This window comes from Phocoena phocoena, chromosome 14 (genome assembly GCF_963924675.1).
Source record: "Phocoena phocoena chromosome 14, mPhoPho1.1, whole genome shotgun sequence".
In the NCBI taxonomy this organism is placed as follows: domain Eukaryota; kingdom Metazoa; phylum Chordata; class Mammalia; order Artiodactyla; family Phocoenidae; genus Phocoena; species Phocoena phocoena.
The window spans coordinates 50,252,510-50,324,598 of record NC_089232.1 but is presented as its reverse complement, the minus strand read 5'-3'; the positions used below and the strand labels follow the sequence as shown (position 1 = coordinate 50,324,598).

Sequence of the window (72,089 nt, the reverse complement as noted above, 5' to 3'; positions counted from 1 at the left end):
CCCAGGCAAAGCAAGGGGACAGAGAACCTGTGCAAACTGCAGGCCAGTGGGATCTCCCTGGACCAGATGATGGTCAGGAACTCTGGGACTGGGCTCAGTAATTAAGCTGCTTTGTGACTTTGGGCAAGTAATTTAACCTTTCTGTGTCTGTTTCCTCGTCTGTAAAACAATTGAGGGGAAAGAAAATGTTATGACCTCCTTAAAAATCATGTCACTTCATTTAGTCCAATCACAGATGTGGCTTGATTGCCTCCTCTGTGGGTAGAACTATGCCAGGGGCTGTGCCTGCTTCCCTGAACGCCCATAGGAGTGAGAGGGTTGTAAAACAAACACATATAAACAATATTTGCAGGGCAGTGAAAAATCTTTACCCTTACCACAGATAAATCTCAACCAACTTGCACTTCAGGTTGGGCTATATCTCGATCAAATCTCCTGCTCCAGCGCTTTGGCCATCTTCTTTCAGAGGTGCCTGGGAGAAGGACTGTTCAGAGATGGCATGTTGCCAGGACAACAGAAACCAGACACTGGAGAAGGTGTCATCGTTTTTGAGGACGTGGTGAGTGATGTATTTGCCTGATGACCACCCCGTGACTGTCCGGGGCTCTTTTCCCACTACGTTTTAGAATCTTCATTCTTAGAAAACCCTTTGTTTTGAAATGTGTTCAGGTCCAGAAAGGAAGTGAGGATCAGTCAGTAATGTCCCCAATGTGAGCTCTGGAATAGCACCTTCTTTTGAAAGAGTCACCCTCTTTTGCTCTTGGCTTAGGGTTGGTTTATGATGACTGTTTCCTGGGGATTTCCAACCTGAACTGCAAGGATCCCAGGCCCCAGCTCGTGCCCACATGGGGAGCAGGGACGCCTGTATTTCTTGCATGACTTTCTCTGTCCAGCAAGAGGTAGATGAAGGGCGTTCAGAGACTGAGCTTGTGTGACCCTGAGCAAGTCTCTTTACTCCTCTGAGTATCAGTGTAGCAATTGAGGCACTTAGTAACTTGTGTTCTTAAGGAAACAATTAGAACAAGTTACCAAAGCACACCGAATACCCATTTGTAACAGACATTATTATTATTTTGCTTTTTGCTCAAGATTTATTTTTCATGATCTAACAGTTACTTAAGTGAGTATTTTCTCTTAGTAAAATCATCTGACTTAGAACTGTTCACGAGTAATATTACCATTTGTTAAAAATGTTTAAATGCAGAAATGCATTTTTATTTTTCTTATTAAACTTGGTTATCATGCATAACAGTCTGAATTATAGACAGTGTAATCCCATAAAAGTGGTAAAGTGGAAAAAAATTGACCTAGCTGTAAAAATCATCAAACATCTCCAAAGAGAAAATAAATCAGAAAGTCTCATGTCATTCCCACGACTAGCTTGTAATGGATTTATTAATCACAGATTCCATAATAACATTTTCCTCACTGGGCTGTTGTGAGGATTCAATGAGAATATTAAGTTCTTGGTGCCCAGTGGGCATCTAATAAATGATAGTTATTAATATGTTTATACTCTCAAAAATGGACACACACCTACAGTCAGGCACATGCATGCATGCACGCGTGTGCGTGCACACACACACACACACACACACACACACAAAAACTCTTCTGGTCCTTTTAGAAAGAATCCAAATCTGGTGGATATGAATGGATACACCCCTCACAGTTTGAGCACGAAAGGTGGCCATCTATCGTTTCCTTTTTGGGGTGTGGGTCATTATCTGAGAACAGTAAATATCCTTGAGAGCCTGTGGGAGTCCAGCCCCGGCTAGGTCAGCCTCTGAACTCACACTTGCAGGCTAACTGAGAAAACAAACCCTATAAGAATGAAAAACAATCCACGACTGCACTTGAGGAAGTAATAACTGCTTCTGTGGAGCAGGTGGGGTTTGGGCTTCATAATCCGTCTGGAACAGTCTATGGGTCTGTGGCTGCACGTGCTGTGCAGAAAGGCCTTGTGGGAGAGATACATGTGCATCCTGGGCATGGAGGAGAAGAGAAGCTATTTGTGGGGTGGGAAGAGATTTGAAGGACGGAAAAAGTCAGCTTCCTCCCAGATAGATGGACCAGGGGCCTGATGACGGAGCTTTTACAGTGCTATAAAAAATGGTGTCTTGGGATGGTCCCACACAGCCTTGCTAAGGGGCAAATTTGGGCCCTGTGTGTCTTGTGTTGTTGTGTCAGCCACCAAGTACTGACCTGTCCTTTCTCTTCCCATCACATTACCTTAACTAAAGTGTGACATCAGGCGAAAGATGTGGATTTACAGATAAACCTGGCACGTGAATTTTCAAGAGAAAACAAACGGGCAAATGTTATAGTCTCTTATGCTCTGTCTACACCTTCTTTCCCCCCTCTCTACCTTCTGTCCTCGCCCAATACTCCTGGCTTCTTTTCCTTCCTGGAAACGAGGGCTAGGTCTAAGGAAGGGCTCTGTGTTCTGTCATTTACGTGGTAGAGTGAATCATGGCCAAGCCAGTATGCATGTACACACATCCAGTGAGTGTGGATGCCTGCTTTGTACAGCCTGAGGAACCCCCATGCAGCCACCCCCTGGATTGACAGTGAGAACTTTCCAGCTCCCTCACAGGGGCATGTGCATTTAAACTATATTTCTAATATAATAAATTTATTTGTCCACTGGAAAAGACATTTTCATTTGGGAGATAAGTGCAGGGATGGGAGGAAGTTTATAAAGACAAGACTCACATCAATCAGCTGATTAGTTAATTTATTGAACAAACAGGTACGGAGTGCCCACTGTGCTCCGTGGTCCATGTGCAAGGTTGGCCTTGGAACCAGTGCCAGGCCATCAGACTCTTCCTTCTTTTTCTCTTCTCTCCAGCCTCATCACCACTGTCTGGGTGAGATTCCCGCTCCCTCTCCTGGAACGATCAATGCTGCAGTTTCCTAACTGGTCTCACTGCCTCCAGCTTCTCCAGTTATTCCTTCTTCTTATGAACTTAAGCACATATTTCTCTGCTAAAACCCTGTTAGTGGCTGTCCCCTGGCTACAGCCAGAGTCCTGGCTCTCTCTGGGGTGCACTCTCTTCTCTAGCCCCGTCTGCAGCCTCTGCCCATGTAACGGGCTCACTAGCCACACCCCCTCCTTGTTTCTTTTTCCCAAATACAATGTGTGCTTACAACATGGCTCTCACATGCTGTTCCCTGTGCCTGGAATGCCTTTCTGCTCACTTCCCCTCCAAGCTTTCCATTAAACCGCAGGGCCATCCTGTATTGCTGTCTTTCTCTCACACCCCACATCCAGTCTGCCAAGAAACCAGGTGGATTTCAATATGCCTCCTTCAGAATACACCCAGAAGAATCTGTCTAGGACTCACTGTCTCCGCTGCTGCTGACCTCCGAGACAATCCTCTCTCACCTTGATCTCGGCACTAGCTTCCAAAGTGGCCCCTGCTTTGGCCCTTGCCCTCCCCCCCACCCATGGGGGCTCTCAACACAGCAGCCAGAGTGGCCTTCTTAAGACACCAGTCAGATCACGTCGCACCTCTGCTCAAAACCCTCCAAAGCAATGGTGGGCTGGAGGGGCTCGTCGCAGCTGGTGAGACACCACGCCCACACATCTCCCCTACTGTGTCAGTGGTGTCACGTTGGTAGCTTAGAATAAGCTGTGGTGGGAGTATTTACACCACAGAAATAGGCAGATGTTAAAAAAACAGGGCTTCTTTTTTTTGAGACTATTTACCAGCACACCACTGCTCCGAAGGTGACCCACTTCTCTCAGAGTAAAAGCCAGAGTTGTTACAACTGCCTGCAAGGCCCCCTGTAAATGACTGCTTCTCCAATTCCCTCCCCTTTACTCCAGCCACATGGGCCTCCTGCCTTTCCTCGAATGCACCAGCACATTCTCACTTCGGGGACCAGCCCTGCCTGCTCCCTGTGCCCGGAACACTCCCTCCAGATACCTGCACCCAGGGGGTCTGCTTATCCCTGCTCTTCCTGGAAGTCCTTGCTCAAGTCTCACCTTCTCAGTGAGGCTCACCTGACCACCTGACCATAAACTCTACCCCCTCCCCAGCTGTCCTGAAAGTGTTCTAGCCTGTAGGTATTGGTTGTATTTATTATTCATGCTCTGTGTCCCCCACCACAGCACCACCTCCACAGAGGGTAGGGATTTGGGACTGTTTCTTTCCTAATGCGTCCCGGTGTCTGGAACTGTGCCCAATACACAGGGCACTCAGTAAGCGTTTATTGGCTGACGGGCCGACTGAATCTCCAAATGCCCACCTCCTCTGTAAATCCTCCCTAACCTCGGTACTTTCCTCCTTTCCATTCACAAAAGGTCCAGATTCTTTTCCTCTGTGTTAGTGCAGAGCCTCTTTGTACCTGTAGCTGCTGAAGTGCTTTTGCAGTATCAGTATGATGTTATGATCTGCCTCCCCCGACAGACGGCTGTTTGTGGGCTCTTGAAGGTGCTTCCACCACCTATCCCAGGGCCTGGCACCGCCCTGCCCCCCAACTGATATCTGTTCAATGAACGCATGAAGGTGTAAATGAATGGTGGCCAGAATGTAGTTCTCTGGTGGAGTCCTATTCTCACCCGGGGCCCCCTCTAGTGATGGCTCTGCTGGGAAAGCCTGCAGCTGAGAGACAGCGAGTCCTCCTTTTCTCATCCTCTGCCTCAAGCCCCGTGTCTTCTGCAGCCTTGCTCACGGAGCAGGAATTTGGCCCGGAAGAGGGCCCAGGATGTGCTGGGGAATCCCCTCCCAGGGTTGGCAGAGCAGATGGCACGACCTCTTCGGCGTCTTCTCCAGCCCAGAGGCTTCCGAAGGCCGCCTCTCATGGCTCAGGAGGCTGCGAGCCAGAGGGACCCCTCATCTGTCCCAGGGAAGCCCTGTCCACCAAGGCCCGCTTCCTTCCTGCTCTGCCCGCCCAGCCTACCCAGGACAAAGGAAGGGCTGCGCCCTGAGGAGAGGCGTGACTTGTCTCCTTTCCCAGCCGCCAGGTGAAGAAGGGTCCACACCCTAACTCTAAGCCGCAAGGGAATACAGGACGTCCCATCACATCCTGTAAAATGACTAATTTTCCAGTTACTAATTTGCCTTGCCAGTTCTGTTCAAACAGGCTAATTGTTTCCCCAAAAAGACTCAGGTGTAGTGGGATGAGGTCACTAGGGACGTGCCTAAACAATTACAAACACTGTTCACAGGCGCACTGAAAGACTCATAATCAGCCAGTCGGACTGTCGTCTGATTTTTATCTTTCCTAAACAAATTCGGTGAGTGCGCGCCCCCTGCTGGCAACAAGAGATTGTACCAGGCAGAAAGAACCACTCTGCGGAGCCAGTGACGCCTTCTCTGGGGAGAGTAATCGGGCGTTAGGGGATGCTTTTGGAACATTCTCAGCGGGGCGTATTAATGGTTATTTCTCAATAACTGTTGATGGAAATATGAAATAAAAGTGATTATTATAATCCATTCGTAACTATGATCTTGGAATGTGTGAATTTTAATCAACAGTGAAAAATCCTGCCAAGGCAGAAAAAAGGGGAAAATTGATCCTTGGTCTGATAATGAAAGAAAACATAACTTTGAGAGTTTCCATATATTTTCTGCTTTTACACTGTGGGTATTATATTTGTTTACCTAGGACAGTTCAATTTTTTTATTACGAAAGTTTTCAAATATACACAAAAATAGGGAGAAGAAAACAATATTTCCGTATACTCACCACACAGGTTCTGGAATTATCAAGATTTTGTCACTCTTGCTTTATGTATCCCATTCACTTTTCAGTTGCCTTTTTTTCCCCTTAAATATTATAATCCAGACATCATGTCACTTTATCCTGAATACTGAAGTATGCGTTTCTAAAAACTGGGCATTTTCTTACCTAACCATACACCATAATTACACCTAAAAATCCCTTGGAGTCATCTAAATGCCCATACAAGCAGTCTACATTCAAGTTTCCTTGAATATAAAACTTGTTTTGCAGTTGTTTGCTTTCTCTCTCTCTCCTCCTGCCTCCTTCCCTCTTAATTGACTTATCCTTATATATAGTGAAATGCACAGGTATTAAGCATACAGTTCGGTGAGTTTTGATAAATGTATACACCTGGTAACCCATATCCTTATCGAGATAGTTTTTTAAATTGAAGTATAGTTGATTTACAATGTTGTTTCAAGTGTACAGCAAAGTGATTCAGTTATACACATGTACACATATCTATTCTTTTTTGGATTCTTTTCCATTATAGGTTATTATAAGACATTGAATATAGTTCCCTGTGCTATACAGTAGGACCTTGTAAGAAAGAGAACAGTTCTATCACCTCAGAAAGTTTCCTCCTGTGCCTTCACAGTAAACTCTCCCCTCATCCCCAACCACTGCTCTGATTTCTTTCATTGTGAATAAGCCCTGCCTGTTCCAGAATTTCATATAAGATGGAAATGTACGGTATGTACTTTTTTTGTGTACAGCTTCTTGCACTCAGCATGTTTCTGAAGTTCATCCACGTTGTTGCATGTTCCCTTTATCGTAAGTTGTCCATAAAATGCGCGAACCACAATTTGCCTAGGCACACTCCTGTTACTAGACATCTAAATTGTTTCCAATTTGGGCTACTAAGAAAAAAGCTGCTGTGAATACTTTTGTATAACTCTTTTTGTGGACGTATGTTTTCACTTCTCTTGGGTAAATACCCTGGAGTGAAATAACTAGTCACAGCGAATGTGTATGTTTAACTTTGTAAGAAAACCCCAAGTCTCTTCTCAGAAGCACCCCTGCTCTTCCTTTTCTTATGTTCCAATAGTCCTACACTCTGCATATGTCCATCAGCTCCTCTGTAGTGTTGCTTAACTTCTCCCTCTAACTCCCGGGTTTCTTATAAACTAGAAGTTTGGTCTAAAATCCATATGATATTCAGTTTAAATACTTTGGCAAGTGGTGCTGTATAGGTCATCCTATACTGCATCGGAAAGTCCATAAGTGGCCTGGTTGCCCCACTGTTAATTAAGACACCATGCAGTAGCTCCAGGTGGTTGTGACCTGATCCCCTCAGTGTACACTTCCCCATCAACTCTTCATCCAGTGGTTTCAAGTGATCTTTGCCTTGAGTCTTGTTAGGAATTGCAAAATGGTGATTTTTTTAAATTCTAGGGACTTCTCTGGTGGCACAGTGGTTGGGAATCCACCTGCCAACGCAGGGGACACAGGTTCGATCCCTGGTCCGGGAAGATCCCACATGCCTCGGAGCAACTAAGCCAGTGCACCAGAACTACTGAGCCTGTGCTCTAGAGCCCGCGAGCCACAGCTGCTGGAGCCCGTGTGCCACAAATACTGAAGCCCGTGCGCCTAGAGCCCGTGCTCTGCAACAACAGTAAGCCACCTCGATGAGAAGCCCGCGCACTGCAACGAAGAGTAACCCCCGCTCGCCGCAACTAGAGAAAGCCCGTGCGCAGCAATGAAGACCCAACACAGCCAAAAATAAATAAAAATAAAGAAATAAATTTATTTTTTAAAATTCTATTATCCCTCCATATTTATTATATGAAATTGTTCTATAAAGAAGAAACTTCTTTTACCAACTTTCTCTCATTGTCATATAGGAAAGGCAAGAAAAATAATTGCCTTTAATTTGCTAGTGAAAAATTTTAATTGGGCTTATTGATTGTTAGAAAATTTTTTCATCGACATATAGTTGATTTACAATATTGTGTTAGTTTCAGGTGTACAGCATAGTAATTCAGTTTTTTGCCGATTATATTTTATTATAGGCTATTATAAGATATTGGGTATAATTCCCTGTGCTATATAGTAAATCCGTGTTACTTATCTATTTTACATATAGTAGTTTGTATCTGTTAATCCTATACCCCTAATTTGTCCCTCTCTCTTTCCCTCTCCCTTTTGGTAACCACAAATTTGTTTTCTATGTCTGTGACTCTGTTTCTACTTTGTATATGCATTTATTTGTATTAGTTTTTAGATTTCACATATGAGTGATATCATATAGTATTTGTCTTTCTCTGTCTGACTTAGCCCTAGGCATAATATTCTCTAGGTCCATCCACATTGCTGCAAATGGCAGTATTTCATGGCTGAGCAACAGTCTATCATGTATATATACACATATATATACTGACCTAAGAAAATATTGCTATGATTTATGTCAGAGTGTTTTGCTTATGTTTACTTCTGGGAGTTTTATGGTGTCATGTCTTACATTTAGGTCTTTAAACCGTTTTGAGTTTACTTTTGTATTTAGTAAATGAGAGAATGTTCTAATTTTATTTTACATGTAGCTGTCCAGTTTTCCCAGCTCTGATTGTTAGAAACTTTTTAAAAGGCTAAGACAAGAAAAGCTCTCATAATCAAGTATTATTCAAAAGGTAAATATAAGAATTTGCTCACCTGGTTTTAAGAAAAAAGATACCTAATATAGAAGAACATTGGTATGTTAATGGACTTGGATAAATTGTGGGCTAAAAGTAATAATTGTAATGATAGCAGCTACTAACATTTATGAAACATTTCCTATTGATTTAAATTAATTACGTAATAATGATAACTCATTAATTATAGAGAAAATAAGAGTGCTAGTCATTCTGTGATCGAAAGGGCCTTGTTCAAGTTAGGTGTCACTTTTCACCTTGAAGAAACTATGGATTCTTCTCTCTATTCAGTTGTCATTTCTTGAGCACTGACTGCATTAGGAAAATAAAGATGAATTAGACCCAGACTCTGTGAGACCTCAGGGGCCTAGCAGATGAATTTTGCCTCAGTAGTTCCTGGGTTTTGCCTTGCACAGATGTTCATGGCCTTTGTTATGGAAAATACAAAGAGCACCCTGAAGTTGTAGGTAACACTCCAAAGTCAGGTATCAAATGTCCTATACACAGGTGGCAAATGTGTGACTGGCTCTGGGGTGGAGGAGCCCAGATTTGTAGCATTTGCCTATTTCCATGGTGTAAATCCTCCCATGATGGCCAGTTTCAAGCTACCAATATGATGTCACTGAACGCAGAGTTGCAAAGATATGCATAGCACACCGCTGTATAGTATCATATAGATACAATAAAAGTAATTTCAAGAGCTTAGAGTAGATCAGAGTTAAATATAGATCAGAGTTAGATCAGAGTTAAATATAGTAAATATAGTAAAATAAGGAAGTGATGAGGTTTGAATATATATCTTTGTAATAAAACTTATTTAACGTTCATATAATTTAATCTTTAATGATGGCTGCGTTTAATGACTAACTTGCACAACTCCTGAAAATTTAACAATTGGCTCTCTCAAGCCAGTATGAACCTGCTCCCATGCACCACTGTTTTACCTGTCACAATATTGCAGTGTAGCCATGGTAATATACAGTATGTGGCAGGGGACTGGGAATAATATGGCTGGGATGACTCTGAGCCATGGATGATCAATGACCTCAGGTCACAGTAGAAGAAAGGAGCTGGGTGTAGCACTATGAGTTACCTCAGCTATAGGAGTTATTTACTTTCCCGTTACTGGTGTAGCAAATTACTCCAAACTTAGTGGTTTAAAATAATGCAAATTTGTCATCTCACAGTTTTGGAGGTTAGAAGTCAGAAAGGGGTCTCACTGAGCTAAAATCAGTCTCTTGGCAGGGCTGTGTTCCTTTTGGAGGTTCTAGGGGAGAATTCGTTTTCTTTCTTTCACCAGCTTCTAGAGGCCACTTGCATTCCTTGACTTGTGGCCTCCTTCCTCTATCCTCAAAGCCAGCAACGTTGGGCTGATTCCTTTTCACGCTGCCATCTCTTTGGTTCTCTCTTTGGAAAGCTGATTAGCAACCTTCATTCCATGTGCAACCTTAATTGTATGTACCTGAACATAGGTGCCAGAGACTAGAACGTGGATATCTTTGAGAGGCCATTTTTCTGTCTAACCTAGAATGTTAGGTCTGCAGGTGGCTCTGCACAGGCAGGGCCCCCAGAGCCCTTCTGGAGAAGTTGCTTAGAGTCCTAGAAGATGAGATACACGGAGGGTTTCACAAAAGCTGCTGATTTGCCTCAGGTGATTTCAAGTGGCAACAAGTTTTATGGTGAAAATAAAACAATAGAGCACAGAGAGATGGGAAAGGGAAGTATTTAAGCAGATGCTCGGGGAATGTCTCTCTCAAGTGGCGATGGGTGGGCTAAGACCTGAATGATGAGGATGCAATCATACCCAGATCCAGGAAAGGCCAGGCCAAGTATAATGAGTAGTAGCACCAAGGAAAGGCTGGTGGTGTCTGGGGTTTAGCTCCCTCGAAACATCTTAAATAAGTTCAGTGAGTTCACTATTCAAACTCAGCTCTAAATGTCTCCTACCCAGTTCCCTCTTCCAACTAGATCTAACCTCCTAAATTCCTCCTGCAGAGAAATTCTGGAGCGCCACTGGAGAAAAACAGGTACAAAGTTTCTGAAGACTGAGGAACAGAAGGAAGGGTAGTGTAGGAGGTGAAGGGTGGTAGATTGTTCTAGTAATGTACCCCAGTGAGTCAGGCTTCTCTGTGTTCATAGCCTTTACAATTGATCTTCGTGCCCCTTGTATCAAGAGGCAGTGTGTATTTCTCTACTCCCATCAATCTGGTCTGGCTGTGTGATTTGCTTTGATCAGTATAATATGGCAGCAGTGATGTACAAATTCTAGAGCCTAGACCTCAAGAAGACTTGAGGCTTTGCTATCGCCCTTTTGGAACATGAAGTGGGGAGGTCACAGGGACCAGACTATGTAAAGGCTTATTAACATGGTAAGGAATATGGACTTTGTTCTAAGTGCTCTGTGGGTTCTAGAAGGTTTCAATTAATAAGTGTTATGCTTCAGAAGATCACACTGGGTGCTCTGTGGAGGAAAGATTGCAGTTGGGCAAGGATGGAAGCTGCGAGGCCAGACAAGAGATGGTAGCAATGGAGGTGGAAAATAGTGGACAGATTCGGGTCCTGCTAATGGATTGGCTTGGGAAGAAAATAGTGAATAACAGTCTTCTTTCTAAAAATGAAAGGCTACATAAATACATGTAGAATACAGTTATAAACTTAAAAAAATCTAATAGATTAATTATATAAATCTGTATGTTGGATGTGACCATTTCCTCCTGTAAGACTGGGCAGCAGAGAAAACCAGAGGGAAAAAACAACTATGAAGTGAAAACACAGAGGAGAGCAGGGGTTGGAAATGAGGCGTGAGCAGTAAAATGTTTCTGCTTCTCACCTGCACCCCACCCACCTCCTGGACCTTTCCCTTGGGTTATGAGAGAGACCCCTGTATACTTAGACCAGCCCCACCCCCTTCCCTTTAAACAGCTCTAAAGGTATCTATTTCATGAAGGTACAAGTCCAAATAAATACCAAGGAACGTAACATACCCTTTGGCATCCTTACCCCTAATCTAGGACTCATTCACCTTATTGTTTAAACTAAATAGTAAAGGATTTACCACATGTGGGCACTAAACCTAACAGAGAAAATACAGCCTGCAGCGGAGGCGAAGGAGCTGGGTTCTAGTTTTGCTTCTGCCAGTGTCTTTCATGTGATTTTGGATAAGGTATGTCAGGGCTCTGGGCTTATTCTGTCATTCATCTGTCTTGCTGTGACTGAGATAGGCAAAGCATTAAGGCATGGCCAAAGGAAAAAGTTACAAAATTTCAAGCCCAGAATTCCCATTTTTTGTAGAGCTCCTTAAAGTTGCAAGTCTTCAGATTTTGTCTCACTGAGTACTCATTACAAAAATGTAAACTTTGGAGCTAACTGCTCAGGAAAAACTCATGCGGAGGGAAGTTCTTTTCTTTCTTTTATTCCTTCCCTACCTTCTTTTAATTTCATTGTAGAGTGACATATATTTTCCCACTGGATTAAAAAAATAAATAACAAAGACAATATGTCATAATAAAAGGTCTATAAGTTGCCTTCTTTAATCCTTTCCTTATATCCACCCATATAAGCACTCTTCGTTGTCCATTATCGCAATAATCAAGTGTGGTGACCAGCCATAGGGATGTGAAACCAGGCCAGAGAAAATCTTTACTTAGTTATCTTAATGACTGTATGGGGAGGTATTGGTGGGGCTAGTTGGTCTCCCAATGTCACTGTAATAGCTGCTGCACATAAAAGGTTATTATGAAGGAGAATGTATGATTTCAAAGGACAGAGCTTCGAAGCTTGAAAGAAGTGCTTGACTTTCAGTTGTACATAAAGATAGAGAACATATGACTCTACCGCACCAGGAAATGATGTTCACTCAGAGACTGACAATAACATCTAAGTAACGCAATGTCATAACTGGTCATTATCTGTACAACCATAGCAAGTTCCACACGGTTCTCAGTCTATAGATTCCTAACTTTAATATATTCAGATTTATTAGTTGAGATCTGGAAACAATGCATCTGACAGAACAACCAGATTAAGCAGTGGAAACATAAATTTCTCAGTTCAGTAAAATAAACTTACACAGGCTCTATAGCCAAAGTTGCACATTCTTTCTTTGGAATGTTAGTTCTGAAATGGCATTTTATTTTTAAATAATTGAAAATTCCATTACCTTACAAACCACAGAAATACACTTACAATATTTAATTCTGCCGCTTGGTGGTGCCATGGATAACTAATAATAATAATTTTTAAAAATTCCGCAAGTTTGCTGGACAGCAGGACTTGGCTATTAGCAAATTGAAAAATATAATTAACATTTTTAAAAGTCTGTAATCCTTTTACACATTATAATGGCTGAAAAGTGCATATGGGCTCAGGCTTTCACTATAAAATCCCAGGCTTACTCATAGTCAAACAAGAAACCAGAATAGTTTTTTTAATCATGGAAAATTTCAAGTATTCTAAAATGCCAAAATAACTAACATCCCTGTCCCTATTACCTGGATAATCAATGTTAACATCCTGTCACATTTACTTGAAAAAAATTAAATGAAAATGAAGTTTATGCTCCTTTGTTCTTTTTCATTCCCCCTTTTTCTTTCTCACTAGAGGCAATCACAACCCAGAATTTGATGTGTATCCTTCCAGTTCTTGTTTCTCTATTTTTAGTACCTGTTCATGTGTCCATGAGCAGTACAAATGTTGCTTCATATTTTTTAAATGTATCTTTTCATGCTGTAGTATATACTGCAATTTGCTTTTTACATTTAACAGAGTTTTGTCATGTTGATATATACAGACATATGCAGATATATACAGATCTAGGTTATGAGTTTTAAACTGCTGTGTTGTAATTTATGGCAAACATATATTCTGAATTTATTTATACATTCCTCTATGAACATTTCAATGTTGCAATAAATGCAATGCTTAGAATAGCTAACATATAATACGTCCTCAAAACATATTTAATGAATGAAGCGGCATGAAATGTTTCAGGCAGACTATTTTTTTGCTTCAATCGTCCAGTTATTTGTCCTTAACGTCCACTCTCTCTGCCTGAGCGACAGGGGTCATTCCCTGAAATTTCCTAAAGGTTTGTTTCCCAGTCCACTGAGAAAAGGCTCTGATGTAGTCCCCGTATGGTGGCAGGGGTGGGCGAATGGAGTGGGTAGAGAATGGACACAAAGACATCTCAGTGTCAAAATATAAGACAATGGAGGTTTGTCTGGTCTGGAGCAGGGGAGGGTGGCAGCAGCGAGCGTTATAAATTTGGGGGAGGTCTGAGAGTTTACAATGCAGGTCATGTCCGGGGCTACCATATCCGGAAAACGAGGTAGCAGAATATAGAGGTCTTTCTCTCAGTGCACCTTCTGAAAGACGTAACATCAAACGCCAGACGGTTGCCATGGGAACCAGCGGGGGAGGGCGGTGTGTCCGGCCAGAATTCTTGATGCGCTTAGGATGTTTCTTCTTCCGGTCCTCGGTTCTTCACAACCACCGCCCCTCTCCACCGTCCCCCGCCCATTCTGTGGGCTCTCATCATTCTCTTCCCCTTTTCATTCTCTCCTTCCCTGTTCTAGTCCGCCATCTTGGACCATGCGTCAAGATGGCGCCCCCCAGTCCCAGAGGCAGAGCCCAGGAGCGCCGGGGAGCCTGCGCGCGCACGTGCTCGGGCGCGGAAGGGTGGGGGCCGTGATGTCAAGACGTTGCCCCGCCCCCGGTGGTCGCTCCGCCCCCGGCCCCACTCCGCCTTCCTCTCACCGGGCGAACCCGGAAGTGGAGGAGGAGGTGCGGCGGTGGTGGCAGAGCGGGCAGGCTCTGGCGGAACCGTACCAGGCAGCGTGTCTGGGGTTGGGGGCGAGGGGGCGGGGCTGAGCGGCCTGGGCATCCTGGCCTGGACGGGGCGGGGGAGGCCATGGCCTCGGCAGAGTTGCAGGGGAAATACCAGAAGCTGGCTCAGGAGTATTCGAAGGTACCCGTCGTATGCGGGGAGTAGGGGGTCCCCGGCCCTAAGGCCTCGGGTTGCCTTGGCAGCGACTTGTCGGGACACAGGGGGACGGCGGAGTGGGGAACGTGAGCGCGCCCCTTCTCTCTCCTCCGCCTCTTCTGTCCACCATTACCGTGCCTTCACCTGCAGCTCTCAGGAGATGGGGCCGGGCGGTGTCTGGGTCCGTGTTCGTTTCTGCGGGAAGGAGCAGGAGTTTGATTCTTCCTTCTCACTGAACTAGTGGGCTTGGACTGGGATGTCAGAAATCCTGGTTTCCGCCTCTGGTGCTGGTCGGGAGGGGACGGGGAAAGGTGAGGACCATCCCTCCACGGCTGCTTCCTCAATTTTCCCAGCCCAGCAATGGGAAGGATCAAGTTTTCTCCTTTCCCACAGGGATGATATGAGGATAAGGAGATTTATCAGCCCCCAGTCAAGTCAGGAGTGTAAATAGAGTCATGCGTGTAAACTGCTTCACCAGAGATGGGTGGTTATGAATGGGTTCAGTGCTTTGGCAAGATGTTGTCTGAAAATGAGTTTGAAAGCTTGAGTGCTAGGGCTGTGTCCTTTTATCTCTCTGTTTCTTGGATCACCTGGACTGGGGAAGAGCACCCAGCAGGTGCTCAATACATGTTGAATTAAGCAAAGTAGGGACCTGTCCCTTTGTTGTATTTATGGCATCAGTATTTTAAACGATGGAACCCTTTTCTCCGAGAAGGGTGGTGCTGCTTTAATGGGTAGGGTGGTTCTGCCTCAAGAATATTCTAATGAAGTACTGAAAGCAGAATCTTACATTTTTGGAAATTGATTCATTAGTCATTAAACTTCGTTTTCAGTGATCTTGGTATTCATGGGAGCAACTGGAAGACTTAGTCCCTTTTTTACAATTTGGAGAAACTGAGACACATTTTTAAATTTCATGTAACAAATATGCAGCAGGGCAAAATGAAATATTCTTTGAAAAATAAAACCTGTGCCTAAACATACACACGTAAGTCCTTTGACCGTCAAATGGGAGCCTTTTGGGATGCTACACTTATTCCATGGGTGCTACCATTGGCAAAACTTCTTGTGTTTCCATTTGAATTTGCCTCAAGGGCCTGTGGCATCGTGTTAGTGATGGCAAGTTTTTATCCTTTGAAGGAATATTTTTTTGTTTGAAAGGGCCAGAACTTATTTGGAACAAACCCATGTGATGAAGTGTGGTGGGTGGAGGATGACAGTACTCAAACTTGGCTCTACTATTTTTGGGTGAAAATGTTTCATGAGTATAAAGTAAGGGGACTGATTTTCTCTTCTGGAGAGTAAACAAGCTCACAAGGCAATTCCAAATGGCAGAAGAGTTTCCAGAAATATTTTGCACAGTGATTGCATTGCTGAAATAATTGTACAGCCTCCCAGAAGTAATAAAAACTTTGAAAGATTTTATTATTTTGGATTTGTAAGCTCTTTTGTTCAGCAGACAATTAGTGCCACCTGTGAACAATCTGCCGGGCCCTGTTGAGTGAGGCAGAGTTCCACCTTGAGGAGAACCCTTTAATAGAATGTTCAACTGTTGTACATAATTATGATACGGATGACAAGTGTTAGCTCAGTGGGAGCACAGAAGAAACGGTGGGTAAGGGTAGAAGTTACTTAGATTGGGGAGTAGGGAATAGGGAGGAAGGGATGGATAGTAGTACTCCAGGCAAAGGAGACAGTCTCTGTTTGCTGACATGAAGGCATGTTCAGATACACGACAGAGTGGTGAAATATGGTTGGAGGGATAATTTGGACCCGATCATGAAGGGTTGTGGTTGTCAAAAAGTTTGAACTTTGAGTAATGGAGAGACGTTAAAGGTTTTCGAACAGGAGAGTGACATTGCTTTTAGAAAGAAAACTGGTAGCTGTGTGGAGGATGGACTGAAATGGGGAAAGATTGGTGAAAAGAAGACCAGACTAGAGGCTCTTTGAATAATTTTGGGGAGTGTAACGTAGGATTAAATAAAGTTTTGTGGCTGTTGAGATGGAGAGGGGGGCTTAGATTTAGGAATTACGGTTAAAAAATATGGTTTAGTTTACCTCTTTTTTGTGTGCCTGCTTTACGCATAGCAGCAACCTTATGAAGGATATAAAGGTGTCAAGGCAGTCATCCTTGTGTCTCATTCATTCTGTGGGACGTGATGAGTGAGGGAAGACTGAGAGTTGACCCTGAAGGTGACCCGTGGACTGCTCTGAGGGAACACCACTGCCACTGGCAGAGGAAGGTGGGCAGAAAGGTGAGCCAGTTTGGAGCGAAGTTTAGGTGCAATCATAGTATATATGGTTGGAAGGTACATTGAAGCTATCTTATTCACATAGTAGCTTGAGATGATGTTGGGGTAATTGCTGAAAATTTCTAGTGGAGAGGGACTGGCTGAAAGTCAGGACAAAGGCCAAAGCTTTTGTAATAATTCCCATAAAGACAGTAGTTCCTATAAAGACAATAGTTGAACTTTGAGAGTTAATCACTTTAGGTAGATTCTTTGGGGAACACCTGTGGGAGGGATGTGACAGTAGGAGGAAATGCTGAGGAGACTATAGGAGGTCTGCCAGACTTCAGGTTATCTCCCATATTGGGACAGACCATTTTTCATCCTTTTAATTGCAGTGTGATGGAAATTTCAGAATGTGAGAACACGGATTGGTCAAAAGATTTCATGTGCTTTTTATTGCCTGTCAGTTCTAGTGCCAAGCAATTTCTAGATAAGATCTATGCTATCGATACCTTCAGCCCTGTGCCTATGGAAGGGGGTATTCTACCTTTTTGATAGCTTCCCTGGTGCAGAAATTGTGGACTGATGTTGAAATCCAGTTACATCTTTCTTTTTCCTTATTTAGGATACAAAGGAAAAAGATTTCCTTTTAATATGTAGAAGGAGGCCTGCAAATCAAGAGAGCAGCAAGCATGATCCCTAAATCAAGGACATTTGCAGAATCTTCTCATTCTTATTTAATGCAGATCTTGGCCTGTGTTCTGGGAAGGGGCCCATTTCTTCCTTTGTATCATCATCTTTTTTCCCCCTGAGAAGGAAAAAAGCAGTATGAGGAGCTCCCATTAAAGAGACTGAGAGTTTCCTTAGATAAAAGATGAACCATGGAGGCCGAAGCAGGTGAGAATTTCTGAGGTGGACATGTTGCTGAAACTGTGTAATGGAAAGGTCAGTAAAAGTGGAGATTAAGACCCTCTGGTTTGGGCAATTAGGCGATCACTGGAGGCTTTAAACATTTCTGGTTTAACAGAGTTTGGGGGAGGGGAATGGTATGTAGAAGCTGGTTTTCAGAGATTTAGGAAGTTAATAGGTAATAGACGGAGGCTGCCCCTTTGAGACGTGAGGGAAAGTTAATCAAGCCCTCATTTTTCAAAGACCATTTCTTACTTGGTGTTTCTTCCACGGCCTGCTCTGCTTCTGATGCTCTGGTATATCTCATTCTGGAGATGAGGCTGAGAGCATGCAGTCCTGGCTCGTTTGATTTCAGCCTGCTTTCTCTGAATGGGCTTCTGCACTCTTGCCTGGCACCATGTTAACGTGTAGGCAAGTTTGAAGTTCTAATCTTTCCAGTGTTGGTGTTACTCTTGGTTCTCAAAGTGTAGACCCTGGATCAGCATCATCAGTGGCTGGGAATGGGTTAGAAATACAAATTCTTAGGTCTACCCAGGACTTACTGAATCTGAAACTGGTGGTCAGACCCAGCAGTCTGTGTTGTAACAAACCTCTCCAGTCATTTGGATGCATACCAGAATCATTGCTCAGGAAATGGTATCAGTATAGTAGCTTTTGCTCAGATGATCTTTTTAAAGCTCTTTTCAAGGCAATAAAAGCCAATGGGGGGACTTCCCTGATGGTCCAGTGAGTAAGACTCCACGCTCCCAATGCAGGCGGCCTGGGTTCGATCCCTGGCCAGGGAACTAGATCCCACATGCTGCAACTAAAGATCCCGAGTGCCGCAAGGAAGATCCTGCATGCGGCAACGAAGATCCCATGTGCCACAACTAAGACCTGGCACAGCCAAGTAAATAAATAAATAGTAAAAAAAAAAAACCCTACAGTAATCAAAACAACGTGATACTGGCAAAAAAAAAAAGCCAGTGGGAAAGGTAAACATCCATTATTTCTCTAACAGTTGACTTTGCAATTGATGCTTCTTTAATTACAAAGGAGATTGCCTTTTGAAACTTTTTAGACTTATACTCTTAGAGATGCTCATTTTGGGAAAGGTTCAGTCTTGATTCGGTGTGTTTGCTTTCCAGATAGCAGGGCTTGGCTGAACCTGATTGATCACCCTCTCTTGTAAGAGAAATAGACTCTGGGGCTGGATTGGATTAAAGTGGAGTATCAGCTTTTTTCTACCCTGATGTAGGGTTCACTACTAAAGGTGGATTGGAAAACGGTCTGTGTTCAGTGCTATCCAGTGGAACTTTCCGGAGAATGAGAACGTTCTGCATATTTGCTGTCCAGTAGGGTGACCCCTAGCATGTGGGCTACTGAGTACTTGGGATGTGGCTAGCTGAGCTGAGGAAATGAATTTTGGATTTTATTTACGTAATTTAAGTTTAAATAGGCACATGTGGATATGGCTACCCTGTTGAGCTGTGCTAGCTTAGCCCCTAGATCATCACAAACGTGTCTATGTGACTCACCTGAAGACCGTGTTAAACTGCAGATCCTTTCTCAGGAGGTCTGGGGTGGGGCCTGAGATTCTGCTCCTAGGTGATGCTGCTGCAGCTGTCCGCAGACCGTACTTTGAATAGCAAGGCAAGGGGTGTTCTACTCTCCGTCTTCAATTCAGCTGAATTTCCAACCAGTCCCTGGTGAGGCAGCTAGATTACAGGATTGGGAGTGGGGGTTTCGTCCTAATGAATTTCCTTGCATGGGAGCAGGAGCTAGAGAAAGGGTCTTGTTTGAGGGCAGCTCTGTAAAAAGGTTTTCTTCGCACCTCAGTGACAAAATGACCCCAGCCATTAGTACATAGTATGTAGCCTTCAGTTACTTTATCCTTTTCCACTGCCAGGAGCAAGTTAGTAGGCAGAGAGAAAGACTAAGTGGTATTCCCAGCACTGTAGAATACCTAGAACTGGGAATGTTTTTAAGGATCATCCAGGCCAGAGATACTGAAGCTGTGGTTTGCAGATGATTCAGGTGTGCTGAAATCAGGGTTTTGGTGAGGCTTAGGAATGGGCTTTAGGTTATCTGCTGCATACATTACTTTGTAATGGGGAAAAGCTATACATCTAGAGATTTGTTTTATAGGGTCATAAAACGTGTATAAATGTCAGAATGTCCACTGTATGGAAACAGTTATCTAAGAGTGATTCTAACACAGAAGATTCTAGCTGTCTCTTATAGTTGTTTAATGTGTTGCATTTAAACACCTTTTATTTACACCACTTAATTTGATTAATTAACTAAAAATTTATTGAGTGCCTTCTCTATCCATAGCATTGATCTTTCATTGTATGCAGGAGATACAAGGAAGTATACTGTAGTCTCTATTGTGAAGGACAGTTTAATTGGCAGATGGGACTTGAGTATAGAAATCATACATAAATTAGTAAACATAAAATGTACTTTAAAAAGTAAAATTAAAACTGAACAGTTTAAATAAGAGATGTCTTATTACTAGCAAGTGCCCAGGGAACTGAGGGCAAGGTCACTGTGGACCATAGGGGCACTATAGAGAATGGTTAGGGAAAGTTTATGGAAGAAGTAGGACCAGAGTAGGAAGTAGGCTCTAGAAGAACAGTTGGGGTTTGGTTGGTCAAAATGAGAAAAGGCTGTGTTTTCAGAGTAAAGGTAAAGCTAATCAAAAGATTACAACACAATGAAAAATGAGGTTTGAAAAGGACTAAGGGTTTCTGAGTTGGGATTCAGAGGACCATTTCTCTACTGAATGGAACAAAAGTGCATGGCACAGCTGCTGGAAATAGGCTATGTCACCTTCTGGAGAATTTTTCTGTCCTGGTGGAGACTTCAGGGCAATTGTTTCTCAGTTACATCCACATCCACTGGAGTCTCCACACTAGTCTCCTAGAGGCATTAGTGACCATCGGTAACTGTTTCTGAAACAAACACTGCATTTGCCTCCCACTGTGGTGAATGCTGGTGAGGAGAAAGATAAGATTCTAAAAGACCAGACTGGTCACAGCAGTATCCACGTTTGACAAGATGTTGGTCAGTAATGCAGAGATGTGGCAGTAGTGATGCTGAAATGCAGGAAGATGCCAAATGCCAAGTGCAGGTAACAAGGCAGTGGAGTAGGCCAAGCTTATCCTTTTCTACCTACCAAACAATAGAAAGGGATTTTCGATAAATACTTCTAAAAGCTGCATTTTCTGTTGAATGTTTCCATTGAAACTGTGTTTGAATTGTTACCAATTTAGCAAACAATATTTTCCAAAGGAAAATCGAAATCATTTTTCATTATAATCAGGTTAAGTTCCAAACAGCAGTAATTTGAAAACTTTAATTTTGCTTTTATGACACAGTAGGCTGTTCAGTTTGCTTTATGTAGCTTATAAGTGTGCCTTAAAAATTAAAGGTGAGGTTTTTTTTTGTTTGTTTGAAAACTGATGTAGTTCTGGTCCTACAGAAAATTGTCAGTTCAGCAGATTTCAAGCTTCTTCCCTAAGTCCTTGAGGCAGTCATTAGGACCTTCTAAATACCACACAAAGAAGATCAGAGAGCAAAGTTAGAACAGGGGTATGAAATGAAACCTAAAGACTGAAGTAGTATCGCTGTCCTTTGGCTATATGGATTTGAAAGTATTTCTTGAATTCTCTTACCTAGGTAGCACATTATCCAAGAATATGTTGATATTGCTTAAAAGGTAAAATACTACACAATGGAAGTCAACATTAAAGTGGTATTTATTTCTCTCTTCTGAACTTCTAGAGCAGAGTGTAAAGAGCCTAATAGCAAATATTTTAGGCTTGGGGCCATATGGTTTCTGTTGCATCTACTCATCTCTAATGTCATTGTCACACAAAAACAATCATAGATAATTCATAAATATTCAAATATTCCTACTCTTCTGGCATAGAAAAAAGTCATTTCTGTTCTCAGGAGACAGATGTGAGCTATGCAGAACTAGAAGTAGATTTTTTTTTAAGCTCATAGATAAAATTCTCCCATTCATTTAGTTTCTCAGAGAAGAACCTGGTCTATCATGGTCTCTGTACTGAGTCCTCAGAAAATTAGTCTGTAACCCTTTTGCTTCAGCTACACTGGGCTGGTATATTTATACTCACTTGCTCTGTGTTGTGCTTTCTGATAACTACAGAAGGTTTATCTTTCAAAACCCTGCTGGTGGTGGTGATATAGATGTATACCTAAGTAGAAATTCATCAAGCTGTATAATTTCTGTTTTGTATATTTTATTTAAAATAAAGTTAGACCTCAATTAAAAAAAAAAACAAACTGTGAAAGAAGCCCAAGTCCTACCTCTTCAAAGGCTTCTGTCACCTCTCCAGCCCACTACTTTTCTCATTTATATGTAGCTTTATAAAATAGTAGCCAATATTGTCTAATGACATTATGCCTGGAGTCAAAACTGCTGCTTTCTGAATCTCAGCATTGCCACTGAACTTCTCTTAACCTTGGTTTCATCTGTAAAATGGCGATAATTATAGCACCTATTTCATGGGGTTGTGAGGATTAATGAGGTAGTGTACGTAAAGTATTTAGGACAGTGCCTGGTATGTAACGGAGCATTCAAATGCTAGCTGCTATTATTATCAATTTCTAAATTGAGCTTGCTTCTTAGTTGCTTTTGTACACTGCTTCCACTGATGCCTGATTAAAAGTCCTCCATCCCTGAGGCTATTGCGGGCGATGATATTTGCATGACTAATATTAGGCACAGTGTACTGTTGGGTATGTTGACGCCCTATACTTTGATTTTCTGTTGAATTCTTATTCCATAATCAGTCCAGTTGTATGTATTTTACAGATGAATGGTGTGTCAGAGTTTCAAGGAAAATGACATACTCAGTACCCTATTATCTATTGTATTAGTTTTTATTTAGGGAGGTGATTGGTTTCATAGAAAGAACCATGTACAGGAAGTCGAGAGACCTGGATTTTAGTCTCAATTTTGCATTGATTAGTTTTATGTCATTGGGCAGCTCAGCCTCTGTGTCCTTATTTGTAAAATGGCAGACTGATGATCTCTACTATTCTCTTCCGGGCTAATATTCTTGTTCTCATATATATGTGAGCAGATAGTTACTCAGCGTACTGATTCCTGTAAAGTTATGGTAAGTGATTTCCTTGCTATAAGTGATTGCTTTATATTAAAAATTAATTATTACCTCCTCTGTTTTCAGCTTCGGGCTCAGAATCAGGTCTTGAAAAAAGGTGTCGTGGATGAACAAGCAAATTCTGCTGCTTTAAAGGTAGGCTACAGGGTATTTTGTGTTGTGAGGGTTAGGTTAGTGTTTGGTGAAGCTCACAGCAGGGAATTCAGCTCAGTTTTCTGGGTTAAATTCCCAACTCTGACAGTGACTCACTAGGAATAGGGGAGGGTAATAGAGTTTTTTTGTGTTTAACTTTCCTACTTGCTTAGGTATGAATGTGATGTGCTTTGACTTCCTTAGCTAGAAATTACAAAAATGTATTATTGGACTGTGTGTAATGCATTTCTCTCATACCTTGCTTCTCTCATAGCTAAATTCATCAAGATTAATGGGGCTTCTTATCTGGCTTCATCTGATAGCACTCTTTGGGGCTGTGTCATATTCATGTTTATATCCCCAGCATTCAGCCGATGGTTGTCCCCTACTAAATGGATTTGAAAGTGTGAATCATTTAGTCCATCAATCTTGCTTTGAGGTCGAGCTGTTTAATAGTAGTAACCTGTGTTAATGAGGACTGTTTGAGTGATACATCTTACCATCAGCACTTTTAACTGAGAGGAGAAATATGGTGGGAGTTGCAGGAATATGTTTCTACCTCATTTTAGTAGGCATATAAGAAGTACTGCTTAGTGATATTTTTAATTGGAAAAATTAATTCAAGGATATGGATTCCTTCTTGGCCAAGCTTCAGTTAATACTGCCTACTTCATTCTTTCGGCTCTCTCCCTTGCTTCCTCTTTAGAGAAAAGGGCTTAAGATTCCCTTTACTCTTCTCTCTTTCTGGAGTAGGCCCCAACCAGTGACATATCCTGAGAATTTCCACTCAGGTCTCCAAGACCCAGAGATACGTCCTTTCACGTGGCTGGTGTTGGATCCTCCACTAGAGAAATTTGTGTCTTGAGGGCGCTCCCTCCTCAGGTGCTGTTCCACAGACTCAGGGCTGAGATAGTTCAGAGCATCTTACCCATACTCCCAAAGCTCTCTGCGCCCAAGCTGAGACGATTAAAAATAAGCTTTAAAGTCAGGATATGTTAGCCAAGTTATTATTTTGCCTAAATCACTGAAGAAATGATTATTATCTCTCCTCATGATGTTTAAAACCTATTGCTGGGGAAGGTATTTCCTAGCTCGTCTTAGTAGCCCACTCTGGTGTTTGACACCCTCCTGTTGCTGGTTGTGTTCAATTAACCCTGTGATAGTGGCCGTGGTGGCAATAGCAGGCTCTATTTATTGAGCACCCACTGTGTGTCAGGCATTACGCTAGCACATTACATCCATTATCTCAGTTTTCACAACAGCTCTGTGAGGGCAGACGCCACTATTATCGTCCTCATTGCAGAAACTAGGGTTTAGTTTTTAGTTTCTAGTTAGAGATTGGGATGGATGTCTTCTGAAATTACTGATTGGTTAATGGAGTTGGAACATTAGTCAACTAGTGATTAATTATAAGGATGTAAAGAAATTACTTTATGTTTTACTATTCATCACAGTGGTCATTAAAATTATAGTGAGAATGATAGTTTGCCAGTTTGCTCAATGGGAATGTTAGGATGTCTGTGTTAGAGTAGGCATTTGATTATATTGGGTTTGTCTCTTCAATGAGTTGTTAGATACAGTAAGCATTCATTGATTTGAATTTCTATAATTTGAAATATATAGTAATTTGGACATGGGCTGAGCCTAAGTTTACCATTGAACTTCAAGTAAAAATTAAGGACTTACTAAACAAACAACGGAAAAGGAAAATATTTTTCTCTTTAATGAACACATATTCTATCCCTCCAGCTGTGCCCTCAACATGCAAATAATGTCAATAGATTGCAGACACCAGCCTCTGGTTTTTAGGTTGCTGTTTCAATATCCTTAAATCCCCTATTCATTAAAACTTGACCTCTTAGCTTTGTAGTGGTTTTTCAATGAAAGTAATAAAAGCGCAGATCTTTCAATATATGGTAGTATATGGCCATCTGTGTTTGATTACCAGTGAACACAAAGTTGTCAGAACGTTGTAAGGAAAATATAGTTAGAATAATTTTTTTTTTTTTTTTTGCCACGCCGCATGGCATATGGGATCTTAATTCCCCAACCAGGGATCGAACCCATGCCCCCTGCATTGGAAGCACAGAGTCTTAACCACTGGACTGCCAGGGAAGCCCCAGAATAATATTTTTTTAAAAAAATAGAGTGAAACTAAATATTTCTCTTGTTTCCCATTTTCTTACCCTTACCATGGTATAAACAGTGCAGAATGGTCAGTAGAAGATGTGTTGTTTAGATTTTGTTGCTATTTTCATTTTAAGACATCTGAAACTATTCTTGTGGTAGGATAATATTGATTTTTATCTTTGACAAATCAGAATAATTTAAAGTGTATTAAAAAGACTTCATTTCGACTGACTTAAATTCAAGGAGGATTTATAGGAAATAGTGAACACAAATATATTTCTTCCATTCTTGCTTACTAAAGGGCATCATCAGGAGTCTGGGGTTCTCTTTAAGCTTTCAAGTTTATAAAATTGTAGCCTCAGACTTTGTGTCTCCTCACTGCCAGACACAAGTATAAGAACATTACATAACAACACATAGTTGTGGATATTTTACTCTAGGTCGATGACTGTTACTTCAGTATATATACTCCTTTAGTTTTATTTTTAAATATGCTTGGTTTGGCCAGAAAATGATTTTGCCACAAAACAGACCTAAAAACATAGGAACTGTAATGATAAACATACAACTTGAATTCCTTAAAGCAAGAGGTTTTGATTATATTTTGGTGAAAGAAAAAAAATTTTTTTTCCATTATTTTTAAATGTTAAGGCTAAATTACAAGGAATGGTCTCTTTTCACTTTGATGTAGGAACAACTGAAAATGAAGGATCAATCACTGAGAAAACTACAGCAGGAAATGGACAGTTTGACATTCCGAAATCTGCAGCTTGCCAAGAGAGTAGAGCTACTTCAAGATGAGCTGGCTCTAAGTGAACCCCGAGGCAAGAAAAACAAGGTAGGTCAGGTAAAAGCAAGTTAGTGTGACCTTGTCATTAGGTACAGACATCTCCAGGCCATCCTGGTTTTAACAGAAGACCTCACCTCCAAATACTCTAAAGTTCCATTATTTTTTTTTTTTTTAATCTTTTTTTTTATTTTTTAATTTTTTATTTTTTATTTATTTTTTTTTAAAGTTCCATTATTACACCTGGATATTGGGTTAAGAAAGCAGACATTTATTATTAATATATACCAGTATTAGAGGCATTTTCATATGGAAGTGAGTTTTCAAGAATTTATTAGGAGCCAACATGCACATAGTTGATTTAGTGACTGAGAAAAGTGAAGGGAGTATCTCATATTGGTCAAAATTATGGATATTTTTTAGTTATACTGAGTTGCCATTAACCCAAGGTAGGGCAGATAGAATGAGAAACATTGTCAAAGGGTAGCTGCTGTCTGTGAAAGTAGCAGTTGAAGTACTCATACATTAGGCTTGTAAGTTTGTTGCAGATGTATTTTCTTCGGGTGTTTATTCTTAGGAGTTCAATTTGGTATTATTGTCCTGAGATGTAAATATGATTTTTTCTCTTCTGGTTTTATGTCGTGAGGTGAGATTCTGATTACTCTAAGATGGATGATCCAGTACTTTTGATCATTCTGTGATTTAGAAGTTGCTTCTTTTTTAAGGGCAGGAGCTAGTGATTGAGTCTTTAAAAGTCTTGCATGTTTGTAGAACAGCACCCCACAAATGTGTGGGTTGAGGCAATAATAATAGAATGGTTGGAGGGAAGAGGGCCCGCAGTAACTCTGAAGCAGCATGGTGTGGAGGGAAGAGTGCTGGCTTTGGAGTTGAGCCCAGGCTTGAATTCTTTGTCTGCCATTTATAGTTCTATGACTTTAGGCAAATTTTTTAGCCTTGCAACCTCAGTTGTGGGGAAGATACTCTCAGGTTTGTTGTCAGGATTAAATGGGATCATGTAAAAGTACCCAGGACTGTATTTGCCATACGATGGGCAGTTGACATAATTATGTGTTGGTACATTTCCATATGCATTTCCCCTACGTGGAAGAATTCTCTAGAGTGGTAATTTTCAAATAAATGGGGAAGAGAGAGGGCAAAACAGATGTGTATTAGAATCACTTGGGAAACTGTCAAAATACACATGCTCTGGAAATTCTGAAAGACCCTTGTGGGGGGAATAGCCATCTGTATTTCAAACATGCTCCCCAGGTTAGTGAGATCCTCTCCCAGGGCTGTTTTAGCAGAGATTTGGGTATAATTACTTCTGAATTAATTTTAATAAGAGCTTTCCACATTTGGAAGCACTAAGGACCCAGAATATGTCATTCAACAGCGTTCCTTGTGTGCACATACCTCTTGTGTTCGCATTTAATGTTTATTTGTTTGTCTGTTTGTTACATAGCTGCTCCATTTTCAAAGGGCTTTCTAATCACTGGTTCACATTGGATCAGTAAATGACTTCATTTTAAGTGAGGAGTGAAGCACAAGAAAGGCAGAGGGGGGTGGTGACTGATGTCTGAACAGTTCATTGTTAGGCTGCCCCTTGAATAGTCTCACTTCTGTGTGTATTCCATGAAAACAGATGTTCATTATTGGCTCTTAAATAGTGCTGTTCTATGTAGAAAAAGTTAATATTGGTAAAAAGGCAAAAGGCAAGTATTTTTCATAATCTTTGAGCTTTTTCCTTCTGTTTATAATAGCTTTATCTTATGTTTTTTAAATTAGAAATTTATGTGAACTTCTGTATAAATGTGTTTTTGTGAATGCTGTTAATTTCTTAAAGGAGTTTTAACAACTCAGACTCATGGAATTGGTAAGACTGTCATTTCCCAAACCAAAAGATCAATTGAAATGATATTTATTAGCATATTTGTATTGCTGGCTTTCTGGGTCTGCTCTGTCTTCCAAAAGAACTACTCCTGAATTCATCTGCAAAGAATAGTGAGCCTTATCTGTTACTTTCTCTCTCTTTTTTAAGCTTTCCTGCTCATTGCAATATTTGCAGTTCCAACTTGTGTCACATAGGAAAAGTTAAATGATGGACTGTATACCTTTTGCAGGATTGTTTGAGAATGGTGAACACGTAGAAGAGACAAGCTACTAAGGTGATAGAGAATCTGTGTACCTTAGGATGTTTCTCTAAAGGATGAAAGTTATGTGGACATAACTTATTCTTTCCATCAGAAAAGTGGAGAATCTTCTTCTCAGTTGAGTCAAGAGCAGAAGAGTGTCTTTGATGAAGACCTGCAAAAGAAGATAGAAGAGAATGAACGGTTGCACATACAAGTGAGAAAATCTTTCTGTTTTTCCATATGAATTTAAAAATGGGTTGTATGATCTGCAATGTGGAAAAACCAGTGCAAGGCAGAGTGCTTTGTGTATGGGTGGGTGTTTTAATGTTTCCTGTGGTCCTTAGGTACATACGTCACTGTCATTCATTCATTTCTTAGATCTCATTCATGTTTTAATACGGATGTGTGCTTTGAATATACACTTGTTCAGAGTACAGCAGAATAACTTCATAAGTTAACAATAAAGAAGTATACTGGGCACTCTTCATTTTATATAGGAGGTGGTTGGATGGATCATTTAGATGGGGGCTTATCAATAAGTAGTGTTTGCTTTTTAATTTATGATAGCTTAGTTGGTTTTTATCTGTTTCCCTGTTAGTCTGTAAGGTCTCATTAGTGTATAGACCATGTCGGGTTTTGTCTGCTCAGCCTCAGGACAGGGCCTCACTCATGGCAGGCCCTCAAATATTTGTGGAATGTTGAGTAATCAGTGTCTGCTCCAAACCAGTCAGCATATTTTAAGAGTCATAGGGTAGTGTATTCAACTATGCCTCCTGATTTTTTGTGTGAAATGGTGACCATAGTCAAACAGTGGAAAATAAATATGCATTCTCAGTCTTCGAAAATGTTTACAAAATGAAATTTTGACTTCATGAATTTTCTGTTAAGTATTCATAATTCTTAATTACTACTGGCTTCTCATTAAGGAAAGGAGCCTTACCTGCTTCAGGAGTAACACCTGTTTGATTTTTGATTATTTAATTGCAGAAGTCAGCCTAACAGAAAAGTTATACCCTGGTCAGTTGAGTTTTCTGTGTGCCAGAAATGGTTTAAAATAGAAATCCATGAGCCTGGGAGGAAGGAGGTACAGGCTTTGGAGTCAGTCTGTGACTGTGAGACATTTGACAAGTTAGGTCATCCCTTGAAGCTTCTGTTTCCCCATCTGTAAAGGAGGGATTACAAGTATACCACCCTCTGACCTGCCGTGAGGCTCCACCGAGCTCATGCCTGCGTGGTTTTGCACAGTGAGCATATGGAACCTTATGGAAGTTGCTCAATGATTAGTCGCTGCAGTTGTTTTCTCTTCATTTGTATATATTGGGATGTTGTGAGAAGACACCATGATCTTTTCTTTTCAGTTTTTTGAAGCTGATGAGCAGCACAAGCACGTGGAAGCAGAGCTAAGGAGTCGGCTGGCCACTCTGGAGATGGAAGCGGCCCAGCACCAAGCTGTGGTCGATGGCCTGACCCGGAAGTACATGGAAACCATCGAGAAGCTGCAGAACGACAAGGCTAAACTAGAGGTAAGACCCGCCGTTGGTGAGAGCATGTGAAAAAATAGTCCAGGCTTTTGGAAATCATCCACCTGCTTTATAGAAGAAAAGTTAGCCGTTCAAGGCAGGACTGCTGCCTGCAGCGTCTCCGCAGCGAGCTCACATCTGTGGCCTGAGTCCTCTGCTCTTCTTTTTATTTTTTTGACAGACCAATATGCATATAATTTTGGTTAGTTATATTTGTCACACCACATTTCTAGCAAATTGAACACAATTTCAAGTAAATAGCTATATAAAATTTATAGGGGAAAACCAGAAAGTAAAAAAAAGGGTAGAAAAATTTTTTCTCTACCTGCAGGATTTCAAAATGGAAAGCCAAACAATATAGTTTGGCATAGTTTATTTTTTTTAATTTTTAAAATTTTATTGGAGTGTAGTTGATTTACAGTGTTGTGTTAGTTTCAGGTATACAGAAAACTGATTCAGTTACACATACACACATATTCATTCTTTTTCAGATTTTTTTCCCATATAGGTTTATTACAGAATATTGAGTAGAGTTCCCTGTGCTTTTTTTTCCTTCTAAAATTCAGGTAAAATCTCAGACTCTAGAAAAGGATGCCAAGGAATGTCGACTTCGGACAGAAGAATGGTATGTGGAAACGTGAATTCCAAGGGGCCCTGAAGTGAGAATCAGAAGACCCGAGTTTTGGTGCAGTAGCTCCTCTGTCTTAATTTTCCCACATTTGCAATGAGACAGGAGTAGATCGTCTCCACGGTCCTTTTCAGTTTTGTTATCTGTGGGACCTTATGAATTCTTTGTAGAGTGGCCTGTGCATTAGTCCTCAGCCTGCAGATGTTTTGGACCGTGGCAGATGGCATTCTGGGGCTCCAGTACTGAGGACTGGGTTCTGTCTGTTTTAGACTACTCTAAAGAGAAGGCCTTCTCGTTAGTCAGGAAAACTGACTAATGATCATGGTGTCAACCTTTAAATTTTAAATAATTTTAAATAAAATGAGGTTATGCAATCTATTGATAATTTGGAGATATTTACGTTTTAAAATATTACTTATCTCTAGGTAGTAAGAGCAGGCACCAACACTTATTTGATAAATGACATATTTTAGGTTTTAATAAGATCAATCAAGTGCATTTTTTCAGTTTAGTTGCATTGAACATGCATGGTGTATCTATGGTCTTAATTGAATCAAAACCCAAAATGATCAGATTTTCAGCTCAAGAGAAAAAAAACGCTTTAATACTTTAAAAATGTTTACCATAATACTTGGACAAATATTTATGTGTTGTAAAGAGAAAATTTATGAGTTTGAAATGGCTCTAAGATTATTTTGAGCTTGGGGAGATAAACTTAAAATTGTATAAGATATTGGGACTGTGATAAATTCTTTGAAACTTCCAGTCATTCAACAGGAGTCTCAGGAGCTTTAGAATCAAGGCTTAGTATTTTTCTTATCTTCATTTTTTTTTTTTTTTTAACAACTCTCTACTACCAAGGGTATCCCAGATGTCAGGTACCATCCTCTGAAAGCCTGGTACCAGCTGTTGAGGTAACAAGCAAATCATGACCTACTGTCTATTGATAATGTGGTTTTGTATTTTTTCTTTCAGTCAGTTACAGTTAAAGAATCTTCATGAAGATTTGTCAAGTAGATTAGAAGAATCCTTATCAATCATCAATGAAAAAGTACCTTTTAATGATACAAGTAGGTATTATGTACAGTTTTCCATTATTTGCAACTCTGAACCTCTTTATGATAGCCAACTAATTAAAATAATTTGTAATCTATTTGGCAGAAAATCTCTTTGGCCTAACAGAGGGTTGCTTTCTTTTTGTCCTTTTGATCAGCTTTGGCCTTCATGTTTCATAGGGAGATTTTAATTTGTCACATAACTATTCTGAAGCTAGGCTTCTTGGAAAAAGCCCAAAGCCACATTTTTAAATTGCATGTATTTAACATATCCCAAGGTGAAAACCAACTTTCACATAAAGTACCTGAATATTTGTACAAGAAAATTTGATCATGGTGGGCAGCAAGGTGGGAGAGGAGTGGCGGGATGGGTGGGAGGTGAATCTTCTTAGCCTGGTATCTCCTGCCCTTTGGACAATCCCCAGAGATAGTTAGGGAGTTGACTTGGGTAAGCCCTGCTTCCTGCTCATCCTGGGAATGGTCTGGTAATTTACACAGCCAAGAGCAACAAAAAGAAGTTAAAAAAGAAAAATCAACTTACATATATAACAGATGCCAAATTTGTAACCTTTAGACAGGTATTAAATCTAAACCTTGAAGACAAAGAAAACAATTGATTTGATCCGGAAACTTAAATTTAAATTAGTACACATTTCCTTTTTTACAATTATATCATTGAAATTAATTTTTGACTTCTTCTCAATTTTTCTTAGGGAAGACCTAAAAAAAGAGGGAAGAAAAGACACCAAAGAAAAATAGTAGTTTGCTCTAACACTGAAATCAGCATATGTCATTATTATATCAAAAACCTAAATTCATCTGAAAACAACACCTGTTACTGCTTTCTACATTAATGTAAATAGCACCAGCATACTTTGATCCACTAGGCTTAAAACCTTGGCATTTCATTTTCCCCTTATTCCTTAGTCATCAGGTTCTAATCATTTCCTTCTGAGTCTCTTTGGGTTTATCCTTTCTTTTCCAGTACTAGTTGTCACCCTATTTTAGGTTCTTACCATGTCACAAGTAGGTTACTACTTTTAGTTCCGAAATATTTAGAGATTATTTACTGAAAGTCTAAATGGGTGGGAAGCACAGGATATGCAAAAACGTATAAGACAAAAATCTCTACCTACCCTCAAGGAATGTATAGTCCAGTAGGGAAGAAATAAGGTAGAGAAATATCTAAAATATAAGCTAAGCTATTCCATGAAGAACCTCTTGGGGTTTCAGAGTAAGAATGATTACTACTGGTGGGGTTGTTTGGGGAAGCCTTTTGGAAGAAGTGTGCTTTGAGCTGGGCCAGGATGCAAAAGTAGGTTTTATTGGTAAGAGAGGTGAGGGAGAACGAGCCAGGGAATTGCATGGAGTGTGGTTATGTAGGATAAAGGTGCTGTCAGGGCCTGACAGCAGTAATTAGTTAAGTATGACTGGAGGCCAGAGTGGGTGGGATGTGGAGGCCAATGATGGGTAAGTTCTGAAAGGGAGGGTGGGGCTGGACCCTCAAGTTCTGGGCAAAGGGCTTGGGGGGACTTAATTTGCAAGTCAGTAGGTTGTTGCAGAAGCTTTTGGAAATGTCTTGGTGAAATTTGTGCACTCACAAAGTTCATCTGGCAGCAGAGTACAGACTACCCTGGAATGGGAGAAGGGGGCTGATGCTGTTGTGATGATAGTCCTGGTGTGCTGTGATGGGGGCTGGAGCCTGAGTTGTCAGGGAGATGCAGGGAGGCAAGGGAGCAACAGGAGGCAGTGTGTTGGAATGATGTGGTGCAGCTGACAGAAATCAAAGAGGCAGACGGGGAGCAGGTTTATGGGAAAGACGTTGACGGTAACTTTGTTGTGGCTTAATATTCTAACAGATTGGTGTGCATCTCTTTACCTACTGATGTGTACATTTGTGAATAAAAGCCTAGATCTGGGGAGAGAAACTGATGCACCAGCTGATTGGCCCAACTGGGATGGATGAGCCCCCCTGTTGGGAGTGGTGGGAATGAGGGGTGCATAGTACAAAGAGGCCTGTGCAGAGTGCACTGCAGTGATCAGGAAGGGAAGGGGCTGAGAAGCTGGGAAATGGGATGAGCATTTATTATTTCTCAGTTAAGCTCTTTTTTCGTAAATGTAAAATGACTTAATGAACAGCCATTTTTGTTTTGTAGAATATAGTCAGTATAATGCTCTGAACGTTCCAGTCCACAATAGGAGACATCAGGTAAAGATGAAGTTTTTATTTTCAGTGATGTGTGTGTCAAACTTTTCAGAAACACCAATTCGTTGTTTGGGCCTCTGTTTAGTGCACCAAACCATTGCGTTTAACTTTTACTTTCTTTCCTCATACATTCTTAAAAATTGTGAAACTTGCTGTTTTTTGAATTTGTAAATAATATAGATTTTTGCTGTCTCTTGTCTGATAACATTAGAACTGAATTGTGGGATGCACTGATTTTTGAGTCATACCTTTCTTTTAGGTTTTGCACTTAAACAGTCTAGGTTAAGTGGAGAGGTATATGTACCAAAGCTGGCGGCTTTCTATTGTAATTACTTAGATGGTAGTATTAAAATCTAAGTGGGAGCAAATGAATTTAAATTAAGGAATAATTATACTTGAGTTCAAATGTTTCTCCAAAAGCAGACTTAATAAAGTTGTTTGGGAGTAATAACTTGATAGTTGACTTTAACTGTATCCTTTTCATTTTGAAGCTGAAGATGCGGGATATCGCTGGGCAGGCCCTGGCTTTTGTTCAAGATCTCGTCAAGGGTCTTCTGAACTTTCACACCTATACAGAACAGAGGATTCAGATTTTTCCTGTTGATTCTGCCATTGACACTATATCTCCATTGAATCAGAAGGTACATTTAACTCAGGATACTTTTTGTTTGCCCTGAACAAACGTGGAGACTTGTTACTAATTATCAGACCACTCGTGTGCCTCTGCCAAGTACTGTGGAGGACATGGGAAAAGCTACAAATCGTAGTCTTTACCCTTAAGGTAAAATATGGCAAACGTGGGGATTCTTAAGAAATGAAATAGTAAGGGAGTTGTTAAAGACCTTAGTGTGAGTGAGTGGTATGGGCAGTAAGTGATATGAGGTCATCAGGGAGGGGAGATTGCTGTCGGTGGTAGTGTCTGGAAAGGTTCTTTGGTGATTTAACTGGACTTTGAAAAATGAGCATGATTTGCATGGGAGGAGTGAAGCGGGGTGGGTATTTTTTCACCACAGGAGAGGGAAAGACATGAGCAAAACCATGGAGTAGGAAACCATAGGGAGTATGCATGTAGTCACATACCACCACTTTTGCCGTATTGTACTGGTAACACAGACTGGCCCTGACACAGTGTGTGAGGGTGGGTGTTACTCAGAGCCAAGAATAGCAGGGGGTGGGGATTATTGGGGCCATCTTGAAGGGAGGAAATTAGGGGGCTTGTAATAGATGAACTCTAAGTGCCCCATACTGTGGTGTCTGAAGTGAGTCATGCCACTCTCTACGTACCTGGTTTTTCTCATCAGCTTTTTTTTGGTGTCTGTGTGTGCATCATGCAGTATTTCCAGGGTTTGAATAGTATTTATGTCCACAGATCCTGTTAGTATAGCAAAGGCTTAGATTCTGGAGTCATACTTCTGGGGTGGTAGCCCAGTTCTGCCACTTTCTATGTCCCCTTGGTCAGTTTATTTAACCTCTCTGTGCATCTTGAAAATGGAGGATAAAGTACCTACCCCACAGGTATGTATGTTTGAGGATTTAATGAGATAATACATGTACAGTGCTAAGAACAGTGCTTGGCACATAGTAAGTACTCAGTAAAGGCTAGCTCTTACCATTGTCGTCATGCTGCCGTACTCATAGGAAGCCCTCAGCAGATGCTTGCTTTTCATCAATTTTCATCTGACTCCACAAATCTTTTGAAGTTCATAAAAATTAAACTTTGGGCCTTTGAAATGGTCTTTAATATCACCGTGGGAAAAAGCTTTCAGATGACCTCGGTAAGGAAAATGGAACTGCAGCATTTTAATGTAGTTATATTTTCTTTTATACTTCCTATAATATAAAAACATTTTTTTCCACTGATTCTTTGTCCATTATTTTATTTTATTTACTTTTTATTTTATTTATTTATTTATCTGTTTGGTTGGTTTTGGGGGTTTTTTGACCACACCGTCTGGCTTGCGGGATCTTAGTTCCTCAACTAGGGATTGAACCCGGACCCCAGCAGTGAAAGCGCTGAGTCTTAACTACTGGACCACTAGGGAATTCCCGCCATTACTTTATTTTAGCTTGTTGCCATATTATGCCCACACAGTGAGAATCAAATATGTTAATCTTAATAGAAACATTTCATTACTTTGAAGAATTCCTATTTTTCTCAATATTTTACCTTTGGTGCTTTGGCCTCTGAAAGGCCCTATGTGATTTTCTATTAAGTCTGTATTACTGAAGATTCAGAAACCATTTGTTAAAAGATGACCAAAGCGTTTAGACTTGTTCATAGAATCATAAAGTAGACGTTTATACCTGAGCTTAGAGTTCAACTTATTTACAGCTCCAAAGATCGAAGCCCAGAGAGACTGAATTTCCCAGGGCCATATATCTGTGTAGTTTGCAGTAGGGCCAATTGAATCACCAACTGCAAAATGAGACCTTACATTTCCATACTGAGAAAAAGAAATTTGAGCCATTATACAGTATTTAGAAAACTGAGATATTTCACAAGTGAAAAATTAACTTCTTGCTTCTCGGTTGTCTAAATGCCTGGGGAATCTTTTTCTGAATCTATTCTTCATACTGAATTAGTCCTTTGTAAATATTACAGTATCCATGACAGTCATAAAAGTTTTTATATTCTCATTTTGATGATAATTACATTCCTGGAATTTGTTAACCTTGAACATTGTATACAGTGAAAATAAGAAACTGTACTTAAAAGTCTTTTGCTTCTAAAAAATGAGTTAAATTAAATGAGTTATATAACACAAAAATCTGTCATACAGCTTTGATTATCAAACCTTTTTTTTTTTTTTTAACTGGGACCCCTATGAAGAAGCAGTTGTTTAGAGAAGAAGGCCTGTTGGTGCTGTGTTGTAAATAGTATCCCCTCCCCATTTGCTTCATGCCTGGTCATTAATTATGTCATCCCTCTTCTAGTTCCTCATTTTGCAATGGAATGGGGACTTGGGAATAATATCTAGGATTTTAGAGGGGAGCTCTGTGTAAAAGCCTGATTTCCCAAAAAAAGTTTGCAAAAGAATTTAGGTTTAAAACTCAGCAAGTCCATTTGCAAATGTTTTGCTGTTCTTTATTTTCCAGTGATTTAACTCACAATTCTTTCCCTTCTATTTAGTTCTCACAGTATCTTCATGAAAATGCATCCTATGTCCGCCCTCTTGAGGAAGGAATGCTTCATTTATTTGAAAGTATTACTGAGGATACTGTGACTGTCCTGGTAATTTTCTTCTATGTTTTACTTCTGGAAATGGGAGCTCTTCTTTTTCAAATGACACTATTAACCTTGAAATTTTTTCTTTTCCAGGAGACAACTGTGAAATTGAAAACTTTTTCAGAGCATTTAACCTCTTACATATGTTTTCTTAGGAAGATTCTTCCTTATCAGTTAAAAAGGTACTTACCCTCTGGGCCAGGGAGCTTGGGGAATTGCGAGGTATCATCTGAGCTGTGCTGGAGTTACTAAAGTAATAACATGTGCTTCTTGTGATCTGCCTGACCTTTCTGCACCACAACCAATTTGGACTTTTGTGAAAAAGGAAAGTCATGGTTTGAGCAGCACAAACTTATATTTAAGAAAATTGAATTGTAGTTTGTCAGCTAGGGTTTTTTCAGTATTCTGTACTGAGATTACTACTATAACCACATAATGCAATATGAACCAGTATTTTTAATGATTGTGAATGACACATTTATTGAAGGAAATATTTCATTTTGGGGTATTTTTTATCCTTTTACTATAAACATCTAGGTGGGGGTTATAATAGTTAACCTCTACATTGCAATTTATAATCCTTAGGTTTCTTTGAAATAGTATATTGTTTTTATTATTGGTGACTTATTTAAGTTATAAAGTAAAAACTTTGTGTACATACTTCAGCCCTCATTGGATATGTCATTAAGTAGCCTTAAATGCTCCATCTTAAACATTTCTAGAAAGGCAAGAGAAAATAATTTATGTAATTGGAAATTTGAGAATACTCCTTGTACATTTTGATACTTTTGGTCTAAAACTACCAAGAGTCCTAATTCATCTAAATCTTTTCATCCTAAGATTTAGTCTTTAAAAAAAGTAATCAAAGAATAATACAATAATAATAATAATACATAGGAGAAATAAGAGCATATATGTAGTATAGTATATTGTAACATAAGGTTTGGGAAATACGTAGATGAATAACTTAAAGATATTGAAAATAAGCAAGTAATTATAGTTTTTAAGTCCTTGTAAAACTAAAGTAGTAGGTTTTAGTTTTTCAATAATATGAAATTTTATTATTAAAAATTAATGTGTTAAGAGCCATCTTATTTCCATCTTATTTCCTAATTCTAACCTAACAAAGGCATTTCAGTAACTGAATTCTATGATTTGTGCACATGACAGAATTTTAGGAATCAGGGAATTATGACAAACTAATGAAACAAACGAACATTTTGAAACAAGTAAACTATTGAAACAAACAAACAGTTTCATTCAGATCCTTAAATGTTTTAGTTCAGTATATAATTAAAGTTTTTTTGAAAATTGACTCTGGAAGTTTAACACTAAATTGAATACACTTTATTGATTTGGCTTACGTTGAAAAGACTCTAAGAACCATTGCAAAACTTCTAATTGCCAAACATCTGCTCTTCTTATCATCCTGTGACTTCCCCTTCTCCAGGCTCCTATCCCATTCCTTACCTCAGGATGGCATATATAAGCCTCAGTTGCCCCACTTGCCCTTGAGTCTCATTGTCTTTGTGGACTCCCCTACATATGTAATTAAATTTTTTTTTCTCCTATTAAAAAAAAAAAAAGAACCATTGCAAAAGTGGTATTTACTACTTGAAACAGTTAAGCATTGTTATTTTATCTTAATTTATTTTTTCACTATTACATTTTTAGAAACACTGGATAAGTCCTTTCTTGATTTAAGATTCCTATTCTTGGAATGTTCTGTTCCATATGCCTTCAGCCCTATGTTATCAGGTATTTATGTTTTTAGGCAATTTTTTGGTCGTTGGTTTAAATACCACTTTAGTTGACAAGATGACATGTTCATTAGTAGTAAATGGGCTTAGTACTGAATGAAGCTGTTTGCTATAAATAAATAGAAGAGGCAAGGTCAAGGGAATGGATATGATTATCATTCTGTGCTAATAACTTTCGTAGCTTTGTGTAAAAAGCATTTTACTTGATTACTGCACATTTTAAATAAACACTCTTAAGAGTCAATATAGTTTTTTTAACCTTATAATTAAGTTTTCCAAAGCACCATTTAAAATTGAAAATGGTAAAATGTATTTTATGAATGTTAAGCATTTATTTTTGTATTGAGCCTATAGATTGTTTTTTCTAATCTGTTTGACTTTTGAACCTACATACACTGAAAAAGGTTTCTCAATGATTTTCTCTCCTAGTTCCTGTGTAATTAATTCTCTTTAGGAATTCAGTCTATGAAATATTTTTCTCCTGAAAATATTTTTTTTTTTTTTTCCCTGAAAATATTTTTAAGGGAAGCATGTTTTTGCTGCTCTCAGGATGGAAAGATAATGGGCACCTCCCTTTATTTTTTCTTCCATTTAGTCGTCTTTTGCTGCATTGGCGTTTGCAGCAAGCAGGTGTATGTATTATGGTATAAAAAATGGAACCTTGTAAATGAGATCAAATTCCTTTTTTGGTAATTCTCTCTTTGGGTATAGATGTTTGAGAATTTAGATAGTTTCTTATAGCTAGTTGAAAATCGTTCAGGATGCTCACTTTTATAAAATCTGCCCATTCTTAGTTTAGAAGAAGAATGTGAAGCTTCCCTTTGCACATCTGCATTACGAGCCAGGAATCTAGAGCTGTCCCAGGACATGAAAAAGATGACAGCTGTGTTTGAGAAGCTGCAGACTTACATTGGTCTTCTCGCCTTGCCAAGTAAGCATGTTTGTTACTCATGGTTCAACTTGAAGAAATTAGAGTACAAGAAGCTTGAGAAGGGAGGTGGTTTGGCGTGTTGAAGTGAGAAGAGGGTCAGAAAAACTTGAATTCAAACCCTCCAGCTCTTTATACATTTAGGGTCTTGGGCAAATCACTTCTCTGCTTCTGTTTTCCCACTTATAAAACGGAGGTAAATGTGATTAAGTTAAATTAAGAATGTACAATATCAGGCATCGAAGACATACATTAAATATTAAATCTCTTGGGCTTCCCTGGTGGCGCAGTGGTTGAGAGTCCGCCTGCCGATGCAGGGGACACGGGTTCGTGCCCCGGTCCGGGAAGATCCCACATGCCACGGAGCGGCTGGGCCCGTGAGCCATGGCCGCTGAGCCTGTGCGTCTGGAGCCTGTGCTCCGCAACGGGAGAGGCCACAACAGTGAGAGGCCCGCGTACCGAAAAAAAAAAAAATTAATTAAATCTCTTTCTCTCCTTCCTCTTTTTTAAATGGAGAGGGGCAAAGCATAAGAATTCGTAGCAACTTTCCAACAGGTAGCATAGGGGAAGGTTAATAGTAAAAATGCTATTTTTAGAGGAACTGTATCATAACAAAGCCCCAAAATGTAAAGGTTGAAAGTCTTGGGGAAAAAAATGCTGTTTTAATTTGAAAAAAGTATTTTCAGGCCATTGAATGGACCTCAGTTTAAATGATGTTTGTAAGAAAACCATGATTTTTATAGTAGTGATTTGATTATTTGTTTTTCGTAACAGCTTAAATGTGATATAATTTACATGCCATACAATTTACCCATTTAAAGTGTACTGTTCAGTAGTTTTTACTATAGTCACAGACATGTGCATCAACACTACAGTCAGTTTTAGAATATTTTCATCACCTTAAGAAGAAACCCTGTATACTTTAGCTATCACCCTCTTATTCCCTTGTTCTGTCCCCGCCCAGTACCAAGCAACCATTAATCTACTTTCTGTCTATAGAATTGCCTGTTCTGAACATTTCATATAAATGGAATCATATAATCTGTGGTCTTTTGTGACTGCTTTCTTTCACTTGGCATAATATTTTCAAGATTCATCCAAGTTGTAGCATGTATAGGTATTTCATTCCTTTTTATTGCAGAAATATTCCATTGGATGGATATATCACATTTTATTTATCTACCTATCAGCTGATGGACATTTGGGTTGTTTCCACCTTTTGGCTATTGTGAATAATGATGCTATAGACATTTGTGAACAAGTTTTTTTTTTTTTTTTTTTTTTGCGGTATGCGGGCCTCTCACTGTTGTGGCCTCTCCCGTTGCGGAGCACAGGCTCCGGACATGCAGGCTCAGCAACCATGGCTCACAGGCCCAGACGCTCCGTGGCATGTGGGGGTCTTCCTGGACTGGGGCACCAACCCGTGTCCCCTGCATCGGCAGGCAGACTCTCAACCACTGCACCACCAGGGAAGCCCTATTTGTAGACTTTTTGATGATGACCATTATGACCAGTGTGAGGTGATAGCTCATTGTAGGTTTGATTTTCATTTCTCTAACATCTTTTCATGTGCATGTTGGCCATCTGTGTGTCTTCTTTGGAGAAATGTCTGTTTTGGTCTTCTACCCATTTGTTTTTGGCCGTGCCATGCGGTTTGCGGGATCTTAGTTCCCCCATCAGTGGGTTGAATCCGCACCCTAGGCAGTGAAAGCACAGAGTCCTAACCACTGGGCTGCCGGGGAATTCCCTTTACCCATTTTTCTGATTGGATTGTTTGTGTTTTTGATATTGAGCTGTAGGAGCAGTTTGTATATTTTGGAAATTAAGCCCTTGTTGGTTGCATCGTTTGCAAATATTTTCTCCCAGTCTGTAGGTGTCTTCATTTTGTTTATGGTTTCCTTTCCTGTTCAAAAGCTTATAAATTTGATTAGGTCCCATTTGTTTATTTTTGCTTTTATTTCTTTTGCCTTGGGAGACTGATCTAAGAAAATATTGCTACTATGTATGTCAAAGAGTGTTTTGCCTATGTTCTCCTTTAGGAGTTTTATGGTGTCATGTCTTATATTTAAGTCTTTAAGCCATTTTGAGTTTATTTTTGTGTATGGTGTAAGGCAGTGTTCTAACTTCATTGATTTACATGTGGCTGTCCAGCTTTCCCATACCACTTGCTGAAAAGACTGTCTTTTCCCCTTTGTATATTATTGCCTCCTTTGTTGAAGATTAATGCGCTGTAGGTGTGTGGGTTTATTTCTGGGCTCTCTATTCTGTTCCATTGATTCATATGTCTGTTTTTGTGCAGTACCATGCTGTTTTGATTATGGTAGCTTTGTAGTATTATCTGAAGTCTGGAAGGGTTATGCCTCTAGCTTTGTTCTTTTTCCTCGGGATTACTTTGGCAATTCTGGATATTTTGTGGTTCCATATAAACTTCAGAATTATTCTAGTTTTGTGAAAAGTGTCATGGGTAATTTGATAGGGATTGCATTAAATCTGTAGATTTCTTTGGCTAGTTTGGGCATTTTAACAATATTATTTCTTCCAGTCCAAGAGCATGAGGTAACTTTCCGTTTTCTTGAATCATCTTTGATTTCCTTTATCAATGTTTAATAGTTCTCAGCGTATAAGTCTTTCACCACCTTGGTTAGGCTTATTCCTAGGTTTTTTTTTTGATATGATTTTAAACAAAATTGTTTTTTACTTTCTCTTTCTGGTGTTTCATTGTTAGTGTAAAGAAATGTAACAGATTTCTCTATATTAATCTTATATCCTGCTACCTTACTGAATTCATTTATGAGTTCTAATAGTTTTGTGTGGAGTCTTTAGGGTTTTCTGTATAGAGTATTATGTCATCTGCACATAATGACAATTTTACCTCTTCCCTTCCAATTTGGATATTTTTGTTTCTTTTTTTTGTCTGATTGCTGTGGCTAGGACTTGCAATACTATGTTGAATAGAAGTGATGAAAGTGGGCATCCTTGCCTTGTTCCAGAATTCAGCTTTTCATCACTTAATATTATGTTGGCTATGGGTTTGTCATAAATGACTTTTATTATGTTGAAATTTGTTACCTCTGTACACACTTTGGTGGGAGTTTTTATCATGAATGGATGTTGAATTTTGTCAAATGCGTTTTCTGCATCTGTTGATATGATCATGTGTTTCTTTTCTTTTGTTCATGTGGTGTATCGCATTGATTGATGTGCATATGTTGAACCATCCTTGTGACCCTGGAATGAATCCAGCTTGATTACGGTGTATGATCCTATTTATGTGTTCTTGGATTTGGTTTGCTAAGCTTTTTTGACAATCTTTGCTTCTATATTCATCAAAGATATTGGCCTGTAATTTTCTTTTTTGGTAGTGTCTTTTTCTGGTTTTGGTATCAGTGTGGTAGTGGCTTCATAGAATTACTTTGAGAGTGTTCTTTCCTCTTCAGTCTTTTGGAAGAGTTTGAGAAGGATAGGTGTAAGTTTTTCTTTGTATGTTTGGTAGAATTCCCCAATGAAGCTGTCGGGTCCAGGACTTTTGTTTGCAGGGAGGTTTTTTTAAATTACAGATTCTATTTTACTTCTAGTGATCAGTCTGTTCAGATTATCTGTTCCTTCTTGATTCCTTTTTGGCAGTCCGTATGTTTCTAGAAACTTGTCCATTTCTTCTAGGTTGTTAATTTTTTTTGGCATATAACTGTTCATAATAATTTCTTAAGATTTTTTTATATTTCTGCAGTATTAGTTGTTATTTCTCCTCTTTCATTTCTTATTTTGTTTATTTGGGCCCTCTCTATTTTCTTCTTGGTGAGCCTGGTCAGTGGTTTGTTGATTTTGTTTATCCTTTCAAAAAAACACCTCTTGGTTTTATTGATTTTTTTCTGTTGTTTTTAAAATCTCTATTTATTTACTCTCTGATCTTTATTATTTCCTTCCTTCTGCTGACTTTAGATTTTGTTTGTTCTTTTTCTGATTGTTTCAGATGGTAGTTTAGGTTTATTTGAGATAGGCCTGTATCACTATGAACTTCCCTCTTAGGATTGCTTTTGCTGCATCCCATAGGTTTTGTATGGTTGTGTTTTCATTGTCGTTTGTCTCAAGGTATTTTTTAATTTCCTCTTTGACTTCATTGTTGACCTGTTGGTTTTTTAGTAGCATGTTGTTTAGTCACTGTATAACTATTTTTTTCTCGTTTATCTTTCTGTGGTTGATTTCTTGTTTCATGCCCTTGTGGTCAGAAAAGGTGCTTGAAATAATTTTTGTCCTTTTAAGTTTGTTGAGGCTTGTTTTGGGTCTTAGTCTGTGGTCTATTCTAGAGAACGTCCCATGTGCCCTTGGAAAAAGAATGTGTATTCTATTTTTTTTTTTTATGTAGTGTCCTGTAGATATCAATTAAGTCTAACTGTTCTATTGTGTGTCTAGGTGTCAGTCTACCTTATATCTCCAGTGAATCCTCCGAATTACCTTCAGCACAAATGCCATTATTTTTGAGAGCATCCCTAGGCTTGAACTTCTTCTCCACAGTCTGTTGTGAATTAAGTCAATTCCTTTGGGAAGAGATTCAGAGCTTTCTGTTTTAAGAACTGTTTCTCCCTTGGGTTAAATCTCTGAGCCGTGGTTCTGTGCAGGGGATGATGACAGTGATGCACTTCTCTCAGAGTGACACACCTGCATTACTCCATGGAGAGGGTAGGGCAGCAGCTGCTGGTCTCCTCAGCTTGCCTCTTTCAGCATGGAACTCCTGTTAATGAGCTGGGGCCAGGATGATCAGGGCCACAGATTCTCAGCTGCTCCATGCCCACGTAGAGCCTCCATCCCACAAGTCAGGGCTGGGTAAAAGAAGAGAACCCCCCCACCTCTGAGTCATATTTACCTAGAACTTAGCCTCAGCAGCAGGCAGCTGAGAGCGAGATAAGAAATGCAGCCCTCCAGCTGAGTCAGGGGAGAGGGAGCCTTGTGTTCTTGGCTGCACCCTCTGGACTGGGGTTTCTAGCTCACTGACTGGTAAGGGGACGGAGTGGGTTTTGGTTCACATAGCACAGATTCTTGCTATTGTTACCGAGTTAATAGAGACTTTCTTGATTAAATGTTTCTTTACTTGCTGTATGCCCTTAGGATAATTGCCAGAGTTTAAAGTGGTTATTTTTAAATCATTTTCACCAGTTGTGCTGGTGAGTGGATATGTGGAGCTTGCTTATGCTGTCATGCCAGAATTTGAACTGTGATGTTTGAATAATAGTGTTTTTAGTTATGTTCAGCAAACAATAATATGTAGGGAAAGCACAAAATGAGAAATGTGTTCTGTAGTAACAAGGTGAAATTCACAAAGGCTCTCATTTCAAAAAGAATCATGAAAGACGTAATCCTGCTTAGCAATTTAATTTTGATTCTTGTAACCATTAATATCTGTGGACATGGGGGATGCAAATCAGTTTAGATCCCTGTAATTATCACCATTCTATCTGAATGTGTCTACAATGATTTTAAGAGCCATTATTTTCAACATATCACAATCAGTTTTCACTCTCTCTCTTCCCAAAAGCAGAGGGGAGATGGTGGGCTGTCAGTTTTTTAGGTGAATTCTTCTGGGAAAATGCTTAGGTTTGTGATCTTGGTTTCCTAGGTACGGAGCCAGATGGACTCCTTCGGACAAACTACAGTTCTGTCTTAACAAATGTTGGTGCTGCTCTGCATGGATTTCATGATGTCATGAAAGGTGAGGCTTGGAAAAGAACATAAATAAGCTTTGTCCCATTTTCCCAGATCTGCCTGAATGAGATTTAAACAAATACTGCCAAGGCTAATAGACCCCACATAAAGGTTTAGTAGCATTTGGCTTAACGTTGAAGTGCACAGCTTACTGCCTTCTGCTTTTCCCATCTGCTTCTTTCCTGAAGGTAAACAAAGTGCTGAAGAGAAACCCTTGTGCCCGGAACTTTAGCCAAAAATACATTACACTGACTTAAGGCAGGTGTATGAATTTTATCAAGCCAGACATGCTATTCAGAGGCATTTAGCAAAATACTGCACTTGTTAGAGCCCAAACATGAAGGAACTGAGGAAATGAAGGTTTAAAGATCCCAGAAAGAATGCACTGGTTTTCTCTGTAGCCTCCTGTGTGTTTCTGTGTTTAGAGTACCCATTATAAGTCCTGTTTTGTTCAGGAGAGCCTTAAGGAATGAAGGTCTGTCTTCAAGCTTTGGTCAGTTTTTAGTTGCTATGTGCTTCTAAGAATATGCTTGTTGACGGTCATTTCATTTGCTTCCTAGCATGTGATTCTGAGTCCTGATTTTTTAATCTATATTTCTGCATGGCTTCTAGGTTTTTTTCCTCTGTTCTTTTCCGTTTGAAGACTGTTGGAGTAGGGGGAGGAGAGGAGGGCAGGAGCAATTATTAAGGACTATTGGAAATAGCCCAGGTGCCTGGATTTTTCACTGAGGTGTTTAGTGTGCAGTTAGTGACCAGTTGCTGGTTTCACAGAAAATACTTTTTAAAAACTTAAAACTTTGTTGGATGGCATGTATAAGATGGCTATATTTGGGGCCTTTCTATAGGTTGGCACATAACCACATAATAACCTATGTTACTGGGAATCATTCTTAGTTTCAGTGGAATTACCCAGTACTACCTTACCATTCAGTCTGGAAAATGGTCCTTCCTGTGGCTTGTCTTCAATTATAAGGAACTTTAAAAGTCACTGTACTTCTGGAGCTAACACTGGTTGCAGGAATCACAGCTTGCATAGACAGTCTTGGTGGCAGGTGACAAGAGGCAGCCTGAGCCCTGCAGAACCTAGTCTGGTCCATAGAAAACCCAAGGGACTGGTACCTTTTTCCTGTGCAGTTTTTGGTTTGGGGAGCTCAGACTTAACCATAGTCCTCTATTCCAGAACTTTACGTAACGTAGAACTAGGCCATTGAAACCACAAGTAGCTCTGTGGCTACACGTTTTTTGGTTTTGTTTCCTAAGTTTTCCTATGCTAATGTTACTATTTGTTCCTGCTAGTGTTTTCTCTAGAATTTTGATAAAAGAGAGGCTAGAGCAGTGGAGGGTAGCTGTCCATTGAGGATCTTAAAGCTTCATTTACATTTCAAAAAATCTTGATTTTATTTATATTTCTATAAATAATAATGTACTTCTGAGTTTTCTAAAAATGCTTTTGTTCATATATGACATAGGATGCCAAGTGGTCCAAATCAAAGAATGTTACTATTATTATTTGCTATGAGCTGGTGGAGATTATCAGAGGAGGATCAGAGGCTCCCTTAGCCCCTTTTGTGCCTCTGCTTGTTTCTGTCCTTGAAAGTGAACATAATATAAAGAGAGAAGACTGGGAAACATGAAGGATGGTTGGCAAGCAGATTATGGCCTCTTGTTGCTAGTTTTACAGTTCAAATCTGTCTTCTTATGCAGTTGGAAGACTGTTGTGTATCTCTCATGAAAACTCAGAGTGAGCATTAACTTGCATTACCAGAATATACTTTGTTTTTAAGAGAACTTTTATTTCAAATCTTTTCCCTTGATGCTTTGCCCTTAATTGCTTGGTCCAAGTTGGAAAGAAGGAAGGAAGGCAGGCAATCAAGAAGGCAGGCTGGGGTTTCCCTGGTGGCACAGTGGTTAAGAATCCGCCTGCCAATGCAGGAGACACAGGTTCGAGCCCTGGTCTGGGAAGATCCCACATGCCGTGGAGCAACTAAGCCTGTGCGCCACAACTACTGAGCTTGTGCTCTAGAGCCCGCGAGCCACAACTACTGAAGCCCGTGCGCCCTAGCGCCTGTGCTCTGCAACAAGAGAAGCCACCGCAAGGAGAAGCCCGCGCACTGCAACGAAGAGTAGGCCCCGCTCGCCGCAACTAGAAAAAGCCCGCGTGCAGCAACGAAGACCCAACGCAGCCAAAAATAAATTAAATAAACAAATAAATAAAGTTATAAAAAAAAAGAAGGCAGGCTGGTCTTAGTATAAAAAGAAAGATGTATAAAAATGTGTATCCTACAAGGAATTAAAATGGAAGTGAATTAATCTTTTAACAAGTGGCATTCTAAGTGAGAATTGTTTGATCTTTGGTCTCAAGTCTAAAGCAGGTAGACTCATAGGAAACATAAAAGAAAATAAAACTGTTGTCTAGGTCACATGATTTCCTTGTACCTTTTGGAGTTAAACTTTAATGTCGAGGAACACCCTAAATAATGAAAATATTTGGACTCGATAAAGAGTAAACAGTTGGATTGGGAGAATTATTATAGTCAAACTACAGTAGCTCTGATCCACTAGATGCCATGGGAGGATTCTTAGTATTGTACATCTTTTATAAGTATTTCAATCACCTACACCAATCAACCAAGATTGCCTACCAACCCAGTTGTATTATAGCATTGTATACAGACAGTAAAATATTGAATAAAACTTTCTGTGGTGTATAGAAAGAAAATGTCTACTCTAGGGGCTAGCAAGTTCAGTATACAAAAAAATGTTCAGTGTTCTAATTGAATTTTCATTCACTTGGATATCTTATGAATATATAGAGGATAATCATTTATTTTTAAGAAATATTAAACATAACAGTAATTACCAATTAGTTGGTTCCTTCACTGTGACAACTACCATAGTAGTGTAGGGTGTTAACAATAGTGAAAACTGGCTAAGCGTATCCAGAAACTCTCTGTAGTTTTTCTATAAATCTAAGACTATCTTAAATTAAAAGTTTATGTAAAAGTTTATATATATGTGTATATAACACAATATATATAAGTAATGCAATTTCCTAGTTTTAAATTTCAGTAAAAGTAATCTTATTCATAAAACAGTAATTTTGTTAAAAATCATTATCATACTAGGTTAAATCTCAGATACCCTTTCTTTTTGAATAGTCTTATTCCCTTTTAATTATCTATAGTCTAAAATCAACTAAATTTCTTGATTCTGAATAAATGAAATTCTTTGTATACACACCTGCTATAAAAGTTAGTTTCCATGTTTTGTGATTTATTTTTTGCTTTGTTGGTAATGATGATTAATGCTGTTGTAACTGAAGTACTGTAAAATATTCAAAGGAGGCTGTACCTTTTTATTTAAAAATATAATTGCCCTTCCTTGTAAATCAATGCTGTCTTGGTAATTCTCCCATTTTCCCTTATTTCCAGGATGAAATTACTTTATTTCTCAGAGACCCAGAAAACCCCAAGCTTAGCTGTTTGGCGAGTTTCACCTACTGCTGTTTCTGTCAACACATTTATATCTAAGCCTCCCTTCTATGCTTCCATAACCACAGGCCTTTGTTATAGCTTTCTTGTACTAGAGTCAATAGAATGGGAAGCCAGGTGCTAGAGTATCCAATCCTTATTTGGCCATGCAGACCTTTCTTATTGTTAAAGTATGTACTGGCAAACCAGCTAAGATCCAGTAAGGATTGTGGGACATTGTGCCTGTGTTGGCTGTTCTTTTCCAGCCTCATGGTTTGTTTGTATAAGCACAATGTACACTCTCATTTGTGCCTGCTGGACTATCAAAACAAGGTTTTTAACTGGTAAATATTGCTCAGGGTCCTTTACCCGGCGCTAGAATGAGGGCTAACACTCAAATGAAGGAGAATGAGACCCACTTGCTAGGGGCCGTAATCGAGACACCAGGATGGTGTTAAGAGACCCTCACTACTCTCTATTCTTTCCATGTAAGCTTGAGACCTAATTGATATTCAGCACAATCCTCATATTTGGGACCATTTTTTGTCAGATTTGTCTTGTAAATTTGTAAGAGTAGATATAAGAAGTTAACAGGCTGGTTATCTGTATAAAACTTGTATATAGATAGTAATGAGTTTTCATTTGATTGGGTTTATAGATATTTCCAAACATTATAGTCAAAAGGCTACAATAGAGCATGAACTTCCAACAGCAACACAGAAGCTCATAACAACTAATGATTGCATCCTGTCATCAGTAGTGGCATTGACAAATGGAGCAGGAAAGGTAATTTTTCTCTGGTTTATATTGACATTAAATTAACTCTTAAATATGCTCCCTTTTTTTTTCTTTTGAGTGGCCTAGTAGGAAAATTGATCTGTGTAAAGATTTTTGATTACCAGGCTTTTTTGTAAAACAAAGTTGTCTCCCTTTTCCTCCTTCCTACCTAATATTTGAAACAATATGGTAGTTACTGTTAAACGTTTGTGATGAGGAAGTGGGTCAGGCACTTCTGACATTTTAATGAGATATTTGATGATTGAAAGATTCCAGGTGGTCTCACTATAGATCCTTGTGTGTATTAAAGGTCTGCTATACAGAAATTGGGATATAGAAAAAGAAAAAGAATTATAAGACCTTTGTTAATATTTTGTTTTTTCCCCTCCAAGTTTTTTGTTTGTTTTTTGGCAACACTTGTGATAATGCTACTTCTGTGGTTTTTGTACCCTAATAAGTGCTTTTAAGATGACTTCAACATGTGTATTCTCATTGAATTCTTAATATCAGATAATGATCATTTGGATTAGGAAGTACTTAATTGTTATTATAAACTGACCAGAGCGCAGTTTCTTTAAAAATTGTTCTGTCTTGGATAGCTGGTTTCAGCAGGTCACATTCTAAGAGCACATGTTCATGTGGCTGTCATCAAAGCCTTTAGTGACTAAGATTTCTCTGAGAACTACCCATACATATAAAACCAAAAGTACTGTATTCAGGACTATCTTAGCCCATTTATTTCAGCAGACTCAACATAATTTCTCAAGAAAGTGCTAATCTCTATCTGTGTTATATACCTTTATTTTTCTGACAGGTTGACCTTAGTAGGAGCACACTTTTTTCAAGTGTTTTAAGTTAATCAGAAATGATCATAGGTTATGGTAGGTATTCAGTGTCACCTTTCCCAAAGTCAGGCCAGTCTTCCTGACAGTCTGCTAAGTTTGGGGCTGTAATTAAAAGGTGCTGCCTTTCGGATCTGTCAGCTCGCAGGTGAGTGCCTACAGGATTCCTTAGCCAGAAGACCATCCCCACTGCCTCCTCTTTAGTGCTTTCACCCACAGGCATTCTGGAAACTTTCTGAGGATGATTCTGACTTTGATTCAATTGTGAACAATTTCTGGAAAAAGAGAATGTTGACATTTTACAAGAGTCTCTGCATTTGTCACTTTTTAAGGAGAACTCTGGAATATTAAATACCTATATACTTCATAGCTTATTTTACATTTGCTTTGCCTGAAACCTTAAGAGTTGTCTCAAGGAAAGGTACTTGATCTTCACTCTGAAATTTTCATAAATGGTTTTTAGCTAAAGTAAGTATCTGAACTAAGTATTAGTTGGTGGCAGCTTAATACTTAGCTAATGTGATTTGATTAAACTAAATTTTATCATTTGTAATTTTTAAAAAACCCACTAGGACAGTATAACATATGCATGTTAAAGAACATTTGGGAAATGTAGAAATATTAGAGAGAGGAAAGAAAGTTAAACCTCACCGTATACTACCACGACTAAAATGCAAACACTGTACTATCTGTGTCATACACGGGGAATATACAGCTCAAGATTTTTAGAGTTTTCATTTTCTTGAATACTATCTAACATTGAATTTCGTTTGACACAGTAAAATATTAATGAAAAAGATAATCTTTTAGACCATTAGTGAGTGATTGCTTACTTTTTGAACAGTTTTTGCCAAGGTAAAGTACTCTTGTTTCACAAGTTAGTTTTTCTTATTTATTGAAATAGAATACTCTTTAATGTATTGAAGACTTTAATTTTTCTGGCTAATAACTTTCTTAGACATTTTTATTTATATCACCATTTCATATAGCACTGTAGATTCAGAATCATGGCTCAGCAAAATTACAGTCATGGATCTTTGTTGTTGCTTACATAGATTAAGCAAATGTTAAATCTGTAAATGACAAGGGTCTGCTGAATTTTCAGTCTTTTTCTTTCCTGTTATTTTTGTAATGCACAGATTGAGATTTACAGAATGAAATTTAAGTAGAGATCATATATTCAATATGCTTGTGTCATGTCTTGTGTTGGAATATGAAACATTCAAAGTTAAAATGCAAACGGAATGTATAAACCCAAACGTATATATTTTGAGAGCAGGGGCAGACTTAGTAAGGTAAACAGCTCATAAACATTGTCTACAGAATAAATCAGAATCAGCCTTGGTTTTTAGAAATAGTAGAATTTGTCTAGATTAAGACATGTCACAAGTCTGGTCTCAAAATTTATACTGTATTGTGTGTGTTATAAATCATTCCCTATGTATTCTTTTCAAATAAATGTGGGCTTTTGAGCATGTGTTGAAATTCATTTCCATTCTGAGTATCCTTAACTTTGATCTGAAAACTATTAGATATATATTTTAGATATATTATTGGAAAAGAAAATTTATCTTCTTGTCACACTTGGTTTAGATTGCATCTTTCTTCAGCAACAACGTGGACTACTTCGTTGCTTCCCTGAGCTACGGGCCTAAGACAGCGAGTGGATTCATCAGTCCTCTCTCAGCTGAATGCATGCTGCAATACAAGAAAAAAGCTGCTGCCTATATGAAGGCTTTGAGAAAGGTTTGTGAGCTGCTGTTAACATTTAAATCAGAGGGAAAATCTGGAAAAATTCCAGAGAATGGCAGAAGTTTTCCCACAGTTCATATTGTTTAGGTTTTATACAATTTTGAGGGACAGGTGGTTGGTGGGTGTTGCGAGGTGGGCGGGGGTCTTTGGAGAGGAGGATGGGACAGAGACCTGAATCTCATTTCCTAGGCTGTATTAGACTTAACGTTTCCAGTGGCTGGTAGAGTGTTTAGGGTGAGACAGCCAGGCAGCCATTAAGTGTCAAACTTGAGAAAATCTTAAACTTGTAGAAATTTAAAAAATTGAAATACATTTATAATTTTCTTCTCAATATAATAAGAATACATGATCATTGCAAAAAGAAATCAGAAGAAACAGCAGTACATGAAGAAGAAAATCCCACAACCCAAAGGTAGCTCCTCTTAACCATAAAATTTTAATGTGTATACATGCATGCACGCACACACACATTATAAAAAGCAATGTATCTGGATACATAGACTGTTTTAGAATCTGTTTTTTTCCTCTTTAATGCATTGTGGATATCTTTATATAACAGAAATATATATCTATAAGTATAAATTGCTATCATTTTAATGCATCTAGTATTTCATCTATAGTATTTCGTTCTATAAATGTGTGATAATTTAATTAAGCCATCCATTGCTAGTGGATTTTTAGGTTGCTTCCTATTTTTCACTGTTATATGCAATACTACAGGGGATATTCTTGCACATGCAACTTTGTGTATTTACCTTTCTCTCTTTATTTCTTTCTAACTTTTAGTTACACAATGCATAAATACATTCTTATATTACATGAGAACATTATAGGTAAATTACAATCCCTAATTCCAGTTCCTCTCCAGAGGTAACTATAGTTATCAGTTTGGTGTGTAACCTTCCAGACTCTTTTGGAGCATTTGTACTCATCTCTGTAAACTTTGAACTATATGCAAAATATGAAGAATATAAAGACTTTTCTAATTTTTTTTAACTAAAATGCATGTTTCATTGTGTAGCTTCCTTTTTTCATTTAAAATGTGTTTTAGAGACCTGTCTGTATCAATAGATATGATGGCTACTTTATTCATTTTAAACACAGCATTGAAATCTATGATATAGGTATTCCGTGGTTCATTTAGGTAGTCTCTTTTTGGTGGGCATTTAGGTTAATTCCAGTTTTTCACTGTTAGAATTATACTGCAATGGATAGCGTTGTGAATGCCTCCTTGGGCATATGTGTGGATTACTGAGAGGTGGAATGTTCTGGGTAATGTGGTTTTAAGTTTTAATATTTACTGCCAGATTACCCGTAAGAGTGGTTGTACACTCCTAGAAACGTATAAGGCTACCTAATTGTTTTAATTATATCTTTATGATTAATTCCTAAAAATGGAATTGCTCATTCAAAGTCTGTGAATGTTTCAAAGGTTACCTTTTTATAGTTTACCAGCAATAGAAGTATAAATTTAACCCGTAAATTTAATTTGTCAATCTTAGAAACAAGAAGTTCTGTGTTATTGTTCTAATTTTCATTTCTTTGCTTGTTATTGAAATAGAACATCCTTTATAAATTTACTGTTTATATTATTTCAATTTCCTGTTCAAGTTGTTTACCTGTTTTTAAATAAATGTTCCTAATTGGGGTTGAAGGAGCTCTATGTTAAGGATTTTAGTCCTTTGTTTATGTCGGAAATAATTTTCCTCAGTTTGCTGTAATAATTTTTCAAAATTTAGAAGTTTTAATTTTTATATCATCAAACCAGGCTTTTTCTTTATGGTGGTGATTCTCAGGTGACTCTTGGAAAGCCAGTTCACCTATATTTTCTTCCAGTATTTTTGTGGTCTAAACTTTTTAGATTGAAATCTTCAGCCCATCTTGAATTTATTTATTCTGATATAGGTATGAAATTGGGGTCTAAATAGTTATTTTTCTAAATTATTAACTGATTGTCCTTGCATGACTTATCCTTTCTGCATTGACTTAAAAATGCAACATTTGTCACATAATACATTTTTGTACGTGCTTTTGTCTGTTTCTAGATTTTCTGTGCCATTCCTTCATCTGTCTATTTTGGTGCAAGTCTTATGGTTTTAGATAGTGTCGCTTATAACCGGTATGACATGTTCCCCTTCATTCTTTTTCTTTTCTTTTTTTTTTAAAGTTCTTTTTTTATGTGTATTAAAGGAACTAGTCTATGTGGACATACATCTGAATTTTATTATCAAACCTCATTTAGCATTCTTATTTGTAAGATCAGGGAAATGATGCGACCTTTTTCTTTATTTCTTATGATGCTTTTTCCATAGCCCCTCTTGGAATCTGTGCCTTATGAAGAAGCACTGGCAAACCGCCGGGTCCTTCTCAGCTCTACTGAAAGTCGAGAAGGCCTTGCACAACAGGTATGGCATCGGGAAAATCATGGTACTTGTTAAAGAGCATGAATATAAAATCCCCTATAAAAGGTTTTCGTACACATAGAGCAATTTAAAAGGCTATGTAAGTAAACATGTAAAATTAATTAACACATGCTAAAAAGCACCATAAGCGTAATTCATTGAAAACCATTTGTTGATACTCTAAATAAGTCATCCTGATTCAATTGGTGTTATGATTGCCAATAAAGTAATATCAGCACACTCTGGCCATGCTGATTAATTATTTAGGTACTAGATTTAAATGTCTGAAATAATAAGGCAAAAAAGGGGGGTGTGGCTAGAGACTCAGTGAGTTATTTTTATTTCCTAAATGGACAGGAATGAAAAATTTCCAGTGCTCAATTGATCAGTTGAATTTGGGTGGCAGGTGGAGGTAGGTGGTATTATTTTTTTCAGAAGTTGGTACAAACTGACCCCAGTTTAGCATTCGCCAGAGATTTATTTACTTTAACACCTGGCTTGCTTTAGTTTTGGAAAAATTTATTTTAAAGAGAGCACAAATTTATCTGAGACAGTATTTTGCCTATGCCGACCTTATTTTCATTGGACACATATCACTTATCTTTTCAACATTAATTCAATAGGATGTTGAAGCTAAAAATTTAATCCACATAATAATTCCTAAAAAACAAAATTCCTGAGACAAAGAGTGAAATGTGGAGTATCTTAAAAATTTATTTTAGATTTCCTTCTTATTTTATGTGAGGAAAGTAAGGCTCAAAGAAATTAAACAGCTTTTATCCATAGTAGCTAGTAAGTAGCAGAATGGTCTGACTTCAGAGCTATTGCTTTTCTCACTCTGCCATTGACCAGCTGCAGGCTAGTCTGATAAGCACTCCGGGTCTCACATCCTGCCTCTCTAAAGCGAGGATAATACCTACCTTTCAGGGTCCCATAAGGATTAATTGAGCCAATGAGAGGCAGTGTGATCGGGTGAAAAGAATCAGACTTGTGAGCCAGACACATGAGGTCCCACATCCTGGCTCTGTTTGTTAGCTTTGCAGGTGGTCGAGCTGCTGGGACTTCAAGTTCTCCTCTTTGAGACGTGAGAATTGTAGGACTGTTAGGAGGCTTCAGTAGGATACTGGCAGGAAAATATCATGAACAGTGGTACGTGGTAATTGTTCAACGATGATAGTTGGTAAAGCATTTGGAATTCACTCTAAGATTGTTTTTATTTTTATTTAATTCTCAAGCTTTCATTTGCCTTGAAAATTAGCTTTTTTTAAGCTTCTTATTGAAGCATAACATACTTAAAGAAAAGTATATAAATTATTAATATATTTCAGTGAATTTTCATAAGTAAACACATTAATGTAACTGGTAGCTAGATAAAATTTTTTAAAAAGAATATTTCTTTATGTAAGGTATATACCTGTAAAAAAAAGATTGCCAGGACCTCAGAAACTTTCCTCATGCCCCTTTCCAGTTACTACTCTCCTCTTTCCCCAGAGGTAACCATTATCCTGCATTCTTTGTTCTGTTGCCTGATACCGAACTTCATATTAAATGAGAATTATGTAGCATCTCTTTCAGATCTGGCTTCTTTTGTTCAACATTATATTTATAATAGTCATCCATGTTATGTGTAGTTGTAATTGGTCCATTTTCATTCCTGTTGAGTATTCTGTCGTGTGAAAATACATAATTTATTTATCCATTCTTACAGCTTATGACTATTTGGGTAGTTTTCAAGTGTTTGACCATGGTAGGGCTGCTATGGGCATTCTTATACTTGTCTTTTGATAAACATACATGTTTTTCTCTTGGGTGTATACTTAGAAGTAGAATTGCTAAGTCATAGGATACAAGTTCAATTTTCAAAGATCCTGCCAAACAGTTTTCAAAGTGTTTGTCCCAAATTCCACTCCCCCAAGCACTATATGATAGTTCCAGTTGCTCCATAAACATGTCCATCTTTGTATTTTCTGTCTTTCATTTTAGTCATTTGGGTGGTTTTTTTTGTGTGTTTTGTTTTTATTCATTTGGGTGGTTTTAAATTGCTTTTCCTTGGTTAATAGTGACATTGGATACCTTCTTTTTTATGTTTATAGTAACGTTCAGGTGCCTATTCAAGTCTTCTTTTCTCCTGTTTCTCTATTGGGTTGACTGTCTTTTTATCATTGATTTATAGAAGTTCTTTATATATGTTATGGGTATTAGTCCACTGTTGGATACATGCATCTACCACTTTGTGGCTTTCCTGTTTACTCTCTCTATTATACCTTGTGATAAATAGAGATTTAAAAAATTTCATTCTAGTTCAATTTCTCAATTTATGGTTGTGCTTTTTGTATCCTGTTTAATAAAACGTTCCCTATTCCAGGATCAAGCTTTTTTGTTTTCACACCTGTGAAGTAGTTTTGGTCTACATTCCATAAAGTATTTTTTTTTGGCTGGTAAGTTTTGTCTGCATCATCCTCTAAGGTGCAGAACTCTCTGTTGCTTTCAAGGTTCAGCAGAGTTTGGAGAAGATTTCTAAACTGGAGCAGGAAAAAGAACATTGGATGTTGGAAGCACAGTTAGCTAAAATCAAGCTGGAGAAAGAAAACCAGCGAACTGCAGATAAACTGAAGAGCACAAGTAGTGGGCAGGCGGTTGGGGTAGCCCAGGAAGGGGCCGCCGTGGTGACCGCTGCGGGCCAGGAAGATGCGTCTGCCAAGGCTGTGCCGGTGCCCGTTCACAGCACTAGTTTGGTAAGTGTCTTCTTTTTTTAAATGGTAATTGGTGGGGATCCATCTTAGTGTTCAGTGTTAACCATCTAAAGTACATGTCACTTGATAACAGGAATAATCCATGTGCTCTAGAAAAAGCAGATTGGTAAGCAGGATGCCCCCTTCAAAAAAGCAACCTTATTAAATTCTCTTTGATTTTACATGTGAGACTTCCCCACGGTAAGGGCTGTGGTGCTGGAGAAGATATAGTAAGTCAGATTTAAGATGATTCTGTTTCTCCACTGCAACATTGGTGATATGGGGGTTATGTTTCTGACAAAGGACTAACTGCCTAACTTTTTATAGAAATGATGACAAATACCATTTTTAACCAATTACGTGGTGTATTCCTAGGTAGTATAAAGCTTTATGACATACGTATAATATAGAAACCCATCAGGTTAGCTAAACTTCATAAGACAGTATACTGACAAGTTATTTTGCAACTTTATATTTCTTGCTTATATTTAATTGCAGTGATTTAGAAGGTGAAGAAACATCTCTGTTGGAATTATAAAATTCAGTTACATTGAGAAAAGTTTTCTGATTATATTTTTCTGCCCACTGTTAAAAAAAATTAGAAAATCTAGAAAATGAGAAATCAGGAAGGGAAGGGAAAAAAACCCTCAAAATTAGAATGATCTCATTAAATATATTTTCGTTAGCATTTTTTGAGAAATTTAAGGAGAGCCATGGCACTTTTTGACAGCCCTGTCCTAAGGCTACCCCTGTAGCTCACTGATGCTTTTGAACAGCAAGTTATGGTCCTTCTCACATCTCCCTTGCATCTGATTCAGAGCATACCTGATAGTAATATATACAAATTAACTTCTGTTTTCAAGATGTATACAGACCTCACTGCACATCAACAGTGTGAGAAACGTGGATTATTATTAGTTTTCTTAGGTGTGATAATGATACTTTGATTATTTAGGAGAATACCTTTATTTTTTGGAGATAAATGCTAAAGTACTCAGGGTAAGGTATCATCATATCTGCAACTTACTCTCAGATTGTTCAGGAAATATATACATACACAGATAAATTAAGCAAATGAGCAAATTGTTAATTACTGAATGTAGATGGTGGCTACATATGATTATTATACTTTTTTCTCCAACTTTTCTATATGTTTGAAAATTTTCATAATAAAATGTAGGGGAGGAAAAAAGAATGAAAATGTTTTAGAAAAGTAAAAAACATAAAGCAGACTTCTCAGAGCAGTGATTTGAATGGCTGCTGTGCTCACTGGATGATCCTATGTGACCCCTGATGGCAAGGCTGAGTCTCAGCCACAGGTGTTGCACATTGCCTCTGATAGGGGAAGGTGACTGCCTAGAAGAACATTTAACAAACAGAGCAGAATTCTGACATCAGTTCGGGTACCATCTGGGGAAGTGCAACACTGCCAGCACTCATCTTTGGACTTCCCTTCAGAGTCTGTTTATTGATCAGGTCAGACTGTTCTCCATTGGGTCTGATTTCTTCTTTCTCCTGTCTTCTCTCCCTGCTTCCCTGCATCTGCTCCTTCCGTTTTCTCCCATTTGCACTAACAGTAATTGGTGCTGGCCGGGAGTAACTATGGGAGCAGACCAGGGAGGGCACTGATGACAGTGATAGTAATTGCAGTAATCATATGCCAGCCACGGTTCTAAGGACTTTTCAGTGTGTTAACTCAGTCAGTCCTCACACAGATCCTATGAGATTGCAGGTACTATCATATCTTCATTTTATAGATGAGGAAACTGGTGGACAGAGAGGTAGAGTAACTCATCTGAAGTCACACACTTGGTAAGTGATGGATCTAGGGTTCAAACCCAGAACATCTAGGTCCACACCCTGTCCTTTTAATCAACATGGCCTTTTGCTCTGATGGGTGTCAGAAAATAGATCAGCGGACAAACGTATTTGTTTATGGCTTGCCTTTCTGAAGTACTGGAAGTTGGCAACACTGGTGTATTTGAGTCATTAATGTCAGTTGCTGAAAGTTGAGGACTGTCTTTTTATTTGAACATTTTCAAAGGAGAGCACACTATTCTTACATATGCAAGTGAGAAAGATTTCCAGGGACATGGGAAACCTTTAGTACCAAACACTATTGGTCTGTGAGTGATGATGACTTTATTTGGGTTTGGTGAGTTTGGAAGTTGCTATAACTTTAAGTTGTCTGTCTGGTTAGCATGTGTGTGCTATTTCTGTCTGCATCTGTTAAGGATCTCTTTCCTCCCACCCACTTCATAAGGTGCTAGAAGAGTAATTTTCCTAGAGTATGTTACTGATTATGCACTCTATTGCTTCTAGACTTTTAGTGGCTCCCTGTTATCTATAGGATATAGTCTACTCATTAGTTTGGCATTCAAGGTCTGTGAACACCTATTCCAAACTACGTTTCTTCAGCATTTCCCTGTACAAACTCAAACCGAGCTTTCTTTCCTGATAATGTTTTTTGTGTTTTTGCTTCCCTGTATTGTTCAAGCTGTTTCTTTTGCCTGGATGCCTATTTATTCATAACTCCTGTCACCTACATACTCAAATACTTTGCCTTCCAACTTCTCAACTTTCTTGAATTCAAAACTCTTCCCATCATTAAGGTACAGTTGAGTTGCCACATTTTCCATGAACCCCAGTTTTGGGCATTGTCTTTGACAGTCAGGATCAGAGAACCAAGACCTGGTTGGCCTCCTTGCATTTTTCACAGTCTAGTCTATATGGTGAATCTATTCCCGTCCCTTGGTTGCTTTCAGTCTAATGGAATGAGAGCCTGGATAGACATCTGTCCAGAGTGCTGGGAGATGACAGAGAAGTCGCCTGGAGGGCTTGGGGAGGGCATCCCAAAGGAGGTAACATGGGTGTGTTTCATAAATGAGCAGGAGACCAAGGCAGGAGAAGAGTATTTCAGGCTGAGAGAAGGGTCTCCCCACATAATTCACTTTCTCTCCTGCACGTGGCAGATTCCTGCCGAAAATAACCTGGAGACAATAGAGAGAAAAAGGGAGGCTTTTTTTTTTTTTTGCCTTCCCTGATGTTTCCTTTTCAGCCTCTTTTTATCACCCCACCGCCCCCGCAACCTCCCATCCTGCCTTAAGTGAAGTTAAGTGAACTGAGTGTGTGTGTCTCCTTCTGTTGTCGTCCTCTTGGGTGTTGGAACAAAGTCTATGCCCATTTTAAAGTTAATTGACTAACAAAGGAAACTCAAAAGTCCCCAGAAGGTTCCTTTGGTTCAAGCACTTTGGGGCTGAAAAAGTTACATCAGATAGAAACTTCTTATTTCTAACCCTATAGCATTGCAAAAGTTAACTGTTTATTATGTTTAATTAACATATCTAGGACTGTAATTTGAACATTCAGCCCCCTGTTAATTATTGTAATAAAAGATAGGGACTTCTCTGGTGGCGCAGTGGTTAAGAATCTGCCTGCCGGGCTTCCCTGGTGGCGCAGTGGTTGAGAGCCCGCCTGCCAATGCAGGGGACACGGGTTCGTGCCCCGGTCTGGGAAGATCCCACATGCTGCGGAGCGGCTGGGCCCGTGAGCCGTGGCCGCTGAGCCTGCGCGTCCGGAGCCTGTGCTCCGCAGCGGGAGAGGCCACAACAGTGAGAGGCCCGTGTACCGCAAACAAACACACAAACACACACACACACACACACACACACACACACACACACACACACACACAGAATCTGCCTGACAATGCAGGGGTCACAGGTTCGATCCCTGGTCCGGGAAGATCCCACACGCCATGGAGCAGCTAAGTCCGTGCACCACAACTACTGAGCCTGCGCTCTAGAGCCCTCGAGCCACAACTACTGAGGCCCGCGTACCTAGAGCCCGTGCTCTGCAACAAGAGAAGCCACCACAATGAAGAGTAGCTCCGCTCACCGCAACTAGAGAAAGCCCATGCACAGCAAAGAAGACACAATGCAGCCAATAAAAAAGATAACAGTAACCTCAAGAAAGAAAAAGCACAGAAAACTACAAGTTTTCATTTTTTTTTTGCTGAAATTAAAATGCACTGCTTAGGGCTTCCCTGGTGGCACAGTGGTTGAGAGCCTGCCTGCTGATGCAGGCGACACGGGTTCGTGCCCCGGTCCGGAAAGATCCTGCATGCTGTGGAGCGGCTAGGCCTGTGAGCCATGGCCGCTGAAGCTGCGTGTCCGGAGCCTGTGCTCTGCAACGGGAGAGACCACAACAGTGAGAGGCCCGTGTACCGCAAAAAAAAAAAAAAAAATAGCACTGCTTAAATTCACAGAATTTTAAAATATATATATTTCAAGTATAAAAACAATAAACGTACGTTGTAGATAATTTTAAAATACAGAAGAGTAAAAGAAGAAAAAAAGTTGACATTTTCCTGAATACCCAACAACCGCTGTTAACATTTTTTTCTACAAAATTTCATACTTGGTTGACATTATACTATATAAAATTTAAAATCTTTTAGCATAACATTAATAAACAAACATTTATCCTGTTATTAGAAACTCTATGTAAACTTAGTTATTGATTCCATAGTATTCTATATAGAATATACCTAAGTTTACCTATGACATTGGTTATAATTTTTATTATTTTAAATAACATCTCATTTTTATGCATAAGATTCTTTCTGCCTCCAGATGATTTCTTTGGGGTATATTCTCAGGGTTAGAGTTATTGGGTCAAAAGGCATGAATGTTTTTAAGTTCCTTGATCTCTACTGCCAAATTATTTTCTCAAAGGACTGTATTAGTTTAAACTCTCATCAGTGGCATATGAGAAAATGTTGAAATTATAAATTTTGCAACTTTTTCTTGAAGTTATACGATTCCATTCCTTTTCAGGACTGTTTGCTGTACTACATTCTCAAACCATAACCGAGGAGTAAAGGGGATAAGGGGTAGATCCCATGCTTGTGATTTATTTTGCCAAATGTACTCATGTTTGAATGTATAAAATTAAAATGATGAGTGTGTTACTGTAAACGGTTTTTCACTGAAAGACTAATTGCTATTCCTGCTTTAGTGTGTAGAAAGTTATGGCTCCTCTATTAATAAAGGTCTTATAAAAAAGTTCCTTTTACAGCTAGGTGGGCATAACATTCATATACTGCTCACAGTTCAGAGTAGTACTCTTGAGGATATTATTTAGAATCCATGAAAACTGTTTGTTGGCTGTCATCTCTGATTAACAGAATCCATCAAAACTGAGTTTCCAATAGTTTCCTTAACTTACTGAGCCCAAGCACTTGCCCTTCCACTTTGAACAATAAAATGAATTCAAGAACCATGACTACTATCTGTTTTTGAACTCTGAATCCACAAAAGGAAGCTTTAAAAAACCTGGCGGCACTTCAGTATGTCTGTAATACATATACTTTTTCATTAGCTTAAATCTGAAGTTAATACTTATTAATGTCATAATGGTATTTCTTCTTTATCCTTTTGACCTTTCAGCCAGAGAGTTTGCTATTTGTGTTTTGCGTTTGGAATGTTTAGTTATTATGGTCACCATGAAACTGTCTTTAGGTCTCTTTGGCCGCTGCTTTGGAAATAAGCGTAGCAATGACAAGAGGAGTTAAAAACTGTTCTTCCTCTCTCTCTTCCCAGACAGTTTGTTGGGTTTCAGTGAAAATGGCTAACAGCATTCTGATAGAGGAAATAGTGATGGTCACTATCCATTCCTGCCTCATGACAGAAATGATGACTGTGGTTACTTATCTGTAGGTCCAGCTTCTTTGTGTTGAAAGATGATTGATTTGAGGGTAATCGTCTAGAACTCCACTGCTAGTGTGCTTGGTTTTTTGTTGCTGTTGTTGTTTTGTTTTATTTTTTTTTAATGTTGCTTATTTTATTTTTTTATTTTACTTTTTTGGCCATGCCATGTAGCCTGTGGGATCTTAGTTCCCCAACCAGGGATTGAACCCCAGGCCCACAGCAGTGAAAGCTCTGAGTCCTAATCACTGGACTGCCAGGGAATTCCCACAAGTGTGCTTTGAAACAGTGTGAACTGAGAAGAGAAAAACATTACAAGTGTTTAAGCTATTGCGTTTGAAGTGTAAGCAGTCTGTTCTAAAGCTTTTTTCCCTTATGTTCTAGATTGGGATTTTAACCAGGACGTCTGACAGTAAGGTAATGTGTGCTTAACATCATGTTGTTTGTTAGTAAACATCTTGCCACATGTTTGTTAACAAAATCCGCCAAAAGTCAGCTTCATCTAATTGCGTTTCTGACAATTCTAGCAAATGTGGATCCATGTTGCTTTTCTCTCTGGGTCAGTTTTAACTGTCACCGATAAATTACAGCCTGTCTGTAATTGCCTCCTTGAATGACTTGACTTGGCAGTTTGACAAGCTCTCTGGCATGTGGCAGGAGGCTGCGAGCCGTTACCCTCCCAGTGGGCCAGCTGGCAAAGCAGGGCTTTTCAGGGCCTTGACCATCAGTGGGCTTGGTAGTTCTTTTCAGCCCTCAAGTGACTGAACCCAGGTCAGATTTGGCTTGTCAGATAGGTTTGCACATTTTAGTTTTGAAATATTACAAGATTTTGAAATATTACAGATATTACAGGCTCACAAATAACCATTAAAAGAACACTGAAGTCACTCAGCTTTCCAGTCAGTATGGTAAACTGGTAAATATAGTTCAAGTAAATTCTTTGATTTCCTTATTAGCCTTATACTTTAGGTAACCTTGAACTTCTGCATATATTTTTAAACTAAACTGAGTGGTGTGTTATTGCTAGAGTGACTAGTAGAAATCTAGTCTGGGACAAGGGCCATAAATTGTTCATTATAGAAATAGTTTAATTTGTTAGTATGTTTAAGAGTATAAGAGCTTTTTTAAGAGAATTTGGGGGAAAAAAGAATGTTCAGATTTTTAGGAGTTCCAATAAATGCTCCCCTTTCACCTGTTCTCTTCCAGTTAGAGGAGGACATAGAAGTCAGACAGATTGAGATTTTGAAAATTAGGTGTGTGGCAGATAAAAACTGAGTGGAGAGACATGACCCCATGGGTGGTGGGCGTCCCAAGACTTCACTTCTGCTTTGTTCTCTTGAAGCCTCAGCTTCATTGTGAGATAGGCAGGGTGCTGAATAAAAGAAATTTGCAATATATATTTACCTGCCCTGTCTGAAGTTTCTCCGAGGGGTGGGAAAACTATGATTTCCCATCAAATTTCAAAGGAAAATGTAGGAAATGTCTTTTTTTTTTTTTTGCTAAAGTGATATTAATTTTGTTTTTTTTCCTCTCTCTCTCTCTCTCTCTCTCAGAACTGCTTCATTCCACTGGCATTTATTTATTGAGTTATGTGTGCTCTGTTTAGGCTCCAGATGTGGAATCTCGGGAAGACTTAATTAGAAATCACTACATGGCAAGGATAGTGGAACTGACGTCTCAGCTGCAGCTGGCTGATAGCAAGTCAGTGCATTTTTATGCTGAGGTGAGTGGAGAGTTTATTGGATCAGGTGGATTTTTCTAACCCCTTCAGGAATTAGGTCACTGTCTAGCTGTTCACTAGAGGAGAGAGGTCAGAGTCTCTGTGTCTGCAATATGGATTTGGTTAGAGTTCGTATAGATTGGTCCACATACCAACCAAAAATCTTTATTGCAGTGAATATAACAGGTAGCCTTTCTTATGGTTATGTTTTGGAGCATTATAATTATAGATTATAATCTTGTTTTAGAAAGTTATAAAAAAAAAAAAAAAGAAAGTTATAGGCAGGTAACATTCATAGATCAAGGAATTTTCGTTTAGGGAAATTCAAAGCAAAGTATGCCTGATTCTTTGTTTTTTTTTTTTTTAAATACTCTCTAGTTTCTAATGACAACTTGTGGAAATCAGTTTTTGTAAATGATAAAATGCAAAATGTAACCTCTTTCAACCTTTAAAAAATACAAAATCTTTCTTTTTGTTACATTTTCTTCTTCCCTCACCAAATAATTCATTTTCTTAAGAGGATTAGAAAAACACTATGCAAGATAATAAAATTATACAAATTCATTGATAAGAAGGGGAGAAAATGAAGGAAGAAATTACAGATATCAAAGAGTGAGAAGCAAATGATAAGATAGAATGGATGTCGCTCAATATATAAGAATACCTGTAAGGTCTCTGATGGGAAACTTTTTATTAAAAGGTTAGTTATAGATGTTAGACGGAGAATTATAATGCTTTAAACTGTGAAGGAAATTGACAAAGGAAAGACAACACCCTTCATTGGGATGCGACTTTGTGATTTTCTCCTGTTTTACAGAGACGGAGAAGAGTTGATAGGAATCCAGTTGCTAGGAGTGGAGGGGGGCTTTGCTTCTTTCCTCCTGCTGAAATAAATGATGTGCCTAGCTTAGTGATGCATACCTGTTTGATAAGATGATCAGTAGTGATGGCTGTTGAGCTGTAGAAAACGGGGAGGACGGCAAGCTGAACTGCTGCAGTGCTTACCATCCCAGCCACTCAGTGCACACAGCACATCATGGTGGCCTGGTTTGGATCCCTAACTGCCTTCTGAATTACTCTCTTAGGCTTGATTGTCATCCTCATGAGGACCCGTGCTTTGCAAAGCTCTTTCCCTCTTTTTCAGGTTCAGTGCTAAGCACACCGATAGATGTGCGGTTAAAGGAGGGTGGTTGATTTGGTTGGCTTAACTTTCCTGAAATTCTCTTGTGAGGAGTAAAATGAGTAACCGGGGGATTTCTGAGGCTGTCTTACTTCCAAGAGATTTGCTTATCTTAGTAAATTCTTTCAGCACAATTGTGACACAAGAATTTTTAAATTGTTCTCGTTTTTCCTTGTCTGTAAACAGGAAGCGGTAACCCTCTGTACTACTTTACTGGAATGGTCGGTCTGAGCCTCTGATGTTGACATAACATTTGAACATGTCTTAACAGATCCTCCTTGTCAGTCTCATGGTTTATCAGAAAATTTAGTGATCCTTTTAATGGCACGCCCTCTTTGAACAGTAGTATGAAATAGAATTTTTCTTTTTTCTTCTTGATCTACTCTGTCTCTGGATAGCCTTGGTTAGAATCCCCAAAGACAGCAAGTGGGATCTTTGAAGTCCTGTACTCATTTTTTTTTTTCATCTGTTGAGTGGGGCTGTAAAGCTTTTATTGTTTCTGTGATATGGTCTCCAATAAAGGACTTAAAACACAAGAAAAGTATCTTAGGATTCATATTGCATGATGCCATTGATCACTTTTGAAATAACCACTTCCCTTCTCATCCAATGGGGGTGTAAATGAATCCTGGGTAAATGTAGAAACTTCTGGTGGTTTTGTAGCCACTGGTCATCAGGCTAGAGCTAGGAAAAAACAGCGATGAGCTTGGGTTAGTAGACTTTTTTTCCCTTATTAAAATGATGAGAGTGAGGCCCACATCTTTCTTTTGTGTGGTCCAGTGTGTGGTACAAGGCCTGTAGATGTTCAGTAGATATTTGTGGAAGGAAGGGAGGAAGTACTTTCGGTTTGGGGGATTGTTTTCTAGTAACCTTCCCTGAAGTAAATTTGGTTTGGGGAAATGGTCCCTGGGATAATTGAATGTTTTCTGATTTAACAGTGCCGAGCACTCTCTAAAAGACTGGCCTTGGCTGAAAAGTCTAAAGAGGCACTGGCAGAAGAGATGAAGGTAGCCAGTCAGAACAACAGCAGACTTCAGGTGAGTTCATGCTACCTAAGCAGTGTTAGTATGTTTTTCAATTGAAAGTTCTTGGGCCAAAAAAATCAGCATTTCCTTTCTCAAATGGTGGCATTTAACCTCTAGACATAACATTTTTCTAACCATTTTATTTCTAACTCATTTTAAAGTAACATCTCATTTATGTCAGGCAAGAAGTAGTTGTATTATTTATTGCTCTGACTTTATTTTAATTGTAAGTAGTTTTGCAGTCAGCATTTCTTTGAATAGTACTTATTTACCCGAAGTCCTTCCCTTTTCTCCTCCTTCCAGTTAATCCTTGTCATGGTGGGCGGGAGGCTTGTTCTGTTCATGTGACTCTGTTCCTTCTCTTTACTGTTTCATAAAACGGACATAAACTGGAAGGTAGGGCTGCAAAATATTCCTCCTTACTCACTGCTTTGTTTTAAAGCCTAGCTTCCAGAAAGCCCCTATTAAATATAGAAGTGATACAGGCAAAGAAATAATTCATGCACTTCCTCCTGGTTTCAGATTCGTTTATCAGATTAGCTAGGAGCACAGGATTAGATTTTAAAAGGTCCTTTAGAGCCGGAGAGCTGGAAAGAGAGAGGAAAGTGCTTCTTCCAGGGAGGGCCCTGCCTAGAGGATGGTGGGCCGTCAAGGTGTGGGGTAGTGGGGACGTGCCAGAGATCACTTTCTCCACCTCACCGAAGGTTCAGGAAAACCTAAGAGAAAGATCATATAGCCCACTTCTTTTTTTTGCGACATCTTTATACCTGGCACAGAAGGAAACTTTTTTATTTTTGCAAAGAAATTCCGAACATATTTTGAAGGCTGAGAAAAACGTCTGCCCTGTTTCTTTTAACTTAGCTCTCTTGTTAGTCCTGTGGCTTAACCTTCATATTAATTGATCAGATAGGTCATCTTGATAGGTTACTTTTCAAACATTTTTTTCCTAAATTAAAAAAGCTTTAGAGTGGTATGACTAGTGGGGTTTTGCTTTCTCTTTTCTTTTTCCCTGGCCATTTAGGATGAGCTGACAACTACCAAGAGGAGTTATGAGGATCAGTTAAGTATGATGAGCGACCACCTGTGCAGCATGAACGAGACACTATCTAAACAGAGAGAAGAGATTGACACACTAAAGATGTCTAGTAAGGTAGGAGAGGAAGGGGTCTCTCTGCAATGTAATATTTAATATTTAATGTATTTAATACAAGGTATTTCATTGCTGTGTGTTTCAGAAACAAAAGGTTAAGAGATCTGAAGTGTTTATAAATCATTTCACTTGTCTTCTTATCTGAAAGTAGAATGAAGATTCTTTGATTGAGTTGTAAGTTGAGAGGAGGTCTAACCTCTGAGGCCCTAACACTGTGACCGTTGCTTTTTGGCATTTTGGGCATTTTTGGCATTTCTGCTACTGTTCTGTTAGTTAGGAGGATTCTTGGGGGGTTTATGATGGGGATTACTCTTATCTATGTGAATCTAAAATGGTGCTGTTGAAGAGTAACCTTCTTTAGCAAATTTATTCTCATACATATTCATATAACCTAGGACTGTCTTGTCCTTTTAATTCCAAAAACTTCATAGATTTCATTTCCCATAAAGCCTCTGCTTGTCCAGGCTGGGGTCAGTAGATATTGGTAATGTTTTTGTGTTGAAGGGCATATCCACATATCATGTCTCTTTGTTGTATCATAATGTATATACCCTTACCATGAAAGGTAAGCTTCAAGAGGCCAGGGAGTTGGTTTCATGCATCATCTCAGATGCTTGGCATATTTTGGTAACCCAGACAATACTCTGCCACCAGCAGCTTGGATTTACTGTCTCCAGCCTGTGCTCTGAAATCCACTGCTGCCCCTTACCGATCTAGCAGGCATGTACTGAGTTCCTGCCGTGTGCTGGCTCTGGGGAAGACATAAAGATGAACAAACTATAGCTTCATTTTAGCATCTGCCAGTGGTGGTACAGAGCAGCATCCCGCTCAGTTGGTATCTCCTTGGAAAATGTATCATGTTAATGCACTAGAATCTGCGTTACGTAATTTTGCTTCTCAGTGGAGTTTTGTGTTAATGTTTGGCCTCTGGCTGCTTCAGAGAATGTCTGTAATGCTTTTCTGGGACATCTTGTGATGATTGTAACCACCCAGTGTGGTTCTGATTCGGGTTCTCCAGTTACTTGTGCTTCAGGAACTTTAGCTTGGAGGTAGAGGGTGGAGGTTGGGCCTCCTTTAACGCTTTTGGCCTCTTGATATTCCATCAGGGCAATAGCCGACTCATGTAGAAAGCACATGTGTTAGTGGGAGTAGTAGGAGAAAGCCTGCTTTAGCACCTAACATTTGAAAAAAAGTAGCAGCGATTATAGGGAAAGTTTTCAGGCCTCAGAGCTGCAGAAGGCATTCGGTTCTGAATTGAGAAGGGTTATTGTGGGGTATAGCAAAGCTCATTGTCCCAAAGGTAATTGTATTGCAGCCACTTTAGAAGTGAGGGAAGTTTTAAGCCCTCTTAGAACTTTTTAATCTAGTCCTTAGAATATCTGTCATTAATGAAACACTGAGTTAGAGATCCTTCTTCACTTTGTAGTTTCTGTTCTTAACCTTTCCTTGATCATTCTGTGGTTCCTATATTTTGCACACCTCCCCCATTTATTAGTCATTTCAATTGCTATGACATCGTCTTATGGCTGAGTTGACATGGCCTCCATTGGATACCAAACAAACGTCCTGAAACCATTTGTTTGCTATGATCTTGCTCTTAATGTTTGTGTTCTGCAATCATTTCCTACTTAATGAAAAAAAGTATTTATATGTAATAGTTAAATGTAGGAATTTGAACCTATCCAGAAAGAAGAAAAGTTACATAAAACTGGAAAGTCCAAATCTCCATATGTGAGGGAATTGGGAATAAGTTAAGACATCTTCTCTCTAACTTGTTCTCAACTGGTATCTGATCTTCCCCTTGACAGTAATCATTACCATTGGGGTGTTAGTTGGCACATGTTCAAAATTAGTACCTATTAAGACCCTTTAAAAGGTGTTTATTTCAACAGCAAAGGAACATGTTCAGGCTAAAAGTTTTTATCAGCTTTATGAAATCATAAACTACATTGTCTTTGGAACAAAATTAATATTTGAGGTTTGATAAATCCAAGATAGCTTTCTTTTCTTTCTTTATTGCCTGTCCTCAGACCCCAGGGGAATAAGGTTCATGGACGGAGAAAGTGGAGAGAGTTAAAAGTAACAAACCGCTCTGTGATTCCTGTTCAAAAGTTAGCGATGCAAGGTTATCAGCTGTTCTCCCTCTTGGAAACTAAAGTTTTCCACAGTGAAATATGGCTTCCAGACAGCTTGGTGTCTAAACTGCATGAATGATTTTTCTAGAGGTTGGCATTCTTATTATTGACATTTTTCTTTGCACAGGGGAATTCTAAAAAGAACAAGAGTCGATAGTTTACAGAGAGCTGGTTGGCGACTTCTTTTCAGAGCTGCTACTGCTGCGCGGAGCTGCGGGGCCGAGACTCCACGTCCAGGGCTGGCCGCCTTCAGGAAGCTGGAGTGTTGTTGGACTTAGTAAAGTAGTCAGTGTTGTAAATGGCCTTGAAGTATTTAAAATATATTTGTAACCAGTAAGGTAAATCCAGAATTTGATGTTGACAGTAAAACGGAAAACAGTACACACACCATGGATATTGTAGGTTTCCTTATGCTGTTTTTACTGTGCACTTTTTAAAATTAGGCTTTAATTTCAGTATGTAAGAACAACAAATATTTTGTATATTTTCAAACTCAGTGATATGGTAATCAATTTGGTATCTGTGGAATAGGTATGTGTTTCTGGATAAAAAGCTTAAATTGTCAAACTGTCATTAATTCTTACTGTAATTGAAAGCAGTTTCCAATTCTTTTTGAAGACTTGTTCATTGTCTCTCTCTCCCCCTCCCTCTCTCCTGCTCTCTCTGTCTGTTCTGGAGGGAGTGGGCCTTGAAAACTTCAGATCTTGTGGGTTTATTATCATTGTCTTCAGCTCTTCAGTACCCTCTCTGTGTTGGAATAATAGCTTAAGGAAATTGATGTCAATAAATTCGTACTTATATCAAACTTTCAGTCTCTCTATGAAAATCTGATGAAGGAAACTAAAACTTATTAAAGTAAGCTTCACAAAATTACCAAATCCCAACTGATTTTGATATAATCTTTCTAATCCCCCAAATTGGAATAATTGTACAGTTAATCCTTTATTAAGGCTTTGAGTACCTCCCAAGGTACTTGTAACCATGCTTCAAGCGAGGACCCTGAGCCCTTTCAGGCTCCTCTTGGTTTCTTTCATAAACATTGTGTCATTTCAGTGTATATTTCACGGGTGAAATTTTTCCCAGCACCTCCATCCCCAAGTCTCTAAATATGTTGCTCCTTTCTTCTGAGTTTCCTGCACATGCCCATTTCACTCCAGGTCCAAGTCCCCAGACTAGGTCCGCAGACCTGAAACGCCTTCTTCCTCACCTCCCTGCCTGCAGCTTCATCTCCTTTGAGCCTCTTCTCTAGGCAGTTGCTAGTCACCCTCCAAAAATGCTTTATTCTGTTTCACCTGAGAGCTCATCACCAGCTTCCCTCCGTGCTCAACATAAAGGCCAACTCCTTGGCCTCTGGGCCACTGTAGAGGCAGACTCTGGTGGTTGTGCCCAGTCCCCATAGTATGAAAGTGTTTGAATCCTGTCTCGGAGATCTCTGGGTCAGTCAGCTCAGTCCCATCCTCCCGGCCCTTTGAGTCCCTAGCCCCTTTGCCCTTTCCGTTTTCTGTGACCTGCTCATTTTAATTCTCCATCAACTGAACCAGCTGTTTTCACTGCAGCTGCACCTAAGTCCCCAAGCACCGTGCTGATTAGCTCCACCGTAAACCTAGAGTTTCCTGCTCCTGCTAGACCTTCAGTATTCTGTGATGCTGCATTTGGAATTTCTGGTCCACTTCTATTCCTCCTTTGGAGAGTTTGGGATGAAGGAGTGACCTCATCTGGCTTATGTTTTAGTGGAATTGTGGGCTGCTATGCTGAGAATAGATTGTAGGGGAGCAACGGCGGAAGCAGACAGACAAGTTGGGAAGCAACTGCAGTAGCAGGAGGCTGTTGAGAGATGATGGTAGCCTGGACCGTGCTGGTGGTAGTGGAAGTTGTGTGAAGTCTGTTTCTGGATTTATTTTGAAGAGAGTGGATAGGAATTGCTGAAATTGCAACTCTTTCCCCCGTACACTTCTATTACTCTTCTCTGCCTTGTTTTACTCCTAATATTGGTTTGGCCAAAAAGTTCATTTGGGTCTTTCCATAACATCTTATGGAAAGGCCCGAACGAACTTTTTGGCCAACCCAATACTTATCAGACTCTAACATACCATATGCTTTTCTTATTTATCTTATTTATTGCCTGTTTCCAGGCAATTTATTGCCTGTTTCTTCTAGAAGATACAGCTCCACGAAGGCAGGGTTTTGGTCTAGTTTGTTCACTGCCGTCTTCCCCTGTACCTGGAACACTGCCTGGCATTCAGTGAGCATTTATTTGTTGAATGAACGTTGACTGGGCGGAGTGTGGAGTGTGAGAGAAAGAGGAGTCAAAGGTGAAGCCAAGGATTTTGACCTGGCTGAGAGGGAGGGTCGAGCTAGCTTCCACCTGGTTGTCACT

At 39.3% G+C, this 72,089-nt stretch overlaps 1 protein-coding gene across 3 annotated transcripts; it reads left to right on the top strand.

Annotated features, from left to right (window-relative positions):
- Positions 1–14,152: 14,152 nt before the first annotated feature.
- PPP1R21 (protein phosphatase 1 regulatory subunit 21) lies at positions 14,153–70,517 on the top strand. 3 transcript variants are annotated; one of them, XM_065890931.1, is made up of 22 exons: positions 14,153–14,328; positions 22,685–22,753; positions 25,572–25,718; positions 27,912–28,013; positions 29,158–29,322; positions 29,886–29,944; positions 30,923–31,017; positions 33,159–33,211; positions 33,700–33,849; positions 36,339–36,440; positions 36,528–36,616; positions 38,989–39,125; positions 44,734–44,826; positions 48,948–49,075; positions 51,502–51,654; positions 53,973–54,065; positions 56,555–56,797; positions 62,887–62,919; positions 64,109–64,225; positions 66,341–66,439; positions 67,449–67,577; positions 69,840–70,517. In XM_065890931.1, the coding sequence occupies exons 1-22, from the start codon at positions 14,272–14,274 to the stop codon at positions 69,867–69,869; spliced, it is 2,343 nt and encodes a 780-aa protein (XP_065747003.1). In that variant the 5' UTR covers positions 14,153–14,271; the 3' UTR covers positions 69,870–70,517. The 3 variants fall into 3 exon arrangements, with proteins under 3 accessions (XP_065747003.1, XP_065747005.1, XP_065747006.1); XM_065890933.1 differs by lacking the exon at positions 62,887–62,919 and having other exon boundaries at positions 14,272–14,328; positions 69,840–69,869; XM_065890934.1 differs by lacking the exons at positions 53,973–54,065; positions 62,887–62,919 and having other exon boundaries at positions 14,272–14,328; positions 69,840–69,869.
- Positions 70,518–72,089: the final 1,572 nt, after the last annotated feature.

Bases quoted from the DNA above. Each gene is read 5' to 3' on its own strand.
- PPP1R21 (XM_065890931.1), top strand. From the start codon at position 14,272: ATGGCCTCGGCAGAGTTGCAGGGGAAATACCAGAAGCTGGCTCAGGAG. The intron at 36,617-38,988 runs GTACTTACCCTC...GCCCATTCTTAG, and splicing joins CTTCCTTATCAGTTAAAAAG to TTTAGAAGAAGAATGTGAAG. The intron at 39,126-44,733 runs GTAAGCATGTTT...TTGGTTTCCTAG, and splicing joins TGGTCTTCTCGCCTTGCCAA to GTACGGAGCCAGATGGACTC.